The 72089-nt window shown below is 44.8% G+C and overlaps 2 protein-coding genes across 3 annotated transcripts; one reads left to right on the forward strand and one right to left on the reverse strand.

Annotated features, from left to right (window-relative positions):
* Positions 1–223: 223 nt before the first annotated feature.
* LOC131412593 (cytochrome P450 4B1) lies at positions 224–19788 on the forward strand. Of its 2 annotated transcripts, XM_058552332.1 has the most exons (12): positions 224–403; positions 12477–12618; positions 12798–12842; positions 13399–13526; positions 14359–14483; positions 14774–14925; positions 15076–15182; positions 15989–16179; positions 17897–18030; positions 18802–18866; positions 18967–19049; positions 19449–19788. In XM_058552332.1, the coding sequence occupies exons 1-12, from the start codon at positions 224–226 to the stop codon at positions 19630–19632; spliced, it is 1536 nt and encodes a 511-aa protein (XP_058408315.1). In that variant the 3' UTR covers positions 19633–19788. The 2 variants fall into 2 exon arrangements, with proteins under 2 accessions (XP_058408315.1, XP_058408316.1); XM_058552333.1 differs by lacking the exon at positions 12798–12842.
* A 2300-nt stretch (positions 19789–22088) lies between these two features.
* LOC131412596 (cytochrome P450 4A11-like) lies at positions 22089–43851 on the reverse strand. The gene is given in 13 exon segments (XM_058552335.1): positions 22089–22622; positions 32759–32835; positions 32982–33048; positions 33957–34088; positions 34187–34377; positions 34464–34570; positions 35021–35175; positions 35551–35674; position 36533; positions 36659–36786; positions 37268–37312; positions 37990–38131; positions 43651–43851. Coding segments are annotated over 13 exon segments (1533 nt in total). The 5' UTR covers positions 43846–43851; the 3' UTR covers positions 22089–22453.
* Between the last annotated feature and the right edge of the window lie 28238 nt (positions 43852–72089).

The raw sequence follows: 72089 nt of genomic DNA on the forward strand, positions 1-72089 counted from the left end.
AAAGCCCACCACCTGGTTTCTCTTCAGCTGAGTCCTGTCTCCTCTGTTATCCGTGACTTTGAGGCTGCTGTCTCTGCCCCGTGGAGCTCAGCCCAGCCTGGGCTGCTGCTGGATACAAGGCGTGGCCGGGGGTAGGAGCTGGCAGGGTGCCTGGGTCCAGAGTATAAGGGAACCCCAGGGCAGCAGGAGGCAGACCAGAGCCAGGGCAGCTGCGTCTCCAGCCATGGCGCCCGTCTTGCTCTCCTTGAGTCTGTCTCGCCTGGGCCTCTGGGCTTTTGGATTGATCTTGGTCTTAGGCTTCCTCAAGCTCCTTAGAGTGCTGCTGCGGAGGCAGAAGCTGGCCAGGGCTATGGACAGCTTCCCAGGGCCTCCCACCCACTGGCTCTTTGGGCATGCCCTCGAGGTACGTTTTGGAGAGGGAGGGGTAGAGAAAGAAAACAGCCTCCTCTCCTTCAGAGAATCCAGCCTAATCCCCTGGCACCTTGGAGGGAGACCCTACACTTGGGCATGGGGATGATGTCCTGGGAGCCATGGTTCCCATTCAGCTTTCCCACCGATCTCCCCCTCACTCCTGCCTTCCAGCTGGCCTCAGATGGGGGCACTTCAAAGTTGGGGCCCAAGCAGGCCACAGACTCCTTCCCATCATTCTGAGGCCCAAGGCTTAGACAAAGCTCTGCTAAAGCCTCAGCCAGAGAGTTGGGGAGAAACCCCTGGACAGTCCGATAGAACTAGGCAGTCTTGTTTACAGGGTAACCAGCACCTCCTTTGTTCTGCGCAGTGTAAAGATTTCCATTTTTAACCCAGAAAATGCGAATGGAGGCAGAGATAAGGGCTGTCACCTGAGAGACATCCTGGAGCATCTAAGCAGTTGGTGCCCCCAAAGGTGGGCTGGCTCAGGAGCCGTGGTATTTTCCTGGGTTCAGATCCTGGCTTGTCCTCCCCAGTTATCTCAGGGTAGTGGGGTCCACATTAGCACCCATTGTCAGGAACACCTCTTATCTCCCTACCATAATGGGGATCTGGACTAGAGGTTTCTGAACACAGGGCAAGGGACACCTGGGGGAATCAACTGGGAGAAGCAGATTCCTTGGCCCCCAGCCCCTGGAGATCCTAATTAGCATATTGGAACTAGGAGTCTGAATTTAAAAACCTCCCCAAGTGTTTTGATCTGCAGCCAGGTTTGGGAACTCAGAGATTAAGGCTCAGAAGGAGGCATAATGACTTCTTCTATCTCCTGAGTACACTTTTCCATTCACAGTCAAGGGAATTGCCTCTCCTCCATGATTGACGCTGGGAATGAGCTTGACCTCCAGATGAGGACTGCTCAGGCTTATTCTTGCCCCTACAAATAACACTCTCTCAGGATGGCCTAGACACCTACATGCATCCTGGAGACACCTAGGAAAGGAAAGGATGGGTCAGGGAGATGAATCAGACCCAGGCCCTGCTCTCAAGGAGCTTGCTATCTAGAGGAGAAAGCAGACACCAGAGCCTTCCCTGCCTCATGCTGGGTGTGGTATCTAACTAGGATTTAGCATCAGCCCCATGCTCTGTATCTCAGCACTTGTGCCATTGGGTTGTCATCTTCTGTTTACTGGTTCATCTTCCCCACTAGACCTAGGAGATGAAGATCTGGTCAGATTCATCCCTGTACCCTCAGGGTCCAGCACAAAGCCTGACATGGAGCAGGCATCACCAAATGAACCAAAAATGAATGTAGGGAGGGGAGTTGATGGAGGAGACAGAGTGATGGAGAAGACAAGTGGAGGGACCAGAAGGAGTTTGGGAGAGGCTTTGCTAAGTCCACAAGGAGGTCATGGGAAAGTTGAAGTCTAACCCTGATGGGGGTATGAGAGGCATTTAAGGAGATCAATCCCTCTCCTATCGTGTTCTCTCCACTTCTCCATCAAGGCTATGTTTGCCCTCAGCCAGTGGGCTTCCCTAGGACAGGGACCTTCTTCACCCCCCTGTGTCAGAACTGGCTGTCCCCTTTCCTGCAAATGCCCCTGCCTCCCACCTTGAGAGTGTGTAGAGGGCCTGGAACACAGCGTAGCTCTGGCTTCTTGGCTCTAACACAGTATCTGAAAGGTCCTGGTGCCAAAAATGGCTGGCAGGGCTGTAGGAGTGTTTGCTTGTGGGTGCTACAAAGGTTTCCCAGTTACCTTGGCAGCCCCAACACCTCTGCATTCCTCCAGGGCTTGGCACTTCTGCTCTCAGTCAGAGAGAAATGAGCCTGAGACTGAGAAATGGGGAAGGAGGGAGGGGATTATTTTTTCTAACGTAAAGACAAGGAAACTGAGGTTCAGAAAGGCAAGGTATTTGCCTATGCCCGTGTAGTAGCTCGAGAATTAAGTCAAGGCTGGGCCCAAGACTTGTGCCTTTTCATTTAGGACATGATAAGTCCATACAAAGTGACCGCAAATTTGATTCCTAGGCCTGGCAATGATGGAAGTAGGATGGGGAGGAGGAGAACTGGCGGTGGAAGGAAGGGCCTGGGGCGGGGAAGAGCTGCCCGTCGGGATTAACTTTTCCCTTCTAGTCTCCAGTTACAGTCCAGAGGCCCTGGAAACATGTACTTGTCATCCTCCTCAATTCTCAGAATGTGTCCACTTGAGGCAGGGTCATGTCCTATTCTTCTAGGGTCCCCCTCACTACACTCTGTGGTCCAGGGAAGACTTTGCACATAGGAGGTGCTCAGCCATATTGTTGGCCTGAGGTTGGGGCCCCTGGCAGGGACCCACGAATCTGACCTGTGTGTGTGTCTGTGTGTGTGTGTGTTGGGGGGCTGGTAGGAGGGGGGAATGCCAGATGCAAGCCCAGGAAAGGTGATCCCCTGAGACGGCATAGGCCTCTTCCCTGACCTTGCTCATCACTGGGATGGTTCCCATGACCTTGTGCTGTGTAGTGAAGAGCCCTGGTCTGGGGCTGTGGCTCATTTTCATTCAGCAGACATTGATCATGGGCCTTCACTGTGCTTCCTCTCTGGGCTTCCCTTTCCTTGTCAATAACATGGAGATAAGCCTTTTTACCTTACTGGGTTAGAAGAGGATCAGAAGGGATCAAGTACAGGTACTTTGCAAACTGCTGGGCAGATAGATGTCAGGTGTTAAATCATTATAGAGGTCTTCTTGCTACAAAACACCCCGAGACATTTGCTTCCTTCTTCCTCTTCCTTCTTCCCAAATCAACCAAGTCTTTGGGAGGTCTCTCTTTTCGCAATCAACTAGCATTCTCTGATCAATAACTCTGGGTCTGGCCCTATGTTGAAGCCAGAGGATGAAGAAACAAGACTAGAGGTGGCCCTAGAAGACCCCAGTCTGTAGGAGAGACATAACACAGCACAGTGTTCCAGATCCTTGGGCCCAGGGAGGGGATGCTGAGGTGAGTCCTAAGAGATCTGGAAGTAGCAGCCTGTGGAAGTGCAGAAGGAACGGTGGAAGACACTACCTGCACAAAGGCACAGAGGCTGGAAAGAATGTTGCGTGTTTAGGAAATAAGTTTGTTCAACAAATATTTGTTTCTGGAGGTCTAGTGTATGCCTATGTTAGTAGCTCTGCACTTCTTGAGTGGTGAGAGGGAGGACAGAATGGAGAGGATGAAGCTGGAAGTGGGTAGGGGCAGATCACATAGGACCTTGTAGGCCATGATAGAAGGCTTTACTTTATTCTGAGGACAATGGGGGACCATTGAAGGGATTCAAACAATGAAGTGACAGCTCAAACTTGTGTGGTAGAAAGATAACTTTGGCTTTGGGGTGGTGACTAGATTGACAGAGACTACAGATAAGTCAGGGAGACTAGGCCAGAGGCTGAGGCAATGATCCAGGCAGAGGTTGGTGGAGTGAGCCAGTGAGACCGAGAGAAGTGAGAGGCAGAGCAGGCTGTCTTGGCATCGTGGGCATGGGAAACGGAGGCAGTAAGGCCCCCACCACAGCCAGATGTGTGGGTGTCAGTGAGGCCCCCTTCATACACTAGGAAAAGGGGAGCACAGGATTGTCCTGGGGGCTTTGTTAAACTGTGGCATCAACGTAGCTGATCAGAGCAGAGTTGGCAAAGTCACTGAAAGAGGGAAAAGGACCCCTTGAGCCACAAGACTGGATTGTAACCAAGAGGAATGAATTTCTACATCTAAGTGCAAACATGTGGGGATCTGAGACCCAGGAAGAGGAGGCTCAGGAGCTGGCAGCACTTGTCAGTGTCTGGGCACAGGAGCCGTGGGTTCTGGATTTGCAGAGTTTCATGGCAGGACCTTCCTGTGGGAACTGCTACATCTTGTTCTCTTAGTTCTGGTTTGTGGCTTCCAAAGTAATAGTCACTTCTGGACCTGCAGGAGAGAGGGACATCCTCCACAGGGCAGCCCCCTTGGTATTGTTATAAATTATGGGGAAAACTCCAGTCCATGATTCTGGCTGGTATCAAGGTGGACGGTGGTTCCATTCCTAGGTACGAGAGGAGGGGCAGATTTGGGGGGCAAACATGCTGTGTTCATGTTTGGAAATGCTGAGTCTGAGGGGGTCCTGGAGGATGTCATACAGAGGTGTTCAGGAGGTGGTTGGTCATGTTTCTGGAGCTCAGGAGAAAGATAAACTGGGATGAGCTGTTGATTTAGGAACCAGTGTCAGGTAGATGGCAAAGGAAGCCACGGGAGCTGTGAGAGCCTACAGGGAGGAGGTGCAGCATGGGAAGAGGCCAAGGGCTGGATTTTGAGGAGCCTCAGTCTTTCATTGACAAATGATGGGTGAGGAGCTCCTGAGAAGGGACATCAGAAGAGATGGGAAGACATCTAGGAGAGAGTTCAAGAAAGAGAGGGCAATCAACTGTGTCATGGCAGCTGGAAGTCCTCTGGGCTTACCACCAAGGAGGGTGCTGGTCCCCTTAGGAGGGGCAGTGTCAGAGAGGTGGGAGTCAAGGAGGGAGGAAGTGGAAACTGAGGAGTAAGCTCTTTTGAGAAGTTAGGTTATGAAAGGAGGAGGAAATAGGGTGTTAGCTAGAGGAGGAAGTAGAACCAAGGGAGATTTTATTTTGTTTTTTAAGTGGGAGAGACATGAGCCTGTTTTAAATGCAGTTGGGAAGGAGCCAATAGAGAGGGTGGGGTTTGTGATATGGGAGAGAAAGGGACTGATAGACGGGAGAGGCACCTGAGGGCAGGGCTGGAATTCAAAGGGATTGGCCTTGGACAGGCCCTGGATGCCTCCTCTACTGGAACTGCAGGGAAAGTGGGGAGGCTGGGTGAGTGCAGGTGGTTCTTCAGGTCTGGTGGCTGACTTTTAGAGACTTTTTATCTAATGGCTTCTATTTTATATGTGAAGTCGAGCAAGGCTAATTTTCTGGGAGCAAGGAGCAGAGAGGTGGAGGGGACAGTTGAAGATAGAGAAGGTTTTGAGGAGCAGATTTTGGCCAATGCTACAGGGTTTTCTAGAAGGTGTTTCTACTGATCTTTGCTCAAATGTCACCTCAGAGGGCCTTCCCTGACCCTCCCAACCCCCTGTCTACAGTAGCAGCCCTGACGTTATCCTGCTGTATTTTTTTTCTCGAGTTGTCACTACCTGAAATTATATTACTGGTGTATTTGATACTTGCTTACTTCATTTCCCTCCACCTGGAATGTAAGCTTGGGGAGGGCAGGGCCTTGTCTCGTTCCCACCGTGCCCCCAGAAACTAGTACCGTGCCTGGTATTGAGAGTGAGTGCTCCACACCCATTTGTTGAATGAACCCTGGGGACCCAACTCGGGGCAGCAAAGCCACTCACACAGGGTGAGGACCAATGTCTGCAGCCCCCTGGACTCTTGGGCACTTCTTGGGCCCCTGCCCTCCTGTCTTCTTAGGTGTTTGGATGCTTCCCTGTGCTCCCTCTCCAACCTAGTCATCGCTGGGGCTGAGTTGATCTTTGGTGCTGATGACAACAGGGAGGGTTGGGGGCAGAGCATACGCTTTGGAACCGAAAGACCTGGATGTGAAAGTTGTGTCACTTTGGGCAAGGCCCATCAACCTTCAAAAACAGAAACCAGTTTAAGAGGGAAGAGAGTCCATAATCGTGAGTCTTTGTGGTCAGGATGTCTGTTTTTCTGTTAGCCTTACAGTTGTTTGGAAGACAGTATTCATTTGGCCCAGTCCAAAGGTCTGGCCCAGTTTAAACAGTCCAAAGGTTCAAGGAGTAAGACGTGCAGGCAGTTCCTCTGAAACGGCTGCTCCTGCTCTATTTTAAAATGGCTCCACCTATGTCAACTTTTCACGCCACCATCACTTCCTAGGCAATGTGTGTGGCTAGGGGAATCATGGTGACTCATGTTGATCTCACCCAAAGTCCCTATGCTCCTTCTATTGAGCCAGGGGTTCCTTCTGTGTGTTGTCTGTTCACACATGTTCACGTGTTCTCAAGTACATTTGTAGTAACACACTTGTTTCTGAAAAAAAGGCCGGAGGATGCAGCCACCTATTTGTCACTCTGTTGTGGGGGGAGTTACTTCTCTGCTCCTTGGGGTATTACACATTAGATCCCCTCCCTCCAGGCTCTCCATGGCTCTCTGATCTACCCCATAATTGGATCCCCAAAGAGTTTGTGTCAGTTGAGTCCATTTTTTTCACTGATTTTTATGGTTATTTCAGAGATGCTGCCTCTTCTCAATTTTAGTTCGCTCTTCCTGGCAGGCGCTCCTAACCTTTTAGCTTTGAATACACAGCTTTGCTGTCCTTGACACTGGCTGGGCCCCATGCATTACCCCAAGTGCTGACCAATCTCGTGTGTGGGGGGCAGTGCCCATGGGTGGGGGAGACGACTGAGACTAGAGCCCTCAAGGGCCCCTGAGGATGTCCATCCTGGAGGAGAGCAGACCTGGGAGGATCTGGCTCCCACTCTCAATCCCTGCAGGACTTCCCTGGGCAGTGGGAGCCTGTGTGGCCCCAGAGACAGAGTGCAGACTCATGGGGTAGGCCGCAGGCAGGTGGCTTTCCATTCAGTGACCAAGAAGTCTTTGGAAGAAAAGAGACAGTCCAAAGATGGCTGGGCTGTTTGAAAAGCAGTAATTTTCCTGTCACCAGAGATGTTTGAGCACTTGGGGCAGGATTCACACAGGGTCAAGGTGCTGGGCCCGGCTACCCTGGGTACTGAGATTGGAGATCAGCATGACCTGCCTGGAGGGAGCCCCACCATGTTGGCGAAGAGGAAAGCCCTGCCGTCTCCCCTCCCTAACCGTCTGTTTTTCTGAACTCCCATCCCCATCTTGAGCAGATTTATTTTTGTTCTCAAGCAGCCTTCCTGGGAGAACTGTGGCTGCAGCTGACTGGCTGAGCAGGTAGCTTGTTTCTTGAAGACTGGCCAACTGAGCTTCAGAGCAATTGGCTGCTGGCCTGGGAAGGCTTGTCAACAGGGGAGGCAGCAAAAGAGCCTCAGTCAGGATTGCAGTCGGCCCGACTCAGGCGAGACAGTTCCCTGTGGTCTATGGGCTGCACTGTTCCCACCTATAAAGATGGAATGTGGTTCCACTAGGCGATGTTGAAGTCCCTTTCAGATCTGATTCTCAGAGCAAAGCTTACTTGGACTGTGGGGCAGCAGAAAGGAGGGTAGTGACTTATGCTTGCTCTTGCCAGTCCCTCCTGTTGTGTGTTCTTGGTGAGGTCAATGAGGAGTGCAACTGTGAAGGTGAGAGGGTGTGGCTGGGTAGCTGGGCTCAGTGAATTACCTCCATGCCTGGCTCTTTCCCTACTTCCTTCCTCCTGGAGAAGAACAAGCTAGCCCACCCTCAGGGCCTTGTAGAGGTGCAATCTCATGGCATCTGAGGACGAGTATGAGGCATCCAGTTGTGTAACCCAGAGGAGCTGGCCAAGCAGCCATGTCTGCCTCAGGGAGGACGCCCCAGCCCTCTTGGGGCTAGTGGGGCCAGGTGTTAGAGAGCTATGCTCACTCCTAGCAGGTTCTTGGGGCAATAAGGGCACAGGAGAAAGCTGGGAACAGGGAGGCAGGGGCCAGCTCAGGCTGTGAACATGGGGTCAGCATGAGGTCAGGTCTCCTGTCCTGGATGGGGATGCTGCAGAGAGGCACACTCATGGCTGATGAGGAGAGGAGTGGAGCTCAGATGAACCAGATCAGCCAAGGGCTCCTTCCAACCCTCAGATCCTGTGAGTCTGGCTTCTCTGTGACTTAAGCCTCTCCCTGCCCCCCATCCAACAGGGCTCCCTGGACCTGGGAGGAATGGAGAGAAGGGGAGTAGCCATGGTGATCAGAAAGTTGGCATGGAAAATCCAAGAGGGTAGATGGAAAAATAAGAGAGACACTGGGGGAAGGGGGCATTTCCAAGGACACCAGCCAGGAAGAAGGTAGGAAAGGAGTCAGGGACACCAGAAGGTTCCCTCTCACCAGTGGATGGAGATGAGTTTCATCACTCTGTGCGCTTTTTGACACTGTGTGCCCAAGGGCAGTGAAAACTCTTACAACCCCGTGAGTTGAACTCAGGATGCTGAGTTCAGAGGCAGCGAGGGAGGGATCTGTGGGGAGATTGCACAGGCCTCTGCAGAGGGCCTGGGCAGAGAGGAACCTCAGAGCAGGCACAGATGGGTGGAAACCAAAGTAGGCAGGCACAAACCCCAGGGCCCTTGGAGGAAGTGGCTTGGGTCACACAAGGATCCCTGGGGGCTACGTTATCAGTGCTCTGTGTTCTTCTTCAAGGCTGTTTCCTGGAACATACAACTTGGATTAGTTGAGCAGCTGAGGACTATGAAAGGGAACTTTACAGGGAGGAAAAGTAGGACCAGCACTTGCACAGACCTCAACATGAATAGCACACCTGGGATAGTGCACTGCACAATTTATGCAACTGAACACGCAGCCCTGACAGGCTTCAATGTGCAGAAGAGACTGTGGGGCTCTAACCCAAGTTAGAGCACTACTAACCTACAAGCAATGGGCAAGTCAGTTCACATCTCTGACCCTCAGTTTTCTCATCTGTAAAATGAGAGTAATATCTGTTCCGCATTAGGTGCGTGAGGCAATCTGTGAATTCACTCACACAGTACCTGGCACATAGTGGATACTCAATACATACCTGCCCCCTCCATGCCCTGTGTGGAGAGACAGAAAGTGGAAACAAGTGGTGAATCTGGACATGAGCCAGAGCAGGCAGGCTAGAGCCTGCTGGAAAAAAAACAGATGTCTGCAATGCTGCTTACACACAGGAAGTGCTGGCGGTGGCCACCACAGGGACTGTGTCCGTGGCCCTGTGCTGAGCTCCACAGTGCCCTGTTGACGCCACTGATGTGATCCGTGCAATCGGGAAACTCATAGCCCAGAGGTGGAGGCAGGGCTCCTGGGTGTGAATCCCAGCTTCATTGCTAATGAACCATGTGACCAAGCCTCCTTTCCTCATCTGTGACATGGGAATTATGATAGTGCCTCTTTTATAGGATTTTCTGAGGATTAAATGAAACAATTTGTGTAGCAGGATTAGCGCAGTGTCTGAACACATTAAATGGTTGATGAATGTCACTGTAAATAGTATTATTATTATTTTTTTTGTGGATGCAAGCAACTATAACACCAAGTGGAATGTGGGTAAGGTACTAGCAGTGCTGGAGAGGTCCAGAGGAGGTAGAGATTTCGGTCATGGAGGACTGAGGAGGTTCCTGAAGAAGGGCGTTCAAGCTGGATGTCGAGGAATAGGCGGAATTTCACAGGCACCTTGGGGACAGGGTATACGAGGAGGAAGGAATGGTCTAAGCAAAGTCCCAGAGATGATGCCACACCCCAGGATGTCATCTTAGTTCTAACATTCACACTCACAAGGCTACCGCAGGCACAGTTAGCATCAGTCTACTCCGAGGATATGGGCAGCTTGCCAGCAAGGCAGTATCAGGCATTCCTCACCACATCCACACAGATATTGGCAATCCACGTCAGTGGGTGTGGGCCCATCTTTTCTTAGAATCCCCTGGCCCCACAGAATTCCAGTGTCCGCTAACAATCCCAGGGTTCCCGCAGGGGCCACGCACATTATAAGACTCCCCACACTCAGGGAAGCCCAAAGCATAGTGTCTTGATTATAGTTCATTCATGGTTCTCCCCAGTTCAGATGTTATTTACCAGCCAGTGTCCATTTTTGCCATAGCCATGTTGCCTACTGTCAACTTAAGAATCAAATTTGCCTCTTATTTTATCCTTACATATTTTATCCTCGAAAGGAGTTTATTTGGGCATAGACAAAGGAATTGTAATTTGGGATGTGCATGCTATGGTAAACCATAAGCAAATCCAGAAAACAAAGGACGGGAGCTGCTTTTATAGAGAAAAAGGGGGAGTAGGGAGGCGCTGTTCTAAAGGAAATTCCATTGGGGAAAAGTAACAGTTCAGGGTGGCAATGACTTCTCATTGGCTGAGCTGCAGCATTTCTCGTTGGCTGGGCTGTTGCCAGGTGGAGAGAGAAATCTTCCTTCAACAGTAAAGTAGTTTTGCTTCTGTCCAGGATGCAAATATCTGTCTCTTCCTGGCTGGTGTAATTGACGATATAGGATAGGGTGTGCGAGCTCCCCCTACAGGCCCTCCTGACTCCAACTTAATGAAGGTTTCGTTCATTAATTTCCACACCAGCAACATGGTGAACATTCTACAGTTATCAGGTTTCCTGGGAGACAGAGTTGGAGTGTATAACCCAAGGTCAGCATCCCAGGTGACGGGGGACACGGTTTGGGTAATCCTTTGCCCATGGGTGGAAGTATCTCAGGGCGTGTTCCAAGCACATTCTCTAGTGCAATTTGGGGGATTCGGGATAGGATATGGCAGGAGATGCAGGGATGAGGCTCAGAGGAAGGTGTTGGGGAAAAGGAGGCTTGAAGGGGAGGGAACTACTCATAGAGGGCTTGGTTTGTGCAGGATGCAGTGCTAGGTGCTTTCATGAATTATGTCAGTTAAGGGCCTTGAATGCCACACGACCTCAACTAAACACACGTGCTTCGTGATTTCATTAATGTCAAAGCAATCCTATAAGCTAAGTGTTGTCATCCAATTTTACAGATAAGGAGAGTAAGATTCAGAGACCCAAAAGAAATTCCCTGAGTTCACACATCTAAAAAGTAGGGGAAATCGATATTCAAACCCAGATCTGTCAAGCCCCAAAGACTGCGGGCCACGGAGGCAACATTCTTTGGTTCCCATTCCAGCTCCCTTACAAGCTGTGCGGTCCTTGGCAAGCAACCTCTGATCTCTATACCTTAGGCTCCTCTTCCCTAAACCTGGACTTCACAGAGCTGTTGTGAGGATTTGATGAGGTCAAGATGTCAGGTGCTTAGACGAAGGCCTGGCACACAACGAGTGCTTCATAAAGATGAGCTACACCTCCTCACAAACTACGGAGCTCAGACTTTATTCTGAGGCCCATGGGCAGGCCACTGAGGAGTTTTAACTGTGTCTCTGAGAGACTCACTCAAAATAGGGAAAAATAGACAAACACATAATGGTACATTCCTGGGGTGGAATACTGTGCAATTGTTAAAAATATTGAGGGACAGTTAACTGCACTAGTTTGAGAAGAAGGACAAGATATGTTACATGAAAAACAGAAGGTTTTGGAAAAGTATTTATTGCAAACTCAATTTACATAAAATGCCACTGGGTGAGTACATGTGCTAGAAAACTCACAAAGAGCACACACCACCCTCTGGGTGATCCCTCCAACCTCATCTCAGGCCACTGCCCCACCAAGTGGCAGCTCCTGGAAGACACCATGCTCTTTCCTACCCCAGAGCCTCTGTGCTTGCTGTTCCCTAACCAGGAATGGTTCCCCCTTACTCTTCAGCCAGCCAGCTCATCATCCTTCGAGTTTCACCTGAAATGTTGTCTCCAATAGGAGGCCATCCCGGATCGTGTGATCGCAGCAGGTCTCCCTGTTGGTCTGTCTCGTAGCACAGTGTTTATTTCCTTCTTCACACTTACTACTGTCTATAATCCTTTTACTTAATTGCTTACTTTTGTATTATCAGTTTTCCCCATAGAATGAAAGGGCGGGACCATGTCTGCCTCATTCCCCTGAGACATTGAGACAGTGCCCTGCACATAGTAGGTGCTCAATAAAAATGTGTTGAATGACTCAACAGAGCTGGAATCGAGGTGACTTGTGTATTGTACAACAAGCTGGTATTACATTTCTAGTGAAAAAGCTTCAATGCTGAAAAGAAAACTCTTTCTGGCTGCAGTGTAGACAGAGGGTTGGTGGCAGGCACCAGATGGAAGCAGGATGGCCAGTTTGGGGTTGATGAGCTAAGCCAGGTGCAATAAGAGGGTGGCTTGGACTTAAAGCAGTGACTCTGGGCTGGATAGGTGATTGAACTCAGCGATGTATAGGACTGGGTGACCGGCTGGGAGGGGAGTGAAGGAGGAGAGAGGGATGCTGGGGGCCTGCCTGGGCAGCCTCCCCTCTTCCCTGCTCAAGGTCTTGGGGCCTGGCTGGTGACACTGGGTTCCTGAGCGGCCTGGTCTGCTGCTGTCCTTTCAGATCCAGCAGACGGGGAGCCTGGACAAGGTGGTGTCCTGGGCCCACCAGTTCCCGTATGCCCACCCACTCTGGCTGGGACAGTTCCTTGGCTTCCTGAACATCTACGAGCCTGACTATGCGAAAGCTGTGTACAGCCGAGGGGGTGAGTGCTCCTGGGAGATGGCAGAGCTTCCTGAGAACAAAGGGCACAGGGCACCATGTGGGGAGGAGTCCTGGGCCTGCCCCCTAAGTCTGGACAGCTGAGGTCCCCATCCTATTTATCAGCAAGCTCCTCTGGGATCCCCCGGTGTCACCTGGCCTGATTTTCTCTTCGTCCTGCAGACCCTAAGGCCCCGGATGTGTATGACTTCTTGCTCCAGTGGATTGGTGAGTGGGCACCCGCCTTCCCATCCCAGACCTTTGGTGCTGGGTGACCAGGATCCTTCTCTGACTGCTAAGTCAGTTATCCCATCAACTAGACCACCTGGCCCCCCCAGTGCCTCTCCAAAGCTCAGCTGCTCGGTGGGAGGACAAGGGAGGAGGCAGGAGAGCTCCTGGCTGGCAGGGGAAGCAGGGTCCAGGTATCTTCTCCTGCCAGGTGTGTCCTCTTCCCTGGACAGGCAGGGCAAGGGCTCTGAAAATGTGTGAGTGTGCAGAGCAGCTTCCTGCAGGAGGTGGCACTGGAATTGATCCTAGGAGATTTTATGGGTTTTGCTGGCCAGGGCAGGGTCTGAGGAAATGTGGGTGGTAGGACCAAGGCAGGTGTCACAGAGGCTGTGAAGCTGTCTGGGTGGCTGGAAGGCAGAGCTGGGTAGGGATATGAGGCTGGGCAGGAGGGCTGGGGTAGGGTTGTGTGGGGTGGGGTATGCTTGTCCCCAGGCTGCCTGGGGTGGGGCAGGATTGTGTGGACTGACCGGCCCTCCCTCTCCCATCCTTTCCGCAGGGAAAGGCCTGCTGGTCCTCGAGGGGCCCAAGTGGTTCCAGCACCGCAAGCTGCTCACGCCTGGCTTCCATTATGACGTGCTGAAGCCCTACGTGGCCGTGTTCGCTGACTCCACGTGCGCCATGCTGGTGAGCAGCCCTGCCAGGCTCCTGGAGGCTGTGGCTGCCGGCCAGCCCCTCCTCACCCCCAGTTTTCCCTGGAGGAGGGCAGTGAGGAGAATCGCTGAGGCCCGAGGCCCCGTTCTGCCTGCAAGAGCAGGGCTGAGCCTTCTGCGCCTGACGCCTGCTGCCTGCTGGTGCTGACCGGGTGCTGAAGGCCCGAGGGGCCAGGCAGCCCTGGCCCTTGTCTCCGCCAGGAGACTCAGCCCTCCCTCAAAGACCAAAGGGCCTCTGTGGGGCCCCAAAAAGGCTCCTTCTGTAGCAGAGTTGAGGGCTGCCTGCATTTGAGGGTGTTAGGAAGGCCTTTCACATCTAAAAAGTGTCTCCTCCTCATTCTCAGCCCACCTCAACTGCCTAAAACACCGCCATTGGCAACTCATCTCTAAAAGGGATGCCAGGTGTCAGGGGTCGGGCTCAGGGTCTCAGGGCTGATAATCCTCAGAGCTTACCCAGGCTAGTATCTTCCCTTGCAGGAAACTCCTCCTCAGCATGACTGCAAGGCCTGACTTACACACAGACTGTGCTGGGGAGCTCACCCTGCCTTGGGTCTCCTCTTCCCTTATGTGCAGGCTGCCCTGGCTGGGAGAGAGTGTCTGTGTGCGCTGTGCAGGGCCTCTCTTTTGGTCCTGCCCTCTGGGCCTGAAGCCCCTACCCGCCCACAACCCTCACACTCCAGCAGGATGGAGGCCAGGCCAAGGACTGGGGGTGCATGGGGGGAGGACAGGCTGTGGGTTCTGGAGGACAGGGGTGGGGCACCCAGTCCGGCTGGCCCCTCACGTTACCTTCCATCTCTGGGCTCCAGGACAAGTGGGAGGAGAAGGCTCGGGAGGATAAGAGCTTTGACATCTTCTGCGACGTGGGCCACATGGCGCTGGACACGCTCATGAAGTGCACCTTCGGCAAAGCAGACGGTGGCCTGAGTCACAGGTCAGGGGGCACTCGGGCTGACCACACTCTCCACCCCAGCCAGCCCAGAGGGGAGACTTGGCAGGACTCCTGGGTCCTGGTCTGAGAGGAGATAGATCCTGCCCTAGGGAGCTGCAGCTCAGGGGGAGCCGGGCCCTGCCCACAGCGGGAGACAGATGCTGGCTTTAGCGGGGAGGCTTAGGGACAGGGAGAGGAAGGGCGGAAAGCGCGGCAGTTGGGGTGGACTCTGGAGTGCAGCCGCTCGGGCTCTGCTGGAGGTTGGTGTCAGCGCCCCCATCTCCGCTGTGCAGGGACAGTAGCTACTACCGGGCGGTCGGTGAGCTCACTCTGCTGATGCAGCAGCGCATGGAGTCCTTCCAGTACCACAACGACTTCATCTACTGGCTCACTCCCCACGGCCGCCGCTTCCTGCGGGCCTGCCAGGTGGCCCACGACCACACAGGTGGGTCTTTGCCCAGGGCCCACCCACAGGCAGCCCAGCTTCTGGTCCAGCTCCTCCCGGCCCCTCTGGGGTCCCTCCCACTGCAGGAGCTCGGTTCCCATAGGGCAGAGGATGGGTCCCCAGGCAGCAACACCCTGTGCTCTGGCCCAGACCAGGTCATCAGGGAACGGAAGGCAGCCCTGCAGGACGAGAAAGAGCGGGAGAAGATCCGGAACCGCAGGCACCTGGACTTCCTGGACATTCTCCTGGGGGCTCGGGTGAGCGCACGCCCACCTGGGAACTGGCGCCACGGGGTCTGCAGACCATCCTCCCGGGACAGGGATCACTGGACAGCAGCAGGGCTGTTAACCATTGTCTTCCTCTTTGCCCAGCAAACATGGCCCGTCCCTTGTCCCATGACACATATCAGCACAGGCTCAGAGGTGGGAAGGTGCCGGGTGTGGCTGGCCGTGGCGCTGGGGAGAGATGTCCTAGCAGGGAGGTTGGGTCACATGCGTGAAGGCCTGTCGACCAGCTCTAGACTTCTAAGACTGGGAAGAATCTCAGCATCCCAGAATCTTAGAATCTTAGAGTTTCTGCATTCATTTACTCATTCACTCACTCATTCATTCATTCAGTTGATCCTTTATTCATTCATCCACAAACTCACTGAGCCCTACCCTGTGTCAGTTCCTGTGCTAGGGATCCAGAAGATGAGAAAGACTTGGCCCTTCCCTCTAGATGCTTATAGTCTAGTGCAGAAGACAGGAGGTGGACGTTGACAAAGATCTCTTCCTCCACCAGGTCGCATTCTGTTTGTCAAGTGAGCAGAACTGACAGTCAGGACTGGGTAGGGTCACAGGTCACTTGGCCTGAGGGATCAGGGAAGGCTTCCTGGAATAGGAGGCATCCAAGCCGGGCTTGGGAGAACAGATAGAAATCTGGGGGAAGGTTCTCACCCCTAGTCTGACAAAGAACTGTCCCTCCTTCCCTCGGGCCTTCGTGTGACAACTGCTGTTATGGGTTCCTCTTGGTACCCACCTCAAATGCCTTGGGCCGTCTCGTTGTACCTCCGCTGACACAGGATGAAGATGGGATCAAGCTGTCAGATGCAGACCTCCGGGCTGAGGTGGACACATTCATGTTTGAAGGCCATGACACCACCACCAGTGGCATCTCCTGGTTTCTCTACTGCATGGCCCTGTACCCCGAGCACCAGCAGCGTTGTCGGGAGGAGGTCCGCGAGATCCTCGAGGGCCGAGACTCCTTCCAGTGGTGAGTGAGGCTGCAGTCTGTCCTGCTCAGCCCCAGGGAAGGCCTGTGCCCATGCTGTCTGCTGTCATCCTTGGATGACACAAGGCCACCCTGGAAACCAGGTGAGGGTGGTGGCAGCTCTCCTGTTCCCTCCGCTGAGTGGCTTTTTTGGGGAGCTGTGCATGGATGCACCCCTGAGCCCATTCTCCCACAATGGAGCCTTTTCAGGTGTGAGTCATGAGAGAAGGTTGTCAATATGAGGCTGATGTCCTGTGTGTTGACTCTGTCAGATGGCAGAACCTGACTGCCCTGCTGGGTTCCTGGATAGAGCAGGGAGCTCTGGGAGAGAAACAGAGCTGGGAAAGCCAGGGGAATTGATCCCTCCACCTGCCTTTGGACGGTGGTCTGCAGCCTCCAGACTCCTCGGGGGAAGGAGAAAAGTCTGTTTCGAGACTCCATCACTGAAAATCTTTCAATTGTTCTCTGGGATTGAACTCATCAACACGAGACCAATTGGAGCTGACCTCTCTCTGCAGCATGATCTCTGGGAATCTCCCACAGGCTCCGCTCCCACCTCTGCTCTCACATCCCTCTCTCCCTGCCTCCTCCCCACAGGCCTTCACATCCCCTCTCTCTCTGTGCTCCACGAGGCCGGCACACAGCAGGGACATGGAATATGCTCAGTCGATGGGAGAAACTTCGGATTCACTTAGGGACACTGACCTGTAATTTCAGAGTCTGAGATTTGGAGGACAAGTCTTCACTACCCATTTATTGGTCAGATGTTGGAAGCCTCCCAGTGTGTCCAGCCATGTGTCAGGAGGTGTTGGGGGTGCGGGTGGGGAGAGGAGGAGGAGGAGCCAAGTTGCTGCCCCTGGGGAGTTTTTAGAGACAAATTCACATAACCAAAAAGCTAGAGAAAACCACAGAATAGGGTAAGATTGAATGGCCCCATGTTGAGGGCAGAGGAATAAGAAGGCGTGGGGCTCGAGTTGGCTTTCTAAGGAGGGGTGAAACTCGGATAGGCAGAGGGAGAGAGACCCGGACCCTCCAGGGTGGGTAACAGTGTGAACACAGCCTGAGGCAGGGAGTTAAAATATTTATTTATTTTATTTTCACTTCATTCCATCTAGAACTTGAAGCAACTTAAAGGGCATTTATTTAATAAAATAGTAAAACACAAATGAAAAATGAGGACCAGGGGCAAGACCTTAGGGTTTGGGGCTCTGTCATAAAGTGCTACACAGAGTTATAGTTAGACTGCTCTGAGCTTCCTGGTGGCAAAAATGAAAAGAAAAACATAAATATATTTTTACCTGAGCTTGTCATTGTTCATACATTTATTACTTCATTTGACCAGTGTGTATCAGCCCCGTTCCAGCTCTACACGGGAAACCAAACAGGACCTAGAGAACTGTCCCTCGTGGGGCTCCTGTGGGGCCCTGGGAGACACGGGAGTGACCTTGTTTGGATGCCTGGGTGCGCATACACCTCTAGGGTCCCGTGCTTTCCCTTCCTAGCAGTGAAGATGAGGGAGGGATGGAGAGGAGTGGAGCCAGAACCCCTGGGCCCGAGTGGCCACGCCATGTCCAGTCTGGCCTGGACACTTGGAGCGCTTGTGTCCCTCTGACTCTCGGGTGTGTGATGGAGGTGAAGGGGATGTTGGGGCTGGGGCCTGCCTTCCCCTGGGAGCCTGTGGCTCCGCAGACCCAGGAAGTCCTGGCTGTGTTGTTGGCAGGGATGATCTGGGCAAGATGACCTACTTGACCATGTGCATCAAGGAGAGCTTCCGCCTCTACCCGCCCGTGCCCCAGGTGTTCCGCCAGCTCAGCAAGCCTGTCAGCTTTGTGGATGGCCGCTCTCTGCCTGCAGGTGGATGGGGTGGATTTGGGGATGCTTCTCTGATACCCTCTGTGTCTTTGGCCAAATCTCTGCCCCAGTGGGGAAGAGCTCAGGCTTTGTGTTTGGCTGGTCCCAATCCTGGCTGCACAACGTATGGGTAAATCCTTCTAACCCTAAGCCTCTGTTTCCTCTTCTGTAAAATGGGAGTGAGCAAGTCCCTGCCTCACAAGGTTGTTGTCAGGATTAAAGAGACAATACTCATCGCGGCTGTCGTGTACCACCATGTGGGCTGTGCCCTGAACAACTTAGTAGGCATCATTCACATAGACTATGATGCTGTGCAGTATACAACTTCTACAACCATGTGTGGTGGCTTCGTAAAGAGTGTTTAACTCTGTATCTGGCACATAGTAAGCACCCAATGAGTGGTAGCTGTTACTATTCATAGCACATTGTTACGAGTAATAGCTTTCCTTGAGAGCCAGTTGATTGAAAGCAGAAAGTGAGTAACAGTCCTTGCCAGTCCCACCTTGTGGTGGGGTGGGTTCAGTCCTCCTTCTTTTCCCTTCCACAAACATCCATGCCAGGTGGTGTATCCAGTGCTGGGTCTGCAGGAAGCAGGTGTGATGAGGATCAAAAGCCCATTGATGTGCTGAGGGTGGTCACGCAGTCTCCGTCACTGGCAGTGCTCAGGCAGGGCTGGTGCCCAGTTAGGGGACACTAGGGGATGCTGGCCCTCTGAGGAGGTGGGCCTGGCTGTCCCAGGACCACCTGGTCACCAGGCTTCTGCTCTGCCCACAGGCAGCCTGATCTCTCTGCACATCTACGCCCTCCATAGGAACAGTGCAGTGTGGCCTGACCCTGAGGTACCCCATCTCTGGGCCACGGGTCAGATGGGGTGGGAGGCTATGAGTGTCCCCCTCCCCCAGGACCTGGCAGGTATTGAAGCAAGGCCTGTCCCCTCAGGTCTTTGACCCCCTGCGCTTTTCCCCTGAGAATGCGGCCAGACGCCACCCCTATGCCTTCATACCCTTCTCCGCTGGACCCAGGTAAGGAGAGGCCCAACATCCCCAGGCCCTCAGGTACGGGCAGGTGAGGATGGAAGGTGTTGTGGGGAGGCACCATTTTGGGGCACTCTGTGATGAGGGGGCCATGCTGGGTTTGTGGTGATCCAAACGCAGGGTACGTTCCATATTCAAGTCCCTGGTGGGTGGTGGGGTGGGTGATTCATTCAAAGAGGGACCTCCAAGCCTCATTCACCCCTGTGAATCTACCTGGTCTGGGACCCTCACCACACTCTCAGGATCTGGTTCCTAAGCCCAGGTCAATCAATTGATCAGCCAATTGTTCACCCCAAAGTAATTATTGGTTTTGTTGGCCACTGAGGTCACTGGGTTCCTTACTCTGGTCACCCCACAGCCTGATGCCATTTTGTGCTGTCATCACAGGAACTGCATCGGGCAGCAGTTTGCCATGAATGAGATGAAAGTGGTCACGGGCCTCTGCTTGCTCCACTTTGAGTTTGCCCTGGACCCCTCGCGACCACCCATCGCGATGCCCCAGCTGGTCCTGCGCTCCCGGAATGGCATCCACCTCCACCTGAAGCCGCTGGGCTCAGGCTCTGGGAAGTAGCTCTGCTGAGAGTAGGCCCCAGACAGCCCAGGCCGTGGCCTGACCCTGGGCACCGCCCTCCCCAGGCTGGATTGTGCAGTAGCTGTGGCTCCCTGCCCTCCGGAGGCTTGTCGATTAGAGGGGGAGTCGGCACCGGCATGGACAAGCACCTCGAGGGCAGGGCCATGTGTGTCTATACATGCCTATCATGCGTGTATTCTAGAGCTCACTCACTCCTTCCACAAACATATGGTGAGCACCTGCTTCCTGCTGGAATCTTCACTGATCTCCCATAATTGGCAGTCTTCCTAAAATGTAGCAGAAACTTACATCCAGCCTGAGTGACATGGTGAACACAATAGAAGCTGTGCCTCGGGATTCACGGTTGTGACCAGACACCCACTCCATGTCACAGAGGGATGGCTTTTGGGGCTGTCCCTTCACTGAGAGGTGTTTCTTTGTTTCACTTTTGTGTGTGTCTTTGGAGTATAACAGGAATAAGTAAAAATTGCCTAAACCAGAAATGTCCAGAACAATGAATTTCTAAAGCTAACTCCCAGGTAACCACTGCCAAGGTCAAGGAATATGGAATATGGTTCCACGGGTGTGTCTTCTGCCCCTCCTGTGATGGGTTTTTGCGGCACTCCTGCCATCGTCAGCGTCTGTGTCAGTTATCTGGTGCTCTGGGCATTTGGACTTTCGCTGGTAAGGTGGCAGAGTGGTATCCGAGGGGTCTTCCTGGAAGAGAGGGTGCTTGAATCAGGCCTTGAGGCAGGGTGAGGCACGAAGGTGCAAAGGAGAACTTTTGGGGAGCACTCAGATGGGGCCACATGCTGAATCAGAAATCCCTCCCCAGGAGTCCCTGCAGCAGCTGCCTGATGGCTGGGGGCACACATGTCTCTAGGGTTCAGGTCTAAGGCCATTAGTGGACTCCAATCCAGGAATTAGACAGCTGTGGAAGGGAGGGCACTGGAGCCTGGGGGAGGGATGGGAGAGGGGAATTCTAGCTCTGGGACTTGGGGGTGTCTCCAGGTTACCCTGGAGATGCACCATCTGGAGACATCCTTCTTGCTATAGATCCTTCCTCTCTCAGAAGGCCACAGCCCTGGAAGTTTGGCCAGGGGCCACCTGCTCACTCCTGCAACGTCCTGTCAAGACCCAGACCCCCTTTCTGACCTGAGGCTGAGATGCAGAGGCTCCAGCCAGGGTGACCCCATGCCACCAACTACTCCCTCTGCCCTGGTCCTGAACAGACCTTTCTCTGCACCAGTGAAGATATGGTTTCAAGAGCTATCACCAGGGAGCTGAGCCCAGAGGTCATAACCACCTCTGGCCCATGGGTGGTGCCCGAGTCTAAGACGTGTCTACTTCCCTCATCTCTGGACTGTCAGGAGGCCTGTGAGTCAGGACTGGAGGGGTCATTAGGCCACTTCAATATTAAGGGAAGGAAGTTGCCAAGATGCTCATCAGGCAGGAGCTTGAGCTGAGGTCTTCTGACTCTGGCCTCTTTTGACCAAGTCTCCATAGGGATCGTTGATTCTCTCTCTGGAGGCAGGAGTCGGTGGGAAATACAGCCAAGAGCTCTGGAGCCTGAGGGAAGAGGGGGCTCCCTGTGGGAGGGAGGACAGAGACTGGGGACCCGCTGGCACCAAATATGAATTCCACTCAATCCTTCTAGCTTTGAAAACACAGCCTGCTGCCTCCAATGATCCCAGGCATTTTTGTGCACATGTGTGTGTGCAGAGTGTGCTGTGTGAGGGGCACATGCAGGTATGGCTGCACACGAGGGTCTCTGTGTGTGTCAGGGGGGTGTGCATATGTGGGTGAACTCAGCCTGATTTTCTCCATTGCCTGGATCCAGCAGGGTCACTCCTTGGTCACTCTCTTCACCCCCTGTGGAATCCTGTGGTTAGAACACGTGTCCATGGCCTGCTGCCCAGAATTCCAAGTTCTCATTGTCTTTGCTCTCTGAGGGTGGTCAGCCAAGCCATTCTGCACCACCTGATGCCAGGGCACCTGCCAAACTTCCTGTCCAAGACTCTTCCAGCTGACTCTCATGCCCCAACCCCCGGTCAAGCACTGAGTGTCCACCCTGCCCCTTCTCAGAGCAGGGTTGAACTAGCCCAGGGACCTAGGAGGACAGGGGACTGGGAGAAAGGACCTGGCTGCAGGCATTAGCTGGGGGAGAAGCCCCTTGAGGGAGGCAGAGCGTGCCCTCACAATATAGGCAGAGGGCTGCAGGGAGGTCTGTCTGGATTTGAATCTGGAGGAGGCTCCAGGAGCCAAGGAATGCAGCTGTAGGTGCTAGAATGGCAAAGAGAGGGATTCACTCCTAGAGGCCCGGAGGTAGGGCAGCCATGCCAACATCTTGGTTGTGGTCCAGCGAAGCTAGTTCAGACTTTTGACTCCAGAACTGTAAGAGAATAAATTTTCATTGTCTTAAGTCACTAAGGCTGCAGTAAATTATTATAGCAGCAAAAACTAAAAAACAAAAAAACAAAACAAAACAAAATGCTAATACAACAACAGACAGGCAGGCAGAAAGGGAAAAAGACAAGAAGATGACAAACAGGCTGGAGGAGAGGCAGGCAATGAGGAGTTAGGTGACAGTCAGAGATGCAGGTGGGTCAGAGACAGACAGATAAACAGGTAGGGAGCCTGCAGAAGGATGAGAGAGAGAAGGGTGATGGTCTGATGGGCAGGAGGCAGGAGATCAGGTAGGTTGGCAGGTGGGAAGATAGGATACAGGAAGTGGGCAGACAGGCAGGGGACAGGAGAGAGTGACAGGGAGACAGGATGGCTGCAGGGGCCCCTCAGAGCCTGTTCTTGTCCCCAAGAAGGGTTAGAGGAGCTTCCTGAGATGCAGGTGGATCCCATTCTTGGACTTCAACACAATTCTTGGAATGGGAGCAGGGACCCTGGAGGGGTCTGGCGCCAGGTCAAAGCAGAGCAGTGCCAGGGCCACGGCCACCTTCAGCTCGTTCATGGCAAACTGCTTCCCGATGCAGTTCCTGGGCCAGGGAGGGGAAACAAAATGAGAAGTGGCCTCAAACTTCCTTCTGAGCTGGGCAGGCATTGACCACTGGGCCCCTGCCAGGAACAGGGCATTCAGGGCTCTCTTGCATGTGGCCCAGCCCCGATCCCATCCTTACAGTTCACACACCTCTACCCCAAGCCTTGGTTCACATCCTCCCCCTGATCTCTGACAAAGCCTACTTCCCTCCTGGACTAGCTCCTAACTCCTACTTCTGCTCTCAGCAGACCTGGAATCCTGTTAGGTGAGGGTCAGTGCTCTAAGCCACAAGTCAAGTTAAGTGAATCACTAAAAAAGTTAATCATTAGTTTTTTCTCTCCCTCCAGAAGCATCATGGCAGTGTAAGTTGTTTCGTTTTTCTCTCTCCTCTAAGTTACAACCAGTCATACATCCGTTGATCAAAAAAGGACTCCCTGCACAGCACACCAGAATGCCTGAGAGTTCCATTGATCCATACATCTGAAGGCGGGTAGACTGGACCTCTGGGAAGTAGTGGAACTAGGTGATCTGCCCCAACCCAGCTGTGATGATCCAAAATGCAGATCCTCACACTGGCACATGCACGGTGACCACAATCTGCAGCAGCAAATAACACATTTCCAGCTTAGCCCCTGCCCCACTCCCCTGTGGTGTCAGGTGACACATGTCTTGAGGATTCAGGACACAGAGCAGAGTCAGCGACCCAGCCCCTACTCCTCTCCCAGCAGTGGCACCAATCTTTCCAGAAATGGGTTCAGTATCCAAAATGTGAATTTCCCCAGTGAGGGAAGGGTGCCCTGACCTGAAATTTTAAAGCACACTGGCACAGGTCAATGACCAGAGGCTGAAGGAGCAGCAACAACACTTGTGGTTTAGCCCCTGCTCCTCCCCGAGCAGTGGCAGGTGACAGCTGTGACATGAGACTTCAGGTACCACAGGAGAACCTATGACCCAGCCCCTAGTGGTGACACCACCGACACTGGCTCTGCCAGCAGTGGGGGCTTCATACAAGAACCCAGGCCCCTGGAAGCAAGAGCAACACTCATGAACCCAGTGCCCCGGGCAGCAGTCCTTCCAGCACCCTCAGGTAACAAAGGAGTAGCAGTGCAGGTGGTGCACAAGGCAGAAGCACCTGAGCCTGTGGAGAGCCCACAGAGAGCTAGTGGGGATACACAAGACCCAGGCAACCCCAGAAGCAGCAGAAGTGCTCACAGCCTAGTGATCCTGGTGGTGACATCTGAGACTGCAGCAACATTGTAAGCAGCAAAGCACCAGCAACCTCAGAGGGACAAGCAGTACAAGGAGGGCACTGACCACGCCTCTAGCAGAGGTAGTTGAGTGTGGAAAGTGCAGGCTCTCAAATACAACCAGCAGCATAGAACCAAAGTGACCAAAACTGTACTAAAATAAGAAAGGTGGTTACTACCACAAAGGCACTGGCAGAGGATCAAATCATCAAGCACCATGAGGAACTATAGTAACATGGCAGAATAGTGGGAGAATGACAGCTCTCCAGAAACCACACTTGAAGTCACAGAATAATTCAATCTGATTAACAGAGAATTCAAAGTAACAGTCATGAACTCAATGAGTGACAAGAAAACTCAGAAAGAAAGTTCAATGAGCTCAGGAATAAAATTAATGAACAGAAGGAATACTTCACCAAAGAGGTTGAAACTCTAAAAAAAAAAAAAAAAAACAGAAATTCTGGAGAGGAAGAACACAATTAACGAGATGAAAAATAAAGTAGAAAGCATTGAAAACAGAGCAGATAATATGGAAGAGAGAATTAGTGAGCTCAAAGATAGAAATTAAGAAGTGATTCAGGTGGAAGAAGATAGAAAACCAAGATTTTTTAAAAATGAAGAAATTCTACAAGAAATATCTGACTCAATTAGGAAAAATAACAGAAGGATGATGGCTATCTGAGAAGGAAAAGAGAGGGAGAAAGGAGCAGAGAGCTTATTCAAAGAAATAATAGCTGAGAACTTCCCAAACCTAGGGAAAGAGAACTGGACATACAAGTACATGAAGCTAATAGAATCTCTAATTACCTCAATGAAGAAATAACTTCTCCAAAACATATTATATAAAAAAGTCAAAATTCAATGACAAAAAATATTAAGGATAGCAAGAGAGAAGAAAATAACCTACAAAGGAACCCTCATCAGGCTTCTAGTGGATGTCTCAGCAGAAACTGTACAGGCTAGGAGAGAGTGGAATGATATATTACAAATACTAAAAGACAAAAGCTATCAGCCAAGAATACACTATCCAGTGAAATTATCCTTCAGATATGAAGGAGAAATAAAATCTTTCCCTGACAAACAAAAGCTGAGGAACTTCGTGGCCACTAGACCGGCCTTACAAGAAATGTTGGAAGGAGACCTCTTACCTGAAACAAAAAGGCAAAGGTTTATAAAGCTTTGAGGAAAGAGATAAAGCGACAGAATCAGAAAATTACAATAATGTATCAGAATAGATTAGTAAAAACTTAATTATAACATAAAGGATAAAAGGAAACAAGGCATCGAAAATAACTATAAACACTTCGATTTGGTCACAAACTCACAACACAAAAAGGAATAATTTGTGACAACAAAAACACAGAAGATAGGGGACCAGCCCAGTGGTGTAGTGCTTAACTTTGCGCACTCCACTTTGGCAGCCCAGGGTTCATGGGTTCGGATCCCAGGCATGCACCGATGCACCACTTGTCTGGCCATGCTGAGGCGGTGTCACACGTACAGCAAGTAGCAGGATGTGCAACTATGACATACAACTATCTACTGGGATTTGGGGAGAAAAAGGGGGAAAAAAAGGAGGAGGATTGGCAATAGATGTTAGCTCAGGGCCGGTCTTCCTCAGCAAAAAGAGGAGGATTGGCGTGGTTGTTAGCTCAAGGCTGATCTTCCTCACAAAAAAAAAAACAAAAACAACAACAAAAAAACTATAAACACTTCAATTTGGTCACAAACTCACAACACAAAAAAGAATAATTTGTGACAACAAAAACACAGAAGTGAGGGGACTGGCCCAGTGGCATAGTGGTTAAGTTCGCGCACTCCACTTTGGCAGCCCAGGGTTCACGGGTTTGGATCCTGGGCGTGGACCGATGCACCACTTGTCAAGCCATGCTGTGGTGGCGTCCCATATAAAGTAGAGGAAGATGGGCACGGATGTTAGCCCAGGGCCAATCTTCCTCAGCAAAAAAAGGAGGATTGGCAACGGAAGTTAGCTCAGGGCTAATCTTCCTCATACACACACACACACACACACACACACACACAAAACAGGAGGGGAAGAGGAAAAGGATGGAACCTGCTTAGGCTACTGGAGATAAGAGACTATAAGAAAAATGACTATCTCATCTATGAGATCTTTAATACAAACCTCACGTTAATCACAGAACAAACAATCAGAGCATAGTCACAAATCATAAATAAAGAGAAAATTGAGAAAAATATCACAGAAAACCACCAAAGTGAAATGACAGTCAGAAATGCAAGGAAAAAGAAACAATGGAAATACAGAACAACCAGAAAACAAAACATAAAATGGCAGTATTCTGCCCCCATATATCAATAATCATTCTAAATGTAGAGAGATTGAATTCACCAATCAAAAGACACAGAGCAACTGGATGAATTAAAAAACAAGACCCGGGGCTGGCCCCGTGGCATAGCGATTAAGTGTGCGCCTTCTGCTGCTGGTGGCCTGGGTTCAGATCCTGGGTGCGCACCAATGCACCACTTGTTAGGCCATGCCGTGGCGCTGTCCCATATAAAGTGGAGGAAGATGGGCATGGATGTTAGCTCAGGGCTGATCTTCCTCACACACACACACACACACACACAAAACCCAAGACCCAACAATATGCTGCCTCCAGGAGACCCGTCTCAGCTCTAAAGACAAATATAGCTTCAGAGTGAAAGGATGGAAGATGATACTCCAAGAAAATGGAAAGCAAAAGAATGTGGGTGTAGCCATACTTATATCAGACAAAACAGACTTTGAGACAAAAAAGATAACAAGAGACAAAGATGGACATTATATAATGATAAGAGAGATATTCTGCCCCAAAGATGTAACAGATATTAATGTATATGCACCTAACACAGGAGCAACAAAGCATATAAATCAACTTTTAACAGACCTAAAGGGAGAAACTGACAACAACACAATAATAGTAGGGGACTTTAACATCCCACTTATATCAATGGATAGAGTATCCAGAGAGAAAGTCAACAAAGAAACAGTGGCCTTAAATAAAATACTAGATGAGATGGACTTATATATATACACATAACATTCCATCCCAAAATAGAGAAATACACATTCTTCTCAACTGCACATGGAACATTCCCAAAGATAGACCATATGCTGGGAAATAAGGTGAACCTCAATAAATTTAAGAAGATTGAAATCATATCAAGCGTCTTTTCTGACCACAGTGCTATGAAACTAGAAATCAGCTACAAGAAAAAAATCTGGGAAAGGCACAAACATGTGGAGATTAAACAACATGCTACTGAACAACTATTGGATCAATGAAGAAATCAAAGGAGAAATAAAAAAATACCTGAAGACAAATGAAAATATAAAGCCAACATACCAAAACTTATGGGATGCAGCAAAAGCAGTACTAAGAGGGAAGTTTATAGAAATGCAGGTCTACCCCAAGAAACAAGAAAAATCTCAAATAAACAATCTAACACTATGCCTAAGAGAACTAGAAGAAGGAGAACAAAGCCCAAAGTCAGTAGAAGGAAGGAAACAATAAAAATCAGAGCAGATATTAATGAAATAGAGACTAAAATACAATAGAAAGGATCAATGAACCTAAGAGCTGGTTCTTTGAGAAGATAAACAAAATTGACAAAAACCATTAGCTAGACTCACTAAAAAAAAGAGAGAATTCTCAAATAAATAAAATCAGAAAAGAAAGAGGAGAAATTACAACAGACATTGCAGAAATACAAAGGATTATAAGAGAATACTATGAAAAGCTATATGCCAACACCTTGGATAACCTAGAAGAAATGGATAAATTCTTAGGATCGTGCAACCTCCCCAAACTGAATCAAGAAGAAATAGAGAATCTGAATAGACCAATCACATGAAGAGATCAAAACAGTAATCAAAAACCTCCCAAAAAACAAAAGTCCAGGACCAGATGGCTTCTCTGGTGATTTGTACCAAATATTCAAAGAAGATTTAACACCTATCCTTCTCAAACTCTTGGAAAATTGAAGAGAATGGGATGCTTCCTAACTCATTTCATGAGGCCAACATCACCCTGATACCAAAACCAGACAAGGACAACACATCAAAGGACAATTACAGAGCAATATCCCCGATGAATATAGATGCAAAAATCCTCAACAAGATATTAGCAAATTGAATATGACAATACATTAAAAGGATCATACACCACCATCAAGTGGGATTTATTCCAAGGATATGGGGGTGGCTCAACAACCGAAAATCAATCAACATGATACACCACATTAACAAAATGAAGAATAAAATTCACATGATCATCTCAATTGATGGAGAGAAAGCATTTGACAAGATCCAACAGCTATTTATGATAAAAGCTATCAATAAAATGAGTATAAAAGAAAAGTACTTCAACATAATAAACGGCATATATGACAAACCCACAGCCAACATCATACTCAACCATGAAAAACTGAAAGCTCTAAGAAGAGGACAAGACAACAATGCCCACTCTCACGTCTCTTACTCAATATAACATTGGGAGTTTTAGCCACAGCAATTAGTCAATAAAATGAAATAAAAGCGATCCAAATTGAAAGGAAGAAGGAAAACTGTCACTATTTGTGGATGACATGATTTTATATATATAGAAAACCCTAAAGAATTCACCAAACACTATTACAAATAATTAATAAACACAGTAAAGTTGCATGGTACAAAACAAACACACAAAAATCAGTTTCATTTCCATACACTAATAACGAACTGGCAGAAAGAAAAATCAAGAATACAATCCCATTTACAATCACAAGAAAAAGAACAAAATACCTATGAATAAATTTAACCAAAGAGGTGAAAGAACTATACACTGAAACTATAAGACATTATTGAAAGAAATTGAAGAAAACAAAGAAATGGAAAGGTATTCCATGTTCATGGATTGGAAGAATAAATATAGTTAAAATGTCTATATTACCTAAAGCAATCTACAGATTCAATGCAATCACAATCAGAATCCCAATGACATTTTTCACAAAGAATCCTAAAATTTCTATGGAACAAGACAAGATCCCCAATAGCGAAACCAATCCTGAGAAAAAAGAACCAAGCTGGAGGTATCACACTCCCTGAGTTCAAAATATACTACAAAACCATAGTAATCAAAACAGCATGGTAGTGGCACAAAGACAGACACATAGATCAATGGAACAGAATTGCGAGCCCAGAAATAAAACCCACATCTATCAATAGCTAATATTCGAAAAAGGAGCCAAGAACATACAATGGAGAAAGGATTGTCTCTTCAATAAATGGTGTTGGGAAAACTGGACAGCCACATGCAAAAGAATGAAAGTAGATCATTATCTTACACCATACACAAAAATTAACTCAAAATGGATTAAAGACTTGAATGTAAGACCTGAAATCATAAAACACTTAGAAGAAAACATAGGCAGTATGCTCTTTGACATTGGTCTTAGCAGGATGTTCTCGAATACCGTGTCTCCTCAGGCGAGGGAAACAAAAGAAAAAGTAAACAAATTGGACTACATCAGACTAAAAAGCTTCTGCACAGCAAAGAAAACCATCACCAAATGAAAAGATAACCCTCAACTGGCAGAAAATATTTGCAAATCATATATTCTACAAGGGGTTAATTTACAAAATATATAAAGAACATATACAACTCAACAACAAGTAATGAACAACTCAATGAAAAAATGGGCAGACGGGGCTGGTTTGGTGGCATAGTCCTTAACTTCCTGTGCTCCACTTTGGCTGTCTGGGGTTGGCAGGTTTGGATCCCGGGTGTGGATCCATGCACCGCTTATCAAGCCATGCTGTAGTAGGCATCCCACATATAAAGTAGAGGAAGATGGGCACGGATGTTAGCCCAGGGCTGATCTTCCTTAGCAAAAAGAGGAGGATTGCCAACAGATGTTAGCTCAGGGCTAATCTTCCTCACACACACACACATAGAGTATGGGCAGAGGATATGAACAGACATTTTTCCAAAGAAGATATATGGATGGCCAATAGGTACATTAAAAAGGTGCTCAACATCACTAATTATCAGGGAAATGCAAATCAAAACTATAATGAGATAACACCTCACACCTGTCAGAATGGCTATAATTAACAAGACAAGAAATAACAAGTGTTGGGCAGGATGTGGAGAAAACGGAACCCTCATACATTACTGGTGGGAATGCAAACTATTGTAGCCACTATGAAAATACTATGGAGATTTCTCAAAAAATTAAAAATATAAATACCATATGATCCAGTTATTCCACTACTGCGTATTTATCCAAAGAACACAAAATCAATAGTTCAAAAAAATACATGCACCCCTATGTTCATTGCAGCGTTATTCACAATAGCTAAGACATGGAAGCAACCTGAGTGCCCATCAATGGAAGAAAGGATAAAGAAGAAGTGGTGTATACACACACACACACACACACACACACACACACACACAATGGACTACTACTCAGCCATAAAAAAGACAAAATTATGCCATTTGTGACAACATGGATGGACCTTGACAGTATTATGCTAAGCAAAATAAGTCAGACAGAGAAGACAAACACCATATGATTTCACTCACATGTGGAAGATAGACAACCACATGAATAAGGAGAACAGATTGGTGGTTACGAGAGGAGAAGAGGTGGGGGAGGGTGGAAGGAGTAAAGGGGCCCATATGTATGGTGGTGGATGAGAACTAGTGGTGGTGGTGAACACGATGCAGTCTACACAGAAACTGAAATATAATAAGGTACACCTGATAATTACACGATGTTATAAGCCAATAAGATGTCAATAAACTAATTTTAAAAAAGCTAATTATTAGTTTGTTCACTGCCTGCCCAAGCAGTTTCTGGTTTCACAATGTGGAGACCCGATCAGGGCACAATAGGGGGTGGGGTGAGCCACACTCTCAGACCCTCACCCTCTAGGGGGACACACAGGGACCCTGATCCTCAGAAAGAGAAGAAGATAGAGTCATGTAAGGAAGTCAGAATGGCAACAGGGAAGCTTCTCGGAGGGGCCACGGGTTAGTAACCCTCAGCCTGTTGCACCATCTGCCTCCCAATTACCCCAGACTCCTGCCTCCCCCTCATCCCCTCAGTCCACCAGCGTCTGTAGCCTTCTAATCTATTCCAGAAATGTCCCTCCTTGCCATCCCTCAGTCTCCTCACCTGGACTTTTCTGTCTCCCTGTCTCCCTTCCCTCTACACTGAAGCCACAGCCCAGCTCAGACCCTCCTGTGTCCTCCATCACAGGAAGGACATGTCCAAATGCCTCAACTGGCACCAAAGTCCTCTATGGGTTGTTGCCTCACTCACCTCTTACCTGTCCAGCTCCACTTCCTAGCTCAGCTCATGTTGAGATCGCCGTGAATGCCTCCCTCCACCTCTGCCTGCCACATGTTCAAGGCTGAGTCCAATGACAGCCGGCCCTCACTCCCTCTGCTGGATCCACCTCTTCCTCTCCAGACCCCCAAGGCACCATTAATGTTTTACTCAAGGACACATCACCGTCCAGTGCCAATATGGAACATTCAACTATCTGCTCAGTGAGTCAATGAGTGAATGAAAGAACGAATGAATGGATGATGACCGTCTTGAGTAGACGTATTTGTTTCTTGACTGCGAACTCTTTGAGGCAGGGACAGTATCTTTCATCTCTGTGTTCCCATCTCCTAGCACAAGAGTAGGCACACAGAGGCAGGTGTAGTAAACAGTTTTATAATTGAATGAAGCTACTTGCATTGAAAAAAAAAAAAAACCAGAATGCCAAAAAATAAAAGTAGTATTAGTTCTGACCTAGGAATTGAGCTGCTTAGTACCCTCCTGTCCTCTAGTGGCAGCCATAGCCTGCAGCCAGTGTCTATGAGGAAGGCCCCAGTCCTGGGAGAAACCAAATCCTAGAGCCAATTCCTGGAAGAACAATTTGCTTAAAGCCTGTTCTGTGAAAATTGATTCACAACAATTAATTCCACAACTTCTTGTGGAAGTTACTATTTCATAGGATGATTTCAGCAGCATTGGAGGATTTTCACAGCAGCCATTCTGGAGTGGGATCAGCCAGCTTAACAGCTGTCTCAAGCGTGCTTTATGTTTTACACACCAGGAAGCTTTCCAATGCATGTGTCATACTCGGAATAGTGGATTTTCTCTCAAGGCAGTTGATTGTCCTCATTGTTATGCTTTTTGCCAATGTTGGACTATGTAGACTCTGGGACTATAGTATATAGATCTGACGTCATATAAAGCATTTTGCCAACTAGAAAGGCTGTCATGGTTATGTGAATATTAATATGCAGTTAAATTTTATTGAGATAGACTGTAAAAATAGAGAAGACACACATTGCTGTGAAACCTTCTTCAAATGGCTACTGTAAACTTCCATGTATATGGCTGAACGGTTAGGACAAGGAAGGGGCTGGAAATCCCAAAACACACAAACATCACTGAGACAGTGAGTGGCAGATGAGGGACTTAAGGAGAAAAGGCCCTCAGCTGGACTGTGAATGTGGGAAGAGAGAAAACCACCTGTTAAGATTACTGATAATGGAGAAAAGCAACCGTCTGAACTTTAATTCTCATGAAAACTTCTAATTGTGAAGTTGTACTCCTAAAGCGTAGAGAACATCAGAATACACCAAACTTTGGAATAGCACTGACACCGAATTGTGGCTGGCCATTGGTAAAGTCAGTGGGTAAGTCCCTGTGGCATGCCCTAAAATGCCACCTTTCTTTTTTACACAGGGGCACACGTCTCCTTCCCCACACACCGACATAGAAGTACATAACTGCAGACGCCAATATGAACGTAGGAGGTCACAAACATCGGGTGTGCACCCAGTGAAACTCCCAGCTCAAGTACAGAGAATCTCACCTTGATCCTCCTGAGAAGGGCAGGAAAGCGTGGCTGTGTCAAGTAGAACTCAGTGCAAACAGGGAAGGATCAAACACCTGCAGAGAGAGCACCAGGGACAGGACCAGGAGGAGGTCAAGCCCCTCCTTCCAATCCACGAGGGAACAGGACTCCCGAGGTGGGAGTGAGAGGAGGTGTTGTTCTGCAGAGATCATCCCATCCCCTCCTCCCACGGCTATCATACCTCTGGGTTCGGCCACACCTTGGGGTTGTGGTGAAGGGCATAAAAGGAGAGCACAATCATGATTCCTGTGGGGCAGGCAGAGAAGAGAGAAGACTGATCATACCCATGGGGTGGGGCCCCCTCCCTCTGCCAGCAGGGGGCATGTGCATGCAGGAAAGTCTTGGGAGCCACTCCCCGTCACTCTGAGTGGAATGATCCTGCTGCAAGAGAGGTGGGATGGACATGGCAAAGCTCATGTGCACAGATTAGGAGGAGAAAACCATGACCCAGGATTGAGGAGCAAGAAAGACTTTTTGGAGCAACTCAAGTGACAACTCATATTTATCAGGTGTCACCCATGAGCCCTTAGGGAATATGCATTAACTCATTCAATCCTCACATCAACCCTCCAAGAAAGACTCTCATATCCCCATTGTTCAGATGAGGCACCTGATCCTCAGAGACTGAGTGACTTGCCTATGATCACACAGCTAGGATGTGCCAGGGCTAGGATTCAAACCCAGTGGGAGGTGAGCCAAGGGGTTGTCTTCTCCAGACATGGCAGGGGTCTCAGATCTGATCATCAATTGCTCTCTGACATCAAACTGAGTGGTCCTCAGAGACTGGGCCATCTGATCCGTGACAGTGGATTCCCTAATTGCCCCCATTTTCCTAGACCCCATAAGGTAAGTACCACATCTCCCCCTACCCCTGTCTGATTGTCTCTCCAGCCCTCACAGCTCAGGAAATTAGAATTTTAGGGCTAATTCCCGAGCCCAATTCAGAGACTAGCATATGTTTACTGAGCTTTTGCTGGGTCTAGTTCTGTGCCAAGATTTCAAACACCTCATCCTAACTACAAAGTAAGTATTGATTTTCTTGAGGGGAAAACAAGACCCAGAGAGGTTCGGAACTGCTCTGGGACATGTGGATTTCTGATCTTCCTTGTGTTCTTGCAGAGCGCTTAGGTTAGTGAGTGTGATGAGGTTCACATCTCTGGGTAAGGAGCCTCCGTCAGGGAAGGCGATGGGCTTGCTGAGCTCTCTGCAGATGCCTGGTACTGATGGATAGAGTCGCAGTGTCTCCTTGATGCACATGGTGGTGTAGGGCATCTGGTCCAGGTGGTCCCTGAAACCCAAGCCCATCCTGAAGTGCGGGCAGGGTCTGGTACACCAGGGGCTTCTCTAGCTGAGTGGGCACAGCTCTCCCATCTCTAGAGCACTCACCAGGTGATGGAAGCGCCATCTTCCAGGAGGCTCTGGATCTCCTCCAGGCACCTCTGCTGATGCCTGGGGTGTGTGGCCAGAGCATAGAGGATCCAAGAGATGCTGCAGGCTGTGGTGTCATGGCCCTCAAACATGAACGTGTCCACCTCTGCACGGAGGTCCTTATCAGACAAGCTGCTCCCATTCTCCATCTGGGGGAGGAACAGTGAGAGTGCAGGGTTTGCCACTTCCTCTGAGCTTCTGGGCTAATCCACAGCCCTCTCCTATACACACTCACTCTGGCAAAGAGGAGGATGTCCAGGAAATCCAAATGCCTCTTTCTCCTGACCTTCTCCAGCTCTCCCTCCTTCTGCAGGTGAGCCTTCCTCAGCTTTATCACTTGGTCTGTCCCAGAACAGTGGTTCCCAGGAAGAGCTGAGAGCTCTGGGTGCCCATATACAGCAACCCACAGAAGCCCTATCTGCCCCCTGCCCCAATCTGGGTGCCAGGTGGATCAGGATGAGTGTGGGAGTGGTTTACATGTCAGGGGTGAGAGCTCTTGCACCATCTGATTTCAGGTCAAATAGCCCCTAAATAGCACAGCCCACGGAGGCTCTGCTTGAATGCTGCCGGGAGGGGGTCTCATTTAACCATCAACCTTGTGGTGCATAGCTCCTGGAACCCTAACATTGTTGGGTCGGTTCCTATCCTTTGCACCAGGAAAACATCTGCATGAGTTTGTCCCAGCTTTTGAAGAGGAATCTGGGGTCCTGTTTTTACCCGAGGGGTCAGAGCCAGTCCCTTTGAGACGTGCCTGACGAAGGATGGGAGCAGCCCCGGATAAGGAGCCAAAACCTGTGTGTTGATGGGTGAGCTGGCAGGCCCCGTGCTTCCAACGGCCATCAGGGGTCAGCCTGTAGATGATGTCATTCTGGTAGAAGGCATTCCTCTCCCAGGAAAAAACCAGATTGTTCAGGTCCCCAATGGCCTGGATATAGGTCTGGGAGTGCCTAAAGGGAGAGGATGCAGAAGAGAGTGGAGTGGAGGGAGGCCACTGACCTGGAGGTGGAGTGGGCTCTGGGTGGAGGTTTCCTCAATCAGTCGGGACAAGACATGGAGGCATTGGTCATTGTTGTCTTATGGCTCTTGAGATGCTCAGCTCTTTTTAAGTGGCGTGGGCAGCCAGACTTCTACCTGTGCCAGGGTTCAGGGATCTGTGGCTGAGTCAAGGTTTGGTCTAGCTGGAATTTGAACTTGGTCTAGAACTGTGGGCAGAATCTCACTTTGTTTATAAGTGAACATCTAAGTTGTCCCATTAGCCACTCAGGTAAGTCCACACCAGTGGGTAAGAAAGAAGACCCTGCAGCAGAAGGGTTATCACTGACCTGTCTGCCTGGATGCTGCCCTGGTGGCTGAAGGCGCACTTCATGATGGTGTCCGGGGTCCTCAAGGAGACGTGTCCAAAGATCTCCAGATGTGAGTCCTGTCTAGTGAGCTCCTCCCATTTGTCTTGTGGTGCAAGGGGGACATTGACTCTCCTCTGCTCCCCCAAAAGGCAGATGATGACAAGGTCAGGCCCTCTCTCTCCAGATATCCTGTTAGGAATCTCTTGCTTTACAGAACGGATGTGTTATAGCAAATAAAGACTATAAAGCAAATGTCTGTAAAGTGAGGCCTATTGTCTCAGAAACTTTTATTATATAACTAACCATGTTCTGTCATAATAGTCAGAATTAGTTTTGAATTTTAGGAACAAGTTACCATGATAACCACCTTTTGGCACACCAGAAAGCATTGTTTTTCAGAAGACAAAGGGAGGATCTTTTCTGTCATGGGGCTGAGCTAGACCTGAGGGACAGGTAAAGTCCAACTTTAGGGAGCAAATGTTTTGAGGCAAGAAGAAGTCTAAGGGTATAGTACTGGGGTTCCTAAAGAAGGGACATCAGGGACTTCAATTCCTAACATTCCTCAAATGTTAACTGAGAACAGTTGGTAAGATATCACAGTCCTGATCAGAGGTGATGTTATGGCAGGTCCTGGTTCTGAGAATATAGACCTGTTCTCCATTTCCCTCCATGGAGTGGCTCAAATCCATCAAGAAGCCTGAGGCACCAGGGCAGAGCCCACCTGAGTGACATCCTGGCATGTCCACCCTGCCACTGAAGCTGCCACTGCTCAGGTTATCCAGGGTCAGGTTGTCCTGCTGTCAAGGGGAATGACCCTTGCTCTAGTCCACTGTGCTGAAGATGTGGATGTGGGAAGAGAGCAGACCCCACGCCCACAGCCCTCCTTTCTCTTGGCAATAACCAAAGTGTGGATCCAAGCTGGCACTTGGATACTGCTCTGTCCCGTACACTTCCGAGGAACCCTGACTCATAACGTTATTCTGAGTGCCTGTTGTTTGATGGATGTCTTAAGGACATTGTGTCTGGACTGGCCTCTGTGAGTTGTGCTATGCATGAGTGTGTGCAGGTGAGAGAGGGACGGACTTACAAGCATTACTCGGACAGAGTTGGCCATGAGCCCCACGTAGGGCTTCAGGATGTCATAGTGGAAGGCTGGAGTCAGCACCGGCCAGTGTTGGAAGCATGTCTGCCCGTTCAACAGGAGCAAACCATATCCTGGGCCAGAGATGGGAGTATGTGTAGGATCAAGAGAAGGGATCAGAGGGATGACTGGGGACAACTTGGGAGGAATCAAGAGTGTCAGAAGAAGGCCCATTGTGGCAAAGGCAGGAAAGGCCAATGTATTTCAGGACTGAGAATTTCCCCAAATGGCTGGTACATGGGAAGTGATTGTAACAGCTATGAGATAAAGGTTGAAAAAGAATTGAGGGCAGATCATAGAAGAACTTCAATAAAATTCAGGCTGAGATCACTGAGGAGGACTGAGAAGTGATGTGGAAGATGCTGAGCTTTAGGAGGGCTCTCACCACCATTAGGATAGGGGAGGGTCTTGTTACAAGAAGAGAAATGAGGCTTGATCCAGAGATGAGGGTGGTGACATGGTGGCCAGGCACCTGTTGTTCTCTGTGAGCTAAAGAAATAGCTGTTGGCACGCTGAGGTGGTGGGTGGACTGCAGTCCTAGTTAGATGTACTTACCAAACCAAGGAGCCAGGAATATGTAAGGACTGTGAGACTTTGGGTCTGAAAGGTAAGGAAGGACATTACAGGAAGCTGGAGGGGATTAAACAAGGTCAGTGGCCCCCAGGAGGTAGCTGTGGTCCAGACTACAGGCTGCCATCCCTTCCTGACGATTGTCAGCTGCCAGTTTGTCTCAAACTACTGCCCATTTGCCTCCCATCCCTGACTCTTTCTGTCCTGATAGTCACTATGGGCTATAGAAGACAGACTCGGTGTCTCAGCCTCAGGACACCCACAGGACTAGGATGGTGAATCTGCAAGAAACACAAGTTCTGTCCTCAGTGCCAAAGAAAATTCAGAAGCCTGTGGTTTTCCTACATTGATAGTCGCTTCGTCATCCCCTGTCCCCAGACAGGCAAATATTAGAGGTACCTAACCCAGGTCATTGTGCAAAGGAAATTGTCTTTGAGATCTGGGGCAATTTACATAACAGGTCATCTCCATTTGATTAAAAAAGAAAGAAAGAAAGAAAAGAAAAAAGAAATTCAGTCCCACACTGTTCTTTTAGCTTTGGTTTAAGGGAATAGTGTTGGCATTAGGCTGGCTTGTGTGCTGGGAGAATGGTTGGAAGAGGGTAGGTATTGGTGGCTGAACTGCCAGTCTTTTCCGATTTTCATAGACACAGGGGCATGTACCCAAGGGAAGAGCTGCTCTAGACAGGATGTGGATTTCACACTCACCTGATCTCCCCAGGATCACCTTCATGTAGTCAGGGTCATAGACCAGTTCTTGGACCTTTATTCCCCATAGCCAGTGAGGAGAGGCATGTGGGAATTTCTCTACCCTTTTCAGAAGCTCTTGTAAGTCCTAGTCCTCTTGTAACTGTAACCACAGGAAAGACAAATCAATAAAACCTTTCCTTTTAGGTCCAGTGTTTGGAGTGGTGGTGAAGGGCAAGACAGGCACAGGGAGATAGTTCTGGATGTATCAGCAGTGATTAGGAGTTTGGAACTGTTTCTGAAGAGCTGGGCTCTGATTTGGATTCTTGCTCTCTTGCCAAGAGTTGGCCTAAGGCCCGATTCTGGCTTCTGGTTGGGCCATCTCCAGGCCCTCACTCAGAATACTGCCTTCAGAATCTTACCCATAGTAGGTTCTTGATAAATGTCCAATAATGGACTCCAGGGTGTACAAAACTTTTTACAGACTTATATTAGAGTTATTGGTTGATTTGTGTCCCCCTCAAATTCATATGTTGAAATCCCAACCCCCAGTACCTCAGAATGTGACCTTATTTGGAGATAGGATCTTTACAGGGCAATCAAGTTAATGTTGGGTTATTAGGGTCAGCCCTTATCCAATAAGACTGGTGTCTTTACAAAAATGGGTAAATTGGGACACAGAGACAACACTCATGGAGAGAAGATCATTGGAAGAGACACATGGAGAAGATAGTGATTCAGCCAAAGAGATAACCAAAGATAGAACCTGCAACAGATGCTTCCCTCAGGGCCTGCAGAAGGAACCAACCCTACCAATACCTTGATTTTGGACTTCTGGTCTCCGGAACTGTGAGACACTAAATTTCTGTTGTTTTAGCCACCCAGTTTGTGGTATTTTGTTTCAGCAGCCCTAGGAAACTAAAACAATTATGTAATGTTCGAGGCAAACCTGGGTGAGGGATGGACTATTACTTGATCCTGAATCACTGAAGAATGAGGAGACCCATGTTGAAGGACATGCCCAGGTGAGCTGCATTTCAGCTGAAATCTGCTGACCCCAAGGTGTCCTTCCCCGAGGTTCCCAAGCCTCCCTCGGTGTCTCTATTATCATATTCAACTCAATCTTCTCATTACTGGGCACCGTGTTGGCAAACTTACCTTTAATATCTGTAATCTCTGTGTTCTTAGAGCTGGCATAGAGCATGGTTCATAGGAATTATGCCTTATTTTTCAAAAGGAATGAGGACATGTAGGAGAGTGAATGAGTAAGTCTTGATTAAATTTCTTGTTGCAAGTGACAGATAGAATCTTGAGCTAATGTAAGACAAAGAAAAAGGACAAGAAAGAAGGCTGAGGACCCAGGAATGTCTCATGGAGCCCATGGGCAGGGAATAGTCAGGATGTGGAAGCGGCAGAACCAGGGACTGGAGAGCTGCCAGGACTGCGTCTCTTTCTCTCTCTCTGTACGTGCATGCATTCATTCTCTCAACAAATGTTTATGGAGGCTCTACCTTGTCCCAGACACATTTCTGGAAGCTGATGATACAGCCATGAATAAACAGAAAACAGTCCCCATCCTTGTGGAGCTGGGTCCTCGTGGTGGAGAAGGGCAGTTCTACCCTCTGGGGCTGGGACGTTACCCTTCCACCACACGTCATGTCTTAGAGGCACTGTGCATCCTATTCTGAGAATCTGATTGTAATATCATGGCCAAGGGGTCCACCAGCTACAATCAACTGTGGCTAGGGTTGAATAGGGCTTTCAGGGGCCCACTGTTTGTGGGGGAAGAGGTCTCAGACAGGTAAGCTGAGCAGACATCCCCAAATGTTTCCACTGCAGTGAAGGAGCAAATATATGAATGAGTAGATAAGCAGATGGATTCACTTGTTCATTTATTTGATATCTGTTTATTGAATACTTACTTTGGGTCAATTGCCATCTTCATTGCTGGAGATTCAACAGTGAACAACAGAAATCCCTGCTTCCATGGAGCTTATGTTCTAGTGGGGGTGGGGGTGGGGCAGACAATCCTGCTCTTAACCGAGAAGTGGCCTCCTTGAATTACTTAAGAAGGCCTCTCTGTGGTCCAGGTCATGTCCAGCACTGGGGCTGCCCTTCTCCCTTGATCCAGTGCAGGGACTGACCAGTGCGAGCTTCTTACCGCCCCACCTATGTTACCTGGTCCTCTCGGATCCCCTCCTATTGGCCCAGTGGAGGCCTGGGGACCCTGTTTCAGCACAGTAGCGTGCCTCCTTTCTGATTGCTTGGTGCCCGAACCAGTCAGCTTCCTGAAATCCCTGCTCCTGGGCACTGTTATTATTTCCCTTTGGGGACCCCAAGGAGCTAAACTGTGTTCTGCCTGTCCATTCTCCTCTCTGGGCCATTCTGGTGCCCACTGATCTGTCAGCCCTCCAGTCAACCAGCTGGGGCTGCCGTCTGTCCCTGAGCAGGTCTGGCCAGAGCCAGTTGAGACTCTTGTAGAGGAGATGGTGCCCATGGTGGCAGTGGCGGTAACCCTATAGGCAAATACCCAGTGCCCATCTGGGTTCCAGACGCTGGGGCCACTCAGGGCAGGCAGTGCTCCACTGGAGCAGTCCTCACCTGGCTGCTCCTGGGAACTGCAGACACAAAGGAATTTCCCCAAAGAGAGACATAAGGAGAGTAGGTAGACAGGAAATAATGAGGCCACAGAGGACATCACCAGATGTGTGGGCTCTGCTGACATGACAGCTAAGCCTGTGATAGGAGGTTTGACAAGGGGAAAGATGAGGCTATTTGGGAGTATTTGGATCCCCAAGTTGTGAGTCCCCTTTTCATAGTTCCTGCTGGATTTCACCCCTATTTAATGCAGTGAGTTTGTTAAGCCTACAAAATGCTTGTCCTTCACAGGTATTGATATTATTTTAAATTCATGCAAAAGAGTGAGTGTGACAGTGGCCCTTGTCTGCGCCAGGCCTCATTCTATGATTATAATAACTCACTTGAGTACTATCAGTATCATCATCCCCAATTTACAGATGAGGAAACCAAGGCATAGAGTAGGTGTTCAAAGTATGTGGCAGAGCTGGAATGTGAATTAGGTAGCTTGGCAACAGAGCCCATATGTTGACCTACCCCACCTTGTCACTTGTCATCTGGCCTGAAAGATTGTCTTCAACCTAATTACATGAGGCAATCTAATTCCTGACTGAGCCAATAACAGAGGTATTCAATAAATGAAAATCTCAGGCAGTATTATAATAACAAGAAAAATTTGGCTGCAGTATCTGTCAGGACAGCAGAAGGTGAGAGGTGACTCAGCACCAGGAGTAATGTTAGTTATGTAAATACAAATGATCTACTTACTGGATCTACCTCTCATCTAATGGCCATCCGTGTCATGAGAAAGTCACTGGAGAAATTTTTGTGGCTCCTTATGTCAAGTCCTAGCTCAGAAAGATGACAACTGCATCAAACAAAAGGTCACAATTTCTCCAAATCAGGAAATAATCTGGAGTCATCAGCACAACAATTTGCAGGAAGAGACTGGGCCTTGGTTGTCTCTCTGTGGCTGGTATAACAGTTCCCCTCTTGGCTCCCCTCTGCTGACAATCGCTTGGGCTCCTTCTCTCAGAAGAGAGAAGCCTCAGCTCTCTGCAACACCCCACCTCCTAGGCTTGTTCAGTCCACAAAGCCCTGGTGAGCCCCTCTCCACGTGGTCCCTCACCTGGCTCTGGGCCCTCCCCATCAGGGATCAGTGCTAACAGAGCTGGCTAGGAAGGCGCTGTCTCTCACCCAACCTGCGGGCTCCTCCTGTCTCTGTCCCTCCACACACCTAGGTCAAGCACTCCTATGTGTCAGGTTCTGTACTGGGTACTGGGCCACAGTAAGGGGGATGACATCCTCAGCCCCAAGGAGTGCACAGTACTGGGGTTTGGGGAATCAGAGCTGGGAGGCAAACATTCTATGTAGTGGTGCAAATTGAATGTCAGTACTCCTTACCTGGGGCCATCCTGGACACCTGCTCGTTCATGTGTGCCGGCGACTTGTTAGGGTTTTACCAGTGAAATCACTAGTCTGGAAAATCCCTCAGTCTCAGACACATTGAGCCGGTTTGCCCCCTATGCCTGACATCACCCCCCAGCCCAGCAGGTGAGCCTCTTTTCCTGTGACCTGACACCTTCTCACATTCCTGTTTATCGTCTCCACAGACTGAACCCCACAGGGCAGGGATCCACAGACTGATATCTGTGTTCTCAGGCAAGCTCAAGGCCAGGCAGAGAGGATGGGGTTGAGTGACGGGGGCAGGGAAGCATCTAGAAGCCTGTCTTGCGAGAACATCTGAGGCTGCTTAGCCTGGTGGGGGAGGATTCAGGAAGCAACAGTCGTTGTCCTAGAGTACAGTGCTGCCAGGACAGCCTGCAGGTCTGCCTAAGGAAGGAGTGTCTGACAGACCTGAGAACCCCAGCACAGGCTTCCTGTGAGGGAGTGAGCTCCCTGGACTGGGATGAGGAGCCGAGACCTAAGAAGTAAATTGGATTGCAAATATCTTCTCCCAACCTAACAATTGGGAGAAGATATTTGCAAACCATACATCTGATAAGGGCTTAATCTCCAAAATATATAAATAACTCATGCATCTCAACAACAAAAAAACTACCAACCCAATTAAGAAATGGGCAAAAGACCTGAACAGACATTTCTCCAAAGAAGATATACAGATGACCAACAGGCACATGAAAAGATGTTCAACATCATTAACTATCTGAGAATTGCAAATCAAAACTACAATGAGATATCACCTCACGCTCGTCAGAATGGCTATAATTAACAAGACAGGAAACAACACGTGTTGGAGAGGATGTGGAGAGAAGGGAACTCTCATACACTGCTGGTGGGAGTGAAAACTGGTGCAGCCACTATGGAAAACAGTATGGAGATTCCTCAAAAATTTAAGGATAAAACTACCATATGATCCAGCTATTCCACAGCTGGGTATTTATCCAAAGAACTTGAAAACACCAATGCATAAAGATACATGCGCCCCTGTGTTCATTGCAGCGTTATTCACAATAGCCAAGACTTGGAAGCAACCTAAGTGCCCATCAAGGGACAAATGGATAAAGAAGATGTGGTATATATACACAATGGAATACTACTCAGCCATAAGAAACAATGAAATCTAGCCATTTGTGACAACATGGATGGACATCGAGGGTATTATGCAAAGTGAAATAAGTCAGAGGGAGAAGGTCAAATACCATATGATTTCCTTCATTAAGTAGTAGATAATAAAACAACAAACAAACACATAGAGACAGAGATTGTATTGGTCGTTACCAGAGGGGAAGGGGGGAGGGAGGAGGGTGAAAGGGATAATTCGGCACATGTGTGTGGTGATGGGTTGTAATTAGTATTTGGGTGGTGAACATGATATAATCTATGCAGAAATAGAAGTATAATGATGCACACCTGAAGTTTATACAATGTTAAAAACCAATGTTACTGCAATAAACAAAAAATTAAAAAAAAAAATAAAGAGGCAGCCTAGAGCACATTCAAAAAAAAAAAAAAGTAAATTGGATTTTCCCAGGGGCCATGTGCTCATCACACGATAAGGCTTTGTCAGATGGATTTGCTGACCACGATCTCAGAGCCCTGGCCCACCCTTCTGTCCCACTTCCCCATCCTGCTCCTTCCTACCTCCTGACTGTGCCTGTAGAGCCAGTGGGAAGGAGGGCACAGGAACTCCTGGACGGCTTTGAGCAGCCACTGCCTGCGCAGGTAGAGCTGGGCTGCCTTGAGCAGCAGCAGAACCAGGCCGAGCAGGGAGGCCACTTGTAGGAGCCCAGAGATACCGCCCAGGGGTCTGGTGGGGTTCAGCACAGAGACACTCATGGTGCAGAGGCTCTGGAGCTCTGACTTCCCTGACTGTTGTGGACCTCCCCTGAGCACCCAGCCCAAGTCAGTCAGGAGAGAATAGTCCCACCCACCTGTGGGGAGGGCAAAGGGTGAGGCAGAGCTTAGACCTGGGCCACCAGAGTTGATTAACTGTGGAGGATCCACGTTGGGAAACAGTGAGAGAAAAGCTTTCTCAGCTGACAGTGATAATGGCCCTGTACATATCAACCTTCCACTCATCCATTTCCTAACCAAACAATTAATAAGCACCTACTATGTCCCAGGCAGATGCTAGGTGCTGGGACACAGCTGCAAGCAAAACAGACATGAATCCTGGCTTCAAGGAATCCACAGTCTGGTTTACAAACGTTCAGTAGGTGTGGTTGGTTTGTTCATTATCCCCATTTCAGAGATGAAAACTAGTTACAGAGAGGTAAAGTGATGTGGCTGGAGGGAAACAGTCAGGGCGAGTCCCAGCTGGGATTAGAATACTTCTCTGTTGGATTCTGAAATGGCCTGTCTCAGCTGACTCTGCAGTATTCCCCAGGGTTTGTCCCAGTCCACTGTTCATTTGTGACCCGGGGTGACAGTGCCGGTGGATAGAGCACTGGCCTTGGACTCAGGAGGGTCAGCCCCAGGTTAGGCTCCCTACACGGAAGCCAGCAACTTAAACTCTCTGAGCCTCAGTTTCTCCTTTTGTGAGGCGGAATAATAATCGCATTCCTAAGTACATGTTACAAATGCTCATTTATTTGTTCAGTCATTCATTCACTCAGCAAATATTTCTTGAGCACACAGCCTAGGTCAATGTAGAAAACTAACTTAGAACAATAAAATATGCAGGGCCTGTACTGGAGGAATGAATAGTGAACTGGGTCCGTCCAGGGAAGGAGAAAACTAACAAAAGGAAGGGGATCTTGAAGGATGTATAGGAGATCATTCAGTGCACAGTACTAGAGAGAGAGATGAAAACTGAAAAAGTCATGGAGATCATATATAAAGAAGCAAGGGATGGAGGCAGGTTAATCTTCAAGTCTCTCACCCTCAAGTTTTTCATGATTATTTCCTTCAAGATCATATCTGTGGCCCACAATTCAGAAAGTAAAACACAATACATTTCAGGAAGAATTCCTTGGAAGGCAGCCTTCCTAGGGGCCACTCCTGACCTACTCCCTCACCCATATAACCTCTTTCTCCCAACACCCTTCTCCTTTGACCTACCTCATGACAGGCAATTCATCACATAACACATCAGGCCAGAGTTCTTTTCTTTCTCCCCTAAGTCATGAGCTCCTGTCCAAACCCCAGGGCCTGTAACCACTTACATCCATTCCTGCCACCGTTCCCCTAGTTCTGTGGTAACTTTTCATCCTCCTCTGCCCCTGCCCCGGGGACTCTTGGATCCTGACTCTTTCCCTAACTTGACTCAGCAACAGCTTTTCACCCACAACACCTGGGGCAGTAGTGGAGGGAGTTTTGGAGTCAGAGATCCTGGCTCTGAGTTCTGGTTGTAACTCTTTCTTGCCCTCCCCAATTCCTCAGTTTCTTCTGAATAGTTGGGCTCAAAATGCTTGGTAATAGCTAACATTCAGAGAGCACTTGCTATGTTCTGGACACTGAGCAAAGAACTTTAAATGTTTTCTCCAACAACAACGCTACACAGCAGATTTTTAAAAAATCCCTAATTCCAGTTGAAGAAACTGAGGCACAAAGAGGTTCACTGCTTGCCCAGGGTCACCCTGTTGGTAAGAGGTGGAGCCAGGATTCAAACCCAGGCAGTCTGGCTCCAGAGACTCTGCTGTTGACCAGTAATGTAAAGAGATGATTGTTGGGTTGAGCCTCCAGTCCATACATGGTGATCTCTGAAATTTTCAGGGGGCATTTCATGTTTGCTGTGATTTATCCAGTGTTTCCAAGCAGCAGGAGAGTGTTTCAGGTTATTAGCTCCACATATTGGCCTCAATACAGCCTGGGCTATCCAGGGCAGTTGTGAGAAAGTGTTGGGTGAACCGTGTGGCCAGATGTAGCCGTCATTGAAAATGATGTTTATGGGGGATTTTTAATGATATGAGAAAAGCTCATAACAAAGTAATCAAAGAAGAATGTACAACTGTCTGTAGAGTATGAGCTGAACTCTGAGAAAGTTGTGCTTGCTGTGGTTAACAGTTATCAACCAGTAAATATCTTTCCCATTCATTTCTATCCACACACCCCCACCAACAACTCCTTGAAGGTGGTAACTAGGCCTTGTATGTCCTTATGCACCCACAGCATGGAATACAGGACTGTGCCTACTGATGGTGCCAATAAATACTTACTGATGTGACAACTGAAGGAAGGAGGGAATGAGGACACTTTTGGACTGGGTAGATCACCATCTTTAACAGACCAGGTTCAGTTTTGGTGCCTCATTTCAAAAGGAAATTAATATTTTTATTCCTGGATGGTTCCTGGTTCAGTTTATAGGCAACAGAAAGGCAGAGGAGGGGGCAGTCAATCCCCAAGGCAGCAGCTTGAAGCGAGTACTCCTGTGGGTAGATCACCCAGGCACTTCCTGTTTTCTGGGTTTGATGCTGATGCAATTTATCATGTTATGTGTACTTTTACTCATCTACATGGACTGCATCTCCCAGGTAGAAGCCTGTTTTTTTGTTTGTTTTTGTTTTTGTTTTTTAAAAACAGCTTTATTGAGACATAATTTATATACCATATAGTTTACCCATTTACCATCAATCATTTTTGGTATATTACATTCTTATATATTTTTTTGGTAATAAAATATATATAACATAAAATTTGCCACTTTAACCATTACTAAGTATAGAATTCAGTGGCATTAATTACATTCACTTTTGTACAGCCATCAGTGGTACCTATTTCTAAAACTTTTGCATCACTGCACACAGAAACTCTGTAACCGTTAGACATTAACTTCCCATTCTGCCTTCCCACAGCCCCTGGTAATTTCTAATCTACTTTCTGTCTCTATGAGTTTGCCTATTCTAAATTCCACATATAAGTGGAATTATATAATATTTTTCCTTTTGTGTCTGGCTTCTTTCATTTAGCACAATGTTTTCAAGGTTCATCCATGTTGTAGCATATATCAGAACTTCAGCCCTTTTTATGAGTGAATAATACATCATTGTACATATATACCACATTTTGTGTATCCATTCATCTACTGTTGGTCACTTGGGTTCTTTCTAACTTTTGTCTATTGTGTCTAGTATCTTTCCGTCTATCTGTCTACCTATTGTCTATCTGTCTTTGTTTAATGTTACAATGAAAATTGCCTTACAACTATCTGTTTCAATCCTTGCTTTCAATCCCTTTGGGTATATACCTAGTAGTAGAATTGGTGGATCATATGATAATTCTATGTTTAGCTTTTTGAGAAACTGCCAGACTGTTTTCTATAGAAGCTGCACCACTTCACATTCACCAGTAATGCACGAGAGCAACAATTTCTCCACATTGTGTCTTACATTTGTTACTTTTCCTTTTTTTTTTTAAATACTTACAGCCGTCCTAAAAGGTGTGAGGTGTTACCTCATTGTAGTTTTGATTTACATTTCCTTGATGACTAATGATGTTTTTGGCCATTTGCATATCTTCTTTGCAGATGTGTCTATTGAAGCCCCTTGCCCATTTTTGAGTGGGTTATTGATTTTTTGTTGTCGAGTTTTAGGAGGTCTTTTTCATTCTGATATGATTTATGAATAATTTCTCCCATTCTGTGGGCTATCTTTTAACTCTTTGATCCATTTTGTGTTACTTTTTGTGTGATGCAAGGTGAGGGTCCAACTTCATTCTTCTGCGTGTGAATATCCAGTTTTTCCAGCATCGTTTGTTGAAAAGACAATGTTTTCCTCATTGAATTGTCTTGGCACACTTGTTGAATGTCAATTGCCCAGGTATTTGAGGGTTCATTTCTGAGTTCTCAATTTTTTCCTTTTGTCTATGTGTCTATCCTTATGCCAGTATCACAGTGGTTTGATTACTATAGCTTTGTAGTAAATTTTGAACTTAGGAAGTATGAGTCATCTGACTTTGTTCTTCTTTTTCAAGTTAGTTTTGGCTCTCTGGAGTCCCCTAAGATTCCATATAAATTTTGGTATGGATTTTTCTATTTCTGTAAAAAACATCATTGGAATTTTGAAAGGGATTGTATTGAATCTGTGGATCATTTTCGGTAGTGTTGTCATATTAAAAATATTAAGTGTTTCCATCAAGTAACATAAGATGTCTTTCCATTTATTTGTGTCTTTAATTTCTCTCAGCAACGTTTTATAGTTTTCTGTGTACAAGCATTTCACTTCTTTGGTTAAATTTATTCCTAAGTATTTTATTTTCTTTGTTGTAGATGAATTTAAAAAAATTTTTTTAAATTGTACATTGCAAGTATACAGAAATAAAACTGATTTTTCTGTTGGTTTTATATCCTGCAATTTTGGTGAATTTGTTTATTAGCTTTAAAATTTCTTGTTGATTCTTTAGAGTTTTCTGCATATAAGATCATGTCACCTGAAAACACAGATAATTTTACTTCTTCCATTCCAATTTGGATGCTTTTTATTTCTTTTTCTTGCCTAATTGCTCTGGCTACAACTTTCAGTACCATGTTAAATAGAAGTGGTGAAAGTGGGTATCCTTGTTTTTCCTGGTCTTAGCAGAAGAGCTTTCCGTATTTCCCCACTGAGTATGTTGCTAGCTGTGGGTTTTCCATAAAAAGCCTTTAGCATTTTGAGGAAGTTCCCTTCTCTTTCTAGTTGATTGAGTGTTTTTTTTTTTTTTTTATCATGAAAGGGTGTTGACTTTTGTAAAACACTTTTTCTGCATCAATTGAGATAATCATGTGGTTTTTTTCCTTCATTCTATTATTGTGGCTTATTATATTTATTGGTTTTTGTATCTTGAACAACACTTGCATTCCAGGAATAAATACCACTTGGTCAAGATGTACAATCCTCTTAAAATGCTGCTGAATTTGGTAGTATTTTGCTAGTATTTTTTTTTAAGGATTTTTGCATCTATATTCATAAGGAATATTGAGCTGTAGCTGTCTTTCCTTCTGGTGTCTTCATCTGGTTTTGGTACCAGGGTAATATTGGCTTCATGGAATGAGTAAAGAACTTTTCCTTCCTCTTCAACTTTTGGAAGAGTTTAAGAAGAATTGGTGTTAATTCTTCTTTAAAAATTTGATGCTATTGACCAGTGAAGATATCTGGTCTGGGCTTTTCTTATTTGGGAGTTTTTTGATTACTGATTCAATCTCCTTACTATTTACAGCTCTATTCAGATATTTTAGTTCTTCTTAAGTCAGTTTGGTAGACTGTGTTTCTAGGAATTTGTCCATTTCATCTAGGTTATCTAATTTGTTGGTATACAACTCTTCATGGTATTCTCTTATAACCGCTTTTGTATCTGTAAAATCAGTAGTAGTGCCCTCACTTTCCTTCCTGATTTTGTAACTTGAGTAATGTCTTTTTTTAGTCAATTATGCTCAAGTTTTGTCATCTTGCTGATCTTTTCAAAGAGCCAACTTTTGGTATTGTTGATTTTTCTCTATTTTTTAAATCTCTCTTTTATTTATCTCCACTGTAACCTTTATTATTGTTTTTCCTCATGTTTGTTTTGGGTTTAGTTTGCTCTTCTTTTTCTATTTCCTTAAGGTAGCCTGTCAGGCTATTGATTTGAGGTTTTTCTTTTTTTTTTTAAATGTATGTAATTACAGTTATAAATTTCTTTCCTAGCACTGCTTTCCCTACATCTGATAAGTTTTGACATATTGTGTTTTTGTTTTCATTTTTCTCAAGGTATTTTCTAATTTCTTTTGTGATTTCTCTTTTGATCTATTGGTTGTTTGAGTGTGGTGTTTAATTTCTTTTTTTTTTAAAATACACTTTATTTTTATAGAGCAGTTTTAGGTTCACAGCAAAATTGAGCAGAAAGTACAGAGATTTCCCATATACCCTGTGCCCCCACACATACACAATCTCCCCCACTGTCAACATCCTCCACCAGAGTGGTGCATTTGTTACAAATGATGAACCTACATGGACACATCATAATCACCCAGAGTCCATAGTTTATGTTAGGCTTCACTCTTGGTGTTGTACATTCTGTGGGTATGGACAAATATATAATGACATGTGCCCATCATTATAGTATGATACAGAATAGTTACACTGCCCTAAAAATTCTCTGTACTCTGTCTATTCACCCCTACCTCCAACCCCTGGCAACCACTGATCATTTTACTGTCTCCATAGTTCTGACTTTTCCAGAATGCCTTATAGTTGGAATCCTACAGTATTTTCAAATTGGCTTCTTTTACTTAGTCATATGTGTTTAAGGTTCCTCTATGTCTTTTCTTTTCTTTTTTTTTGATTTTTTGTTTATTGCAGTAACATTGATTTATAACATTGTATAAATTTTAGGTGTACATCCTTATACTTCTATTTCTGCATGGACTACATCATGTTCTCATGTTCACCACCCAAATACTAATTGTAATCCACCACCACACACATGTGCCTAATTATCCCTTTTGCCCTACTCCCTCCCCCTTTCCCCTCTGGTAACGACCAATCCAATCTCTGTCTCTATGTGTTTGTTTGTTGTTATTTTCTACTCCTTAATAAGTGAGATCATACGGTATTTGACCTTCTCCCTCTGACTTATTTCACTTTGCATAATACCCTCAATGTCCATCCATGTTGTCACAAATGGCTGGATTTCGTTGTTTCTTATGGCTGAGTAGTATTCCATTGTGTATATATACCACATCTTCTTTATCCATTTGTCCCTTGATGGACACTTAGGTTGCTTCCAAGTCTTGGCTATTGTGAATAACGCTGCAATGAACACAGGGGTGCATGTATCTTTATGCGTTGATGTTTTCACATTCTTTGGATATATATCCATCAGTGGAATAGCTGGATCGTGTGGTAGTTCTATCACTAATTTTTTGAGAAATGTCCATACTGTTTTCCATAGTGGCTGTACCAGTTTTCACTCCCACCAGCAGTGTATGAGAGATGCCTTTTCTCCATATCCTCTCCAACACTTGTTGTTTCCTGTCTTGTTAATTATAACCATTCTCATTGTAGTTTTGATGTGCATTTCCCTGAGAGTTAATGATGTTGAACATCTTTTCGTGTGCCTGTTGGCCATCTGTATATCTTCTTTGGACAAATGTCTGTTCAGGTCTTTTGCCCATTTTTAAATTGGGTTGTTAGTTTTTTGTTGTTGAGATGCATGAGTTCTTCATATATTTGGAGATTAACCCCTTATCAGTTGTATGGTTTGGAAATATATTCTCACAATTGTTAGGTTGTCTTTTCATTTTGTTGATGGTTTCCTTTGCTGTGCAGAAGCTTTTTAGTTTGATGTAGTCCCATTTGTTTATTTTTTCTATTGTTTCTCTTGCCCGGTCAGACATGGTGCTTGAAAATATATTGCCAAGACCGATGTCAAAGAGCGTACTGCCTATGTTTTCTTCTAGAAGTTTCATGGTTTCAGGTTTTACATTCAAGTCTTGAATCCATTTTGAGTTAATTTTTGTGTATGGTGTAAGGTAATGGTCTACTTTCATTTTTTTGCATGTGGCTGTCCAGTTTTCCCAACACCATTTGTTGAAGAGACTTTCTTTTCTCCAATGTATGTTCTTGGCTCCTTTGTAGAAGATTAGCTGTCCATAGATGTGTGGGTTTATTTCTGGGCTTTCGATTCTATCCCATCGATCTGTGTGTCTGTTTTTGTGCCAGTACCATGCTGTTTTGGTTACTGTAGCTTTGTAGGATATTTTGAAATCAGAGAGTGTGATACCTCCAGCTTTGTTCTTTTTTCTCAGGATTCCTTTAGCTATTCGGGGTCTTTTGTTGTTCCATATAAATTTTAGGATTCTTTGTTCTATTTCTGTGAAAAAGTTGTTGGAACTTTGAGAGGCATTGCATTGAATCTATAGATTGCATTAGGAAGTATGGACATCTTAACTATGTTAATTCTTCCAATCTAAGAGCACGGAATATCTTTCCATTTCTTTGTGTCTTCTTCAATTTCTTTCAGCAATGTTTTATAGTTTTCAGTGTACAGATCTTTCACCTCTTTGGTTAAGTTTATTCTGAGGTATTTTATTCTTTTTCTTTCAATTGTAAATGGTATTGTATTCTTAATTTCTCTTTCTGCTACTTTGTTGTTAGTGTATAGAAATGCAACTGATTTTTGTATGTTGATTTTGTATCCTGCAACTTTACCATATTTGTTTATTACTTCTAAAAGTTTTCTGGTGGGTTCTTTAGGGTTTTCTATATATAAAATCATGTCATCTGCAAATAGTGAGAGTTTCACTTCTTCCTTTACAATTTGTATCCCTTTTGTTTCTTTTTCTTGCCAGATTGGTCTGGCTAGGACTTCCAGTACTATGTTAAATAGGAGTGGTGAGAGTGGGCGTCCTTGTCTGGTTCCTGTTCTTAGAGGGATAGCTTTCAGTTTTTCACCATTGAGGATGATATTAGCTGTGGGTTTGTCATATATGGCCTTTATTATGTTGAGGTGCTTTCCTTCTATACTCATTTTATTCAGAATTTCTATCATAAATGGATGCTATCTTGTGAAATGCTTTCTCTGCATCTATTGAGATGATCATGTGATTTTTATTCTTCATTTTATTAATGTGGTGTATTACGTTGATTGATTTGTGAATGTTGAACCATCCCTGCATACCTGGAATAAATCCCACTTGATCATGGTGTATAATCATTTTAATGTATTGTTGTATGCAAGTTGCTAGTATTTTGTTGAGGATTTTTGCATAGATGTTCATCAGAGATATTGGCCTGTAATTTTCTTTTTTTGTGTTGTCCTTGTCTGGTTTTGGTATCAGGGTAATGTTGGCTTCATAGAATGAGTTAGGGAGCTTCCTCGCTTCCTCAGTTTTTTGGAAGAGCTTGATAAGTATAGGTATTAAGTCTTCTTTGAATGTTTGGTAGAATTCACCAGGGAAGCCGTCTGGTCCTGGACTTTCATTTTTGGGGAGGTTTGTGATTAATGTTTCAATCTCCTTACTGGTGATTGGTCTATTCAAATTCTCTGTTTCTCCTTGATCCAGTTTTGGAAGGTTGTATGATTCTAAGAATTTCTCCATTTCTTCCAGATTGTCAAATTGTTTGGCATATAGGTTTTCATAGTATTCTCTTATAATCTTTTGTATTTCTGAGGTGTCTGTTGTAATTTCTCCTCTTTCATTTCTGATTTTACTGATTTGAGTCTTCTCTCCTTTTTTCTTGGTGCGTCTAGCTAAAGGATTGTCAATTTTGATTTTCTTTTCAAAGAACCGTCTAATGGTTTTATTAATTTTTTCTATTGTTTTTTTTAGTCTCTCATTTATTTATGCTCTGATTTTTATTATTTCCCTTCTTCTACTGATTTTGGGCTTGTTTGTTCTTCTTTTTCCAGTTCTTTTAGGTGCATTGTTAGATTGTTCATTTGAGATTTTTCTTGTTTGTTGAGATAGGCCTGTATTGCTATAAACTTCCCTCTTAGAACCGCTTTTGCTGTATCCCATAAATTCTGGCATGTTGTATTTTCATTTTCATTTGTCTCCAGGTATTTTTTGATTTCTCCTTTGATTTCTTTGTTGACCCAATCGTTGTTCAGCAACATTTTGTTTAATCTCCACATATTTGTGTCTTTTCTGATTTTCTTCCTATAGTTGATTTCTAGTTTAATACCATTGTGGTCATAAAAGATGCTTGGTATTATTTCAGTCTTCTTAAATTTATGGAGACTTGTTTTGTGGCCTAATATGTGATCAATCTTGGAGAATGTTCCATGTGTGTTTGAAAAGAACATGTATTCTTTGGTTTTTGGATAGAACGTTCTGTGTATATCTACTAGGTCCATCGGTTCTAGTGTGTCATGTAAGGCCAATGTTTCCTTGTTGATCTTCTGTTTGGATGATCTATCTGTTGGTGTAAGTGGTGTGTTAAAGTCCCCTACTATTATTTTGTTAGTCTATTTCTCTTTTTATGTCTGTTAATAATTGCTTTATATATTTAGGTGCTCCTACGTTGGGTGCATAGATATCCTCTTGTTGGATTGTTCTCTTGATCATAATGTAGTGCCCTTCTTTGTCTCTTGTTACAGTTTTAGTTTTAAAGCCTATTTTGTCTGATATGAGTATTGCTACCCCAGCTTTTTTTCATTGTTATTTGCCTGGAGCATTGTTTTCCATTCCTTACTTTCAGTTTGTTAGAGTCTTTAGGTCTGAAGTGTGTCTCTTGTATGCAGCATATATATGAGTTTTGTTTTTAATCCAATCAGCCACCCTATGTCTTTTAATTGGAGCATTTAGTCCATTGACATTTAAAGTAGCCATTGATATGTATGTACTTACTGCCATTTTTTAACTTTTTTTTTTCTCAGTGTTTTAGTAGTCCTTCTCTGTTCCTTTCTTCTTCTCTTGCTCTCTTCCCTTGTAGTTTGATGGCTTTCTTTAGTATTATGTTTGGGTTCCTTTCTCTTAGTTTTTTGTGTGTTTATTATAGGTTTCTGGTTTGTGATCACCATGGGATCCATATATGGAATTGATAGTCTCTTTAGTTTGACCTCTGTCTGAAATCTCTACTCTTTAACTACCCTCCTCCCACTTTTTATGTTTTTGATACATATCTAACCTCTTTTTTGTGCATTTGTATCCATTACCCTCTTATCACGGAAATAGATAATTTTTCTTATTTGTGATCTTCTCTTTTCCCCTTAAGTCCCTTTGGCATTTCTTGTAGTACTCGTTTCTTGGTGACAAACTCCTTTAATTTTTGCTTGTCTGTGAAATTTTTGATCTCTCCTTCCATTTTGAATGATAATCTTGCTGAGTAGAGTATTCTTGGCTGTAAATTTTTTCCTTTTAGCACTTTAAATATATCGTGCCACTCTCTTCTAGCCTGTAAGGTTTCTGCTGAGAAGTCAGCTGATAGCCTTATGGGGTTTCCTTTGTATGTAACTTGTCTTTCTCTTGCGGCTTTTAGGATTCTCTCTTTATCTTTAATTCTGGACATTTTAATTATGATGTGTCTTGGTGTGGGCCTCTTTGGGTTTATCTTGTTTGGTGCTCTCTGTGCTTCCTGTATCTGGATGTCTGTCTCCTTCCTTAGGGTAGGGAAGTTTTCATCTATTATTTCTTGAAATAGATTCCCTCCCCCTTTGCCTCGCTCTTCTCCTTCTTGGACACCTACGACACAGATGTTAGTGCGCTTGATGTTGTTCTGGAGGTCCCTTAGACTGTCCTCACTCTTTTTTTAATTCTTTTTTCTTTTACCTGTTCAGCTTGGGTGATTTCTTCTAGTCTTTTGTCCAGCATGCAGATCTGTTCTTCTGTATCCTCTACTCTGCTTTTGAGTCCCTCTAGTGAATTTTTCATTTCCAGTGTTGTTTTCTTCATTTCTGATTGGTTCTTTTTTATATCTTCCATTTCTTTGTTGACGTTCTCACTGAGTTCATCCATTCTTCTCCCAAGATCAGTAAGCATCCTTAACACTGCTTGTTTGAACTCTCTGTTGGGTAGGTTGCTCATTTCTGTTTCACATCATTCCTTTTCTGGGGTTTTGTCCTGTTCCCTTACTTGGAATGTATTCCTTTGCCTCCTCATTTTGCCTCTTTCCCTGTGCTTATGTCTATGTATTAGGTAGGTCAGCTATGTCTCCTGCTCTCAGAGAGGTGACCTTATGTAAGTGATGCCTTATGAGGCCTTGCAGTGTGCTTCCCTCTGTTCCAAATATTCCAGGAGTGACCCCTATTTGGGCTATGTGTGTTCTTCTGTTGTGGCAGGGTTGTTCTTCCTGTAGGTGCCCAGGGAGGCTGAGCTATGTCCTTGGCCATCTGTTATAATGCTCAGCTGCTTGTAGTAGTTGTTAGCCCTTCAGTCTCTTTATCGGGTGTGGGGAGCTCCAGCACAGTTTGCTGCAAGTTCTAATAGCACATTCGTGTTGCCATATTTCTTTTAAGTGAATAGGCCCCCATCGTGGCAGGTTGTTAGGCTCAGGTGCTTACAATTGCTATAAGCCTCCAGCCTTTAGGTCTCTTTCAGCCCTCTGAGGATTGCACCTGGGTGGGGCTGGCCTCAGGCATGGAAACACCCAATTGTTTCAGGCTTTGGAAGGTGGGGCCACCTACCCATGTGGCTCTCTGAGAAGCACAAGTCTTCTGCAGCTGACAAGCCCCATCACCCACAGATTCACACACACGGTCAACACAGTCCTGACCCGTGTGTGCACCCCAACCTCCTGAAGTGGACCCAGTCTCTCCAAGGCAGGAACCCCACACACTCCACCACTGCCACCCACTCTCCACTCACTCCTTGTACATGCCCTGCACATACAGGTGGACCCAGTCACAAGGGTGTGGAGAATCCAGGTAGCTCCCTTAGCAGGCCCACAAGTTGCCTGAGGGCTTGTTGCTGGGTGGGGCCAGTCCCTAGCCTGGGCTGCCTGCCCTGGCTGAGTGGGATTAAATCAGTGCTCTAGTGGGTGGGGCAGACCTTGGGCTAGCAGGCCCCAGGGAGAACTCCAATGGCACCTGCCAGCATCTGTGTCAGCAAGCCCACACCATGTCACAACAATGGCTGCCACCAATGTCCCAGTCCCTGGAGAGGTCTCACCTCTCACCAAGATGCACTTGGAGCCTATCAGGTGAGCCTCTTTTCACCAAAGGGCTGTGCACCTTTTTTTCTGGTGTTTTTAGGTTGCTTTCTGAAATGGGTGAATTTGTGCATGGGCCGGTTTTAATTTCTTTGTGAACCAGCTTTTCTGGCGGTACTCCCCAATGTTTTCGTAGCAGGCAAAGTCAGATATTTTGCCACTCATCTCGATTTTGCTGGGTCCACAAAATGCCTACAGTGGCTTCACTCCCTGGTCAGGGCCCTGCTTCTCCAGGGAGGGCTGCATACCTTTGGGTTGCTCCCGGGTGACTGTGAAGCTGGCGGCTTGTGAAGGTGGCACTTTTTTCTCTGCAGAAGGAAATTTCTGCCTCTTCCACCTCAATTAAGATTGTCGTTTGTTGCAGGAGTTCTTCTTATCCAGTTTTCAGTTCTCTTTCAGGAGTAATTTTTCCATGAGTAGCTGTAAATTGGCTGTGTCCATGGGAGGAGGTGAGTTCAGGGTCTGCTTATGCCACCATCTTGACTTCTCTCCTCAAATTTCTTAATATTTATGAATTTTTCAGTTTTCCTTTGTTATTGATTTCTAGTTTTATTCCATGTGATCTGCATATATACTTTAGAGAGTGACATCAGCATCATGGTGGAGTGAGTTCTTCCCTTTGTCTCTCCCCTCTAAGTTACAACCAGTAAGACATCCATAAACCAGGAAAAGACTCTCTGCACAGCACACCAGAATATGTGAGAGATCTTTACATCTATTCATCAGAAGGTGCATGGATCTTCCAGAGGCAGTGGAACCAGTGGATTAGTGGCAGCAGCTCCCAAGACTGGAAGTTCCCAGATCTGTGGCCATGTCTGTTAACAGAGGACCCAGGAACTGAGGTAACACCCACAAGCAGTGTCCTGAGGAGTCCAGGCGGCCCATGCTCCCAGAGATGTCAGGAATCACTATGGGCCTGTGACTGGAGATCTGGGAGTTGTGAGATACCTGTTACCCATCCTCCATCCCCTCCCCCAGTGGTGGCACCTTTGACACCAGCCCTTCCAGCAGTGGGGGCAGCATTCAAGATGCAGATACCCCCAACAGCAGTGGCAGGAGCCCCTGACCTAACGTTTATAAAAACACACCAATGCCAGAGACCTGAGGCTGCAAGAGCAGCAAAGGCACTTGTGGCTCAGCTCCTACCCCTACCCTGGAAGTGGTGGGTGGTACCTGAGACCTGAGGCTTCAGGAAATACAGTGGTGCCAGCAACCTAGCCCACTCCCCCACACTCCTGGCAATGGTTACTCTGATACCGGCCCTCCCAGCAATAAGGGCCGCACCCAACACCCCTGGCAGCAAGGGTCGGTCCCCTGACCCAAGGTTTCAAAAAGCGCATTGGTACCAGACACCAGATGCTGCAGGAGTCACAACAGTGCCTGTGACCCAGCCACCAGTGGCAGAAACTCTGACACTGGCCCTATGAGGAACAGGGGCTTCATACAAGGTCTGGGGCTTCTGGAGTGGTGGAAAAACCCAAGAACACAGCAGCCCCAGCAGTGGCACTACTAACACCCCCAGATAATCTGGGAGCAGCAGCACCAGTGATGCACACAGCAGCAGAAACCTAGCCAATGGAGAGCTGGTGATGAGCCAGTGGGGAAACACAAGATCCAGGCAACCTTGGAAACAGCAGAAGTGCTCACAGCCTGGTGACCATGGTGGTGACATCTGAGATTGCAGCAACATTGTAAGAAGCAAGGCACCAGCAAACTCAGAAGCAGAAGCAGCACAAGGAGGACACTGATGTCACCTCTGGAAGAGGCAGTGAAGGGTGGAAAGTGCGGGCTCTTAAACACAACTGGAAGCAACTCAGAATCAAAGTAACCAAAGTCTTACTCAAATAAGAAAGGTGTTTATTACCACAAATGTGTCAGCAGAGGAACAACTCATCAAGCACCATAAAGAACTATAGGAACACAGTAGCACAGAAAGAAAATGATTACTCTCTGGAAACAAAACTTGAAGTCACAGAAGGTTATAATATAACTGACAGAATTCAAAATAGCTGTAATGAAGAAGCTCAGCAAGTGACAAGAAAATTCAGAAAGATAGTTCAATGAGCTCAGGAATAAAATTAATGAACAGAAGTAGTACTTCACCAAAGAGATTGAGACTCTAAAAACAAACCAAACAGAAATTCTGGGGATGAAGAACACAATTAATGAGATGAAAAATAATGTAGAAAGCTTTGAAAATAGAGATTATATGCAAGAGAGAATTAGCAATTTCAAATATAGAAATCTAGAAATTATCCTGGTGGAAGAGGTGAGGAACTAAGATTTTTAAAAAATGAAGAAATTCTATGAGAAATATCTGACTCAATCGAGAAAAGCAACAGAATCATAATAGATATCCCAAAAGGAAAAGAGAGGTAGAAAGGAGCAGAGAGCTTATTCAAAGAAATAATAGCTGAGAACATCCCAAAGCTGAGGAAGGAACTGGATACACAAGTACATGAAGCTAATAGAACTCCTAGTTATCTCAATGCAAAAGACCTTCTTCTCCAAGGCACAATATAAGTAAAACTGTCAAAAGTCAATGACAAAGAAATAATATTAAGGGCCGGCCCCGTGGCTTAGCAGTTAAGTGCGTGCACTCCGCTACTGGTGGCCTGGGTTCGGATCCTGGGCGTGCACCGATGCAGCGCTTCTCCAGCCATGCTGAGGCTGCGTCCCACATACAGCAACTAGAAGAATGTGCAACTATGACGTACAACTATCTACTGGGGCTTTGGGGAAAAAAAGTGGGAGGATTGGCAATATATGTAAGCTCATAGCTGGTCTTCCTCAGCAAAAAGAGGAGGATTAGCATGGATGTTAGCTCAGGGCTGATCTTCCTCACACACACACACACACACAAAGAAATAATATTAAGTGAGGCCAGAAAGAAGATAATAACTTAGAAAGGAACCCCCATTAGGCTATCAGTGGATTTCTCAGAAGAAACTCTACAGGCTAGGAGAGAGTGGAATGATATATTCAAAATATTTAAAGACAAAAACTATCATCCAAGAATACTTTATCCAGCAAAGGTACCCTTTAGATCTAAAGGAGAAATAAAAGTCTTCCCAGAGAAACAAAAACTGAGAGTGTTCATTGTCACTAGACCTACCTTACAAGAAATGTTAAAGGAGTCCCTACACGAAACAAAAAGACAAAAGTATACAAAACTTTGAGCAAGGTGATTAATAGACAGAATCAGAAAATTGCAATAATATATCAGAATACATTAGTAAACTCTTAGTTATAACATAAAAGCTAAGGGGAAAGAATTCATCAAAAACAACTATAACTACTATAATTTTGCCACAAAATCACAACAGAAAAAAGGATAATTTGTGACAACAAAAACATAGACGAGAAAGAGAAAGAAGACAGAATCTGCATGGGCTAATGAAGATAAAATGCTATCAGCAGGAAAAGGACTACTTTTTCTATGAGATATTTTATACAAATCTTGTGGTAACCACAAAGCAGTCAGAGCAGAGTCACAAATAACAAAAGATAAAACTGAGAAAAATGTCACAGAAAACCACCAAACTGAAATGGCAGACAGTAATACAAGGAAAATGAAATAATGGAAATATAGATCAACCAGAAAACAAAAGATAAAATGGCAGTATTAAGCCCCCATATATCAATAATTATTATAAATGTAAAGAGATTGAATTCAGAAAAAAAGAGCAGCTGGATGAATTAAAAAACAAGACCCAACAATATGCTGCCTCCAGGAGACCCATCTCAGCTCTAAAGACAAACATAGGTTCAGAGTGAAAGGATGGAAGATGATATTCCAAGCAAATGGCAAGCAAAAGAATGTGGGTGTAGCCATACTTGTATCAGACAAAACAGACTTTGAGACAAAAAAGATAAGAGACAAAGATGGATGTTATATAACGATAAAAGGGATATTCTGCCCAAAAGACCTAACACATATTAATGTATATGCACCTAACACAGGAGCACCAATGCCTATAAAGCAACTTTTAACAGACCTAAAGGGAGAAATGGACAGCAACACAATAATAGTAGGGGACTTTAACATCTCACTTACATCAGTGGGTAGATCATTGAGACAGAAAGTCAACAAGAAAACAGTGGCCTTAAATGAAACACTAGACCGGATAGGCTTAATAGATGTATATAGAACATTCCATCCTAAAACAGAGGAATACACATTCTTCTGAAGTGTACGTGGAACATCCTCAAAGATAGACCATATGTTGGAAAACAAAAAAAGCCTCAATAAATGTAAGAAGATTGAAATCATATTAAGCATCTTTTCCGACCACAATGCTATGAAACTAGAAATCAACCACAAGAAGAAAGCTGGAAAAGTCACAAATATGTGGAGATAAACACCATGCTACTGAACAATATTGGAGCAATGAAGAAATCAAAGGAGAAATCAAAAAATATCTGGAGACAAATGAGAATGAAACCACAACATACCAAAACTTATGGGATGCAGCAAAAGCAGTACTAAACGGGAAGTTTATAGCAATACTGGCCTACCTCAACAAACAAGAAAAATATCAAATAAAAAATCTAACACTATACCTAATAGAACTAGAAAAGAAAAAACAAAAGAATTCCAAAGAAAGCAGAAGGAAGGAAATGATAAAAATTACAGCAGAAATAAATGAAATAGAGACTAAACTGACAATAGAAAGGATCAATGAAACTAAGAGCTGATTCTTTGAAAAGATAAACAAAACTGACAAAACCTTAGACAGACTCACTAAGAAAAAAGGAGAGAAGGCTCAAATAAATAAAATTAGCAACAAAAGAGGAGAAATCACAATGGCTACTACAGAAACACAAAGGATTATAAAAGAATACAAAACAAAAGCCATATGTCAACAAATTAGATAACCTAGAAAAAATAGATAAATGCTTAGAATCATATAACCTCCTAAAACTGAATTAAGAAGAAATAAAAAATCTGAATAGACCAATCACAAATAAAGAGATAGAAACAATTATAAAAAATCTCCCAAAAAACAAAAGTCCGGGACCAGATGGCTCCTCTGGTGAATTCTACCATACAATCAAAGAAGATTTAATACCAATCCTTCTGAAACTCTTCAAAAAAATGGAAGAGGATGAGATGCTTCCTAACTTCTTTTACGAGTGCAACAATACCCTGACACCAAAACCAGACAAAGACAACTCAAAAAAGGAAAATTACAGGCCAATACCACTGATGAACATACATGTAAAAGTCCTGAACAAAATATTAGCAAATCAAATATAGTAATACGTTAAAAGTTTCGCACACCACCATCAAATGGGATTTATTCCAAGGATGTAGGAATGGGTCAACACCTGCAAATTATTCAATGTAATAGGCCACAATAACAAAAATGAAGAATAAAATCACATGATCATCTCAATAGATGCAGAGAAGGCATTTGACAATATCCAACATCCATTTATGATAAAAACTCTCACCAAATGTATATAGAAGGAAAGTACCTCAACATAATAAAGGCCATATATGACAAACCCATAGTCAACATCCCACTCAATGATGAAAAACTGAAAGCTATTCCTCTGAGAACAGGAACAAGACAAGGATCACCACTCTCACCATTCTAATTCATCTTAGTATTGGAAGTTTTAGCCAGAACAATTAGGCAAGAAAAAGAAATAAAAGGCATTCAAATTGGAAAGGAAGAAGTAAAACTGTCACTATTTGTGGATGACATGATTCTATATATAAAAAAGCCTACAGAACCCACCAAAAAACTAATAGAAACAGTGAACAAATACAGTAAATTTGCAGGGTATAAAATCAACATACAAAAATCAGTTGCATTTCTATACACTAACAACAAACTAGCAGAAAGAGAAATCAAGAATACAATCTCATTTACAATGATAACAAAAATAATAAAATACCTAGGAATAAATTTAACCAAGGAAGTGAAAGACCATACACTGAAAACTAAAAGACATTATTGAAAGAAATTGAATAAGATATAAAGAAATGGAAAGATATTCCATGCTATGGTTTGGAAGAATAAACATAGTTAAAAAGTCCATATTACCTGAAGCAACCTACAGATTCAATGGAATCCCAACCAAAATCCCAATGACGTTCTTCACAGAAATAGAACACAGAATCCTAAAATTTATGTGGAACAACAAAAGGCCCCAAATAGCTAAAGCAAGCCCAAGAAAAAAGAACAAAGTTGGAGCTATCACACTCCCTGAATTCAAAATATACTACAAAGCTATAGTAATCAAAGCAGCATCGTACTGGCAGAAAAAAAAGGACACACAGATCAATGGAACCGAATTGAGAGCCCAGAAATAAACCCATACATCTATGCACAGCTAATCTTCAACAAAGGAGCCAAGAACATACAATGGAGAAAGGAAAGTCTCTTCAATAAATGGTGTTGGGAAAACTGGACAGCCACATGCAAAAAATGAAAGTAGACTATTATCTTATACCATATATAAAAATTAACTCAAAATGGCAAAGGGCTTGAATGTAAGACCTGAAACTGTAAAACTCCTAGAACAAAACTTAGGCAATGTTCTCTTTCACATCTGTCTTAGCAGCATATTTTTGAATATTATATGTCTTCAAGCAAAGGAAACAAAAGAGAAAATAAACAAATGGGGGGCCAGCCCCTTGGCTTAGCGGTTAAGTGCACGTGCTCCGCTACTGGCGGCCCGGGTTCGGATCCCGGGCGCGCACCATTGCACTGCTTCTCCGGCCATGCTGAGGCCACATCCCACATACAGCAACTAGAAGGATGTGCAGCTATGACGTACAACTATCTACTGGAGCTTTGGGGAAAAAAAACCAAAAACAAATGGGAATACATCAAACCAAATTGCTTCTGTACAGCAAAGGAAACCATCAACAAAACAAAAAGACAACCCTCCAACTTGCAGAAGATATTTGTAAATTATATATCTGATAAAGGGTTAATATTCCAAAATACATAAAGAACTCATACAACTCAACAACAAAAAAATCAAACAACCCAATCAAAAAATGGGCAGAGGATATGAAGACATTTTTCCAAAGAAGATATACAGATGGGCAACAAGCACCTGAAAAGATGTTCAATATCACTAATTATTAGGGAAATGCAAATCAAAACTACAATGAGACATCACCTCACACCCATCAGAAAGGCTGCTATTAAAAAGATAAGAAATAAAAGTGTTGGAAAGGATGTGGAGAAAAAAGAACCTTCATACACCGCTGGTCAGAATGTAAACTGGTGAAGCCACTATGGAAGACAGTATTGAGATGTCTCAAAAAATTAAAAATAGAAATACCATATGAGCCAGCTATTCCACTTCTGGGTATTTATCCAAAGAACACAAAAACACTAATCCGAAAAGATATATGCATTCTTATGTTCATTGCAGCATTATTCACAATAGACATAAGTTGAAAGCAATCTAAGTGCCCATCAATGGATGAATAGATAAAGATGTGGTCTATATATATACAATGGAATACTACTGAACTATAAAAAAGATGAACTCTTCCCACTTGTGACAACATGGACGGACCTTGAGTGTATTATGCAAAGAAAAATAGGTCAGATACTGAAAGACATTACCATATGACTTCACTCAGATGTGTAAGATAAACAAACACATAGATAAGGAGAACAGATTGGTGGTCACCGGAGGGGAATGCAATAGCAGGAGCATGAAAAGTGTAAAAGGGCACATGAGTGGTGATGGATGCCAACTAGACTTTTGGTGGTGAACACAATGCAGTCTATAAGTCAAAATATAATGATGTACCCCTGAAATTTATATAATGTTATAAACCAATGTGACTCCAGTAAAAAAAGAAGAAAATATACTTTGTATTATTTCAATCTTTTAAGTTTATTAAGACTTGTTTTGTGGCCTGACGTACAGTCTATCCTGAAGAATGTTCTATGTGCACTTGAAAAGAATGTTATATTGTGTGGAGTGTTCCGTATATGTCTGTTAAGTCCAATGGTTTATAGTGTTGTTCAAGACATCTATTTCCTTAATTTTCTCTCTGGTTGTTCTATCCATTATTGAAAGTGGGATATTGAAGTCACCAACTATTATTTAGAACTGTCTATTTCTCCCTTCAGTTATGTCAACTTTTGATTCAAATGTTCTGGAGTTCCTTTGTTAGATGCATATATGTTTATGCTTGTTATGTCTTCTTTCTGTATTGAACCTTTTGTCAATATATAATGTCCTTCTTTGTCTCTTGTAAACTTTTTGGATACAAAATCCATTTTGTCTGAGAATAATATAGCCACCAAAGCTCTCTCCTGGTTACTATATGCATGGAATATATTTTTCATTCTTTTACTTTTAACTGTTTTGTGTCCTTATATCTAAAGTGTGTCTCTTCTTGGGGCCGGCCTGGTGGTGCAAGTGGTTAAGTGTGCGTGCTCCACTTCGGTGGCCTGGGGTTCACAGGTTCAGATCCCGGGCGTGCACCGACGCACTGCTTGGTAACCCGTGCTGTGGTGGTATCCCATATAAAGTAGAGGAATATGGGCACGGATGTTAGCCCAGGGCCAGTCTTCCTCACACACACAAAAAAATAAATAAATAAAAAAATAAAGTGTGTCTCTTCTAGACAGTATATAGATGGATCCAGTTTTCTTTTAAAATCTGATTTGCCAGTCTCTGTCTTTTAATAGGAGATTCTAATCCATTTATATTTAATGTGATTACTTATAAAGAAGGATTTACTTCTGCCATTTAGCTATTTGTTTTATTGTCATATAGTTTTTGTTCCTCATTTCCTCCATTACTGCTTTTTTTTGTATTTAGTTTATTTTTTGTAGTGTGCCTCTTTGATTTCCTGTATCTTTTATTTTATGTATATATTTAATTTATTTTATTAGTGGTTATCTTGAGGCTTACAATTAACATCTTAAACTTATACCAATCTTACTTGAATAATACTAACTTAGTTTCAATAGTATATAAATATTTTGCTCCTATACATCTCTGACCCATCCCCTTTATATTGTTATTGTCACAGATTATATCTTTATATGTTGTATGCTCATTAACATAAATATATAATTTTAATGAATTTTCCTTTTAAATTATGTAGGAAAAAGAGAGAAATTATAAACCAAAACAAAAGTACAATAATATTGGCTTTTATTTTTACCTATGAAGTTACCTTTACTAGTGTTTTTCAACATATGTTTTATGTTTTCAAATTACTGTCTAGTGTCCTTTGATTTGAGGTAGGATGACTTTTGTTAGTATTTCATGTAGGGCAGGTGCACTGCTAATAAACTCCCTCAGCTTTTGTTTATCTTGGAATGTCTCAATTTCTCCTTCATTCTTTTCTAAATTAATTTTTTATTGAGGTAATATTGGTTTATAACATTATGTAAATTACAGGTGTACATGACTATATTTTGACTTCTGTGTAGACTGCATTGTGTTCACCACCAAAAGTGTAGTTTCCATCCATCACCATGCAAATGTTCCCTTTTACCCTCCCCCCTAATAACCACTAATCTATTCTCTGTGTCTATGTGTTTGTTTGTTGTTGTTGTTTTATCTGCCACATATGAGTGAAATCATATAGTATTTGGCTTTCTCCATCTGACTTATTTTGCATAATACCATCAAGGTCTATCCATGTTGTTGCAAATGGCAAGATTTCATCCTTTTTGTGGCTGAGTAGTATTCCATTTTATATATATACCACGCCTTCTTCATCCAATCACCTATTAATGGGACTTGGGTTGATTCTAAGTGTTGGCTATCGTGAATAACGCTGCAATGAACATAAGGGTGCATATATCTTTTTGAATTAGTGTTTTCATATTCTTTGAATAAATACCCAGAAGTGGAATAGCTAGATTGTAAGGTAGTTCTATTTTTAATTTTTTGAGTAATTTCTGTACTGTTTTCCATAGTGGCTGCACCAGTTTACATTCCCACCAGCAGTGTATGAGGGTTCACTTTTCTCCACATCTTCTCCAACACTTGTTATTTCTTATCTTTTTAGTAATAGCCATTATGACAGGCATGAGATGATATTTCATTGTGGTTTTGATTTGCATTTCCCTAATTAGTGACGTTGAACATCTTTTCATGGCCCTGTTGTCCATCTGTATATCTTCTTTGGAAAAATGTCTTTTCAGATCCTCTGCCCACTTTTTGATGAGGTGGTTCATTTTTTTTGTTGTTGAGTTGTGTGAGTTATTTATATATTTTGAATATTAACCCAATATTGGATACATGATTTGCAAATATCTTCTCCCAATTGGTTAGTTGTCTTTTCATTTTGTTGTTGATTTCGTTTGCTGCAGAAGATTTTTAGTTCGATGTAGTCCCATTTGTTTACTTTTTATTTTGTTTCTCATGCCTGAGGAGACATGATATTCAAAAAGATACTGCTTCTTTCTTTAAAGATAATTTTGCCAGATATAGAATTCTCGGTTGTCATTTTTTTATTTATGTCATCTCACTGCCTTCTGGTCTTCATGGTTTCTGATGAGAAATCAGCTATTAATCTTTTTGAGGATCCTTTGTAGATTATGAGTCCCTTCTCTCCTTCTGCTTTCAAAATTCTCTGTCTTTGATTTTTAATAATTTGACTATAATGTATCTTTATGTAGATCTCTTTAAGTTTATCTTGCTTGGAGTTCATTGAAAATCTTGTGTATACTGGCATACCTCATTTTATTGCACTTCACCTCATTGTACTTTGCAGATATTGTGTTTTTTACAAATTGAAGGTTTGTGGCAACCCTGCATCAAGAAAGTCTATCAGTGCCATTTATCCAATAGCATTTGCTCACTTCATGTCTCTGTGTCATATTTTGGTAGTTCTCACAATATTTAAAAATTTTCATTATTATATTTGTTATGACGATCTGTGATCAGTCATCTTCAATATTACTATTGTAATTGTCTTGGGGTGCCATGAACCACGCCCATATAAGATGATGAGCTTAAGCAATAAATGTTTTTTGTGCTCTGATTGCTCCACTGACCAGCCATTCCCTCATCTTTCTCCCTCTCCTCTGGCTTCTCTATTTCCTAGGACACAACAATATTGAAATTAAGCCAATTAATAACCCTACATTGGCCTCTAGGTGTTCAAGTGAAAGAAAGCATCACGTCTCTCACTTTAAATCAAAAGCTAGAAATGATTAAGCTTAGTGAGAACGGCATGAGGAAAGCCAAGACAGGCTGAAAGCTAGGCCTCTTGCACCAAGAAGTTAGCCAAGTTGTGAACTCTAAGGAAAAGTTTTTGAAGGAAATTAAAAGTGCTACTCCAGGGAACACACGAATGATAAGAAAGTGAAATAGCCTTATTGCTGATATGGAGTCAGTTTTAGTGGTCTGAATAGAAAATAAAAACTTCCACAACATTCCTTTATGCTTAAGCCTAATCCAGAGCAAGGCCATAACTCTCTTCAATTCTATGAAGGCTAAGAGAAGTGAGGAAGCTGCAGAAGAAAAGTTTGAAGCTAGCAGAAGTTGGTTCACGAGGTTTAAGGAAAGAAGCCATCTCCATAACATAAAAGTGCAGGGTGAAGCAGCAAGTGCTGATGTAGAAGCTGCAGCATGTCATCCAGAAGATCTAGCTAAGGTCACTAATGAAAGTGGCTACACTAAACAATAGATGTTCAATGTAGATGAAACAGCCTTATAATGGAAAAAATGCCATCTAGGACTTTCATAGCTAGAGAGAAGAAGTCAATGCCTGGCTTCAAAGGACAGGCTGAATCTCTTGTTAGGGGCTAATGCAGATGGTGACTTTAAGTTGAAGCCAATCCTCATTTACCATTTTGAAAATCCTAGGGCCCTTAAGGATGATGCTAACTCTACTCTGCCTGTGTTCTAGAAATGGAACAACAAAGCCTGGATGACAACACATCTGTTTACAACATGGTTTACTGAATATTTTAAGCTCACTGTTGAGACCTACTTCTCAGAAAAAAAGATTTATTTCAAAATATTACTGCTCATTGAGCTTTTATAAGACAAATGAAACCAGAATCAAGATGAACAAACAACCAACCAGCTGGGAGAGAATATTTGCAAAACATACATCTGACAAGGGGTTGATCTCCATAATATATAAAGAACTCACACAATTGAACAACAAAAAAACAAACAACCTGATCAAAAAATGGGCAGAGGAAATGAACAGACACTTCTCCAAGGAAGATATACAGATGGCCAATAGGCACATGAAAAGATGCTCAACATCACTAATCATCAGGGAAATGCAAATCAAAACAACACTAAGATACCACCTCACGCCCGTTAGAATGGCTATAATCACCAAGACAAAAAACAGCAAATGTTGGAGAGGATGTGGAGAAACAGGAACCCTCATACACAGCTGGTGGGAATGCAAATTGGTGCAGCCTCTATGGAAAACGGTATGGAGATTCCTCAAAGAATTAAAAATAGAGATGCCCTACGATCCAGCCATCCCACTACTGGGAATCTATCCAACGCACCTGAAATCAACAATCCAAAGAGGCTTATACACCCCTATGTTCATTGCAGCATTATTCACCATAGCCAAGAAGTGGAAGCAACCTAAGTGTCCCTCGACTGACGATTGGATTAAGAAAATGTGGTATATATATACAATGGAATACTACTCAGCCATAAAAAAAGACAAAATCGTTCCATTTGCAACAACATGGATGGGCCTGGAGCGTATTATGTTAAGTGAAATAAGCCAGAAAGAGAAAGACAAACACTGTATGATCTCACTCATATGTGGAATATAAACCAACACATGGACAGAGAAAACTGGACTGTGGTTACCAGGGCAGTGGGGGTGGGGGGTGGGCACAAGGGGTGGAAGGAGTCATATATGTGGTGATGGACAAACAAAAATGTACAACCCAAAATTTCACAATGTTAGAAACCATTAAAACATCAATAAAAAAAAATATTACTGCTCATTGACAATGCACCTGGTCACCCAAGAGCTCCAATGGAGATGTACAATGAGATTAATGTTGTCTTCATCCTGCTAATACAATATTCATTCTGCTGCCCATGAATCAAGGAGTAATTTCAACTTTCAAGTCTTGTTATTTAAGAAATACATTTTGTAAGGCTATAGCTGCATAGATAGTGATTCCTCTGATGGATCTGGAAGGAGTAAATTGAAAATCTTCTGTAAAGGTTTCACCATTCCAGGTGCCATTAAGAACATTCCTGATTCATAGGAAGATGTCAAAATATCAACATTAACAGGAGTTCGGAAGAAGTTGATTCCAACAGTCATAGATGACTTTGAGGGTTTAAAGACTTCAGTAGAGGAAATAACTGCAGATGTGGTGGAAATAGCAAGAGAACTACACTTAGAAGTGCAACCAGAAGATGTGACTGAATTGCTGCAATCTCATGATAAAACTTTACTGGATGAAGAGTTGCTTCTTATGGATGAGCAAAGAAAGTGGTTTCTTGAGATGGAATCTACTCCTGATGAAGATGTTGTAAAGATTGTTGAAATGACAACAAAGGATTTAGAGTATTACATAGACTAAGTTGATAAAGCAGCAGCAGGGTTTGAGAGGATTGATTTCAATTTTGAAAGAAGTTCTACTGTGGGTAAAATGCTATCAAACAGCATTGCATGCTACAGAAAAATCGTTCATGAAAAGAAGAGTCAATCGATGTGGCAAACTTCATTGTTGTCTTATTTTAAGATATTGCCACAGTGACCCCAACTTTCAGCAACCACCACCCTGATCAGTCAGCAGCCATCAACACTGAGGCAAGACCCTCCACTAGCAAAAAGATTATGACTTGCTGAAGGCTCAAATTATGGTTAGCATTTTTTAACAAAAAACTATTTTTTAATTAAGGTATGCACACTTTTTTTTTAGAAATAATGCTATTTCACACTTAATAGACTACAGCATAGTGTAAACACAACCTTTATATGCACCTGGAAACTAAAAAATTTGTGTGACTCACATTATTGCAATATTTGCTTTATTGCAGTGGTCTGGAACCAAACCGACAATATCTCTGAGGTATGCCTGTATGTGAAATCAATGTAACATACCACATTAATAGAATAAAGAAAAAACAAAATGATCACCTCAATTGTTGCAGAAAAAATATTTGACAAAATCCAACCCCCTTTCACGATGAAAACATTCAATAAATTAGGAACAGAAGGGAACTTCCTCAACACGATAAAGGGCATATATGAAAAACCCACAGCTAATGTCATACTCAGTGGTGAAGGGTTGAAATCTTTCCTTCTAAGATCATAACTGGGATGTATACCTTTGCCACTTACATGCAACACTGTATTGGAAGTTCTTGCCAGAGCAATTAGGAAAGGGAAAGAAATAAAAGATATCAAAATTGTAAAATAAAAAGTACAATTATCTCTATCCACAGATGACATGATCTATATAGAGAAACTCTAAAGAATCCATAAGAAAACTGTCACAGCTAATAAATGAATTAGAAAAGTTGCAGGATACAAAATTAATACAAAAATCAAGACTAATCTGAAAAGGAAATTAAGAAAATGTTCCATTTACAATAATATCAAAAAAGAAAATACTTAACCAATGAGGCAAAAGACTTGTACACTGAAAACTACAGAAAATTGCTGAAAGAAATTAAAGAAAACCTAAATAATTGGAAAGACATCCCATGTTCATGAGTTGAAAGCTAAATATTATTGAGATGGCAATACTCCCAAAGTGATCTGCAGATTCAGTGCAATCCCTATCAAGACCCCATTGGCTCTCTTCGCAGAAATGGATAAGTGGATCCTAAAGTTTGTAAAGAATTTCAAGGGACCTCAAATAATCAGAGCAATCTTGAAAAAGCAGAACAAAGTTAAGTCATAATTCCTGATTTCAAATTTAATGTAAAGCTATAGTTATCAAAACAGTGTGGTACTGGCATAAGGATAGATATAGAGATCAAAGGAATAGAATTCAGAGTCCAGAAAGAAACCCATACATCTTTTATCAGTTGATTTTCAACAAGGATGAAAAGACTATTCAATGGGAGGAAAACAGTCTCTTAAACAAATTGTGTTGGTAAAAATGAATATCCATATGCAAAAGAATGAAGTTGGACCCGTAACTCACACCATGTACAAAATTAACTATAAATGGATCAAAGACCTAAATGTAGAAGCTAAAACTGTAAAACTCTTGGAAGGAAAATTAGGGGAATATCTTTGTGAGCTTGGATTTGGCAACGGTTTCTTAAATATGACACCAGAAACACAAGCAACAAAAGAAAAAATAGATAAGTTGGACTTCATAAAAATGAAAAACTTTCATGCATCAAGGGCTACCCTCAGAGGGGTGGAAAGGAAATCACAGAGTGGGAGAAAATATTTGCAAATCATATGTTTGGTAAGGAATTGATATACAGTATATACAAAAAACTCATAGCAACAATAAAAAGACAACTCGATTCAAAAATGGGCAAAGGATTTGAATAGATTTTTCTCCAAAGTTATACAATTGGCCAAGAATCACACGAAAAGATGCTCAATATCATTAGTCATTA

This window comes from Diceros bicornis, chromosome 13 (assembly GCF_020826845.1).
Source record: "Diceros bicornis minor isolate mBicDic1 chromosome 13, mDicBic1.mat.cur, whole genome shotgun sequence".
NCBI lineage: Eukaryota > Metazoa > Chordata > Mammalia > Perissodactyla > Rhinocerotidae > Diceros > Diceros bicornis.

Coding starts and splice junctions, on each gene's coding strand:
- LOC131412593 (XM_058552332.1), top strand. CDS start 224: ATGGCGCCCGTCTTGCTCTCCTTGAGTCTGTCTCGCCTGGGCCTCTGG. Junction 12,843..13,398: donor CTTCTTGCTCCAGTGGATTG/GTGAGTGGGCAC, acceptor TCCTTTCCGCAG/GGAAAGGCCTGCTGGTCCTC. Junction 14,926..15,075: donor GGTGGCCCACGACCACACAG/GTGGGTCTTTGC, acceptor GCTCTGGCCCAG/ACCAGGTCATCAGGGAACGG.